Source organism: Pelobates fuscus, chromosome 4, assembly GCF_036172605.1.
Source record: "Pelobates fuscus isolate aPelFus1 chromosome 4, aPelFus1.pri, whole genome shotgun sequence".
NCBI lineage: Eukaryota > Metazoa > Chordata > Amphibia > Anura > Pelobatidae > Pelobates > Pelobates fuscus.
In genome coordinates this window covers 224333870-224405958 of record NC_086320.1, presented here as the reverse complement: position 1 = coordinate 224405958, position 72089 = coordinate 224333870, and the positions used below count along the sequence as shown (strand labels likewise).

At 40.4% G+C, this 72089-nt stretch overlaps 1 protein-coding gene across 3 annotated transcripts; it reads left to right on the top strand.

Moving 5' to 3' along the window:
- The first annotated feature begins 24245 nt into the window (after window positions 1-24245).
- On the top strand, window positions 24246-69061 carry MSANTD3 (Myb/SANT DNA binding domain containing 3). Of its 3 annotated transcripts, none has more exons than XM_063450594.1 (7): window positions 24246-24579; window positions 47586-48019; window positions 57787-57930; window positions 59973-60101; window positions 64661-64789; window positions 67154-67228; window positions 68129-69061. In XM_063450594.1, the coding sequence occupies exons 2-7, from the start codon at window positions 47605-47607 to the stop codon at window positions 68536-68538; spliced, it is 1302 nt and encodes a 433-aa protein (XP_063306664.1). In that variant the 5' UTR covers window positions 24246-24579; window positions 47586-47604; the 3' UTR covers window positions 68539-69061. The 3 variants fall into 3 exon arrangements, with proteins under 3 accessions (XP_063306664.1, XP_063306663.1, XP_063306665.1); XM_063450593.1 differs by having other exon boundaries at window positions 67154-67309; XM_063450595.1 differs by lacking the exon at window positions 67154-67228.
- Window positions 69062-72089: the final 3028 nt, after the last annotated feature.

Here is a 72089-nt window from a genome sequence, read left to right as displayed (position 1 = left end):
TCAAAACCTCAGAATCAGAGGCATCCCTGAGGAGGTAAAGCAGCAAGACTTGCATGAATACCTAATGGGGTACTTTAAGGCTCTAGCACCAGATTTACCAGCTGAAATTCTACTGCTGGATAGACACCACAGGGTGCAAAAGCCAGCGTTCTTACCACAAGACACCCCCAGGGATGTACTAACTCACCTACACTACTTCCATGCTAAGGAAGCACTACTCCAAGCAACAAGAACGGGCAGAGAACTACCACAAAAATACAAGAACATCAAAATGTTCACTGACCTCTCTGCAAAAAAGAAAGGAATTTAGGGAAACGACGGAAACCCTCCGCTACAACAATATACAGTACAGGTGGGGGTTCCCTATCCGCCTTCTAATTAGAAGAAATGGAATGGTGACCACAGTGAACACTCCGGAAGAGGGCCCCAAACTGCTACGCAGCTGGAACGTTCTGCCGAATCCGGAGAGGAAAGACGCGACTGCAGCACAAAGAATGCACCCCAGAATGGAAAAAGAACAAAAAATGAACTGACACAGAGACAGTTTTCCTTCTGCTGATGACGCCAGGGCAGAGCCTGAAGTCTGGCAGACAGTGAGGCGCAAGTATTCCCAGCACTACATGTCTAACTACGAACACCCAGGGCCACACACGACACACACACTCATGCACACACAGGAAAAGAGAAAAGAGAAAAAATAAGAAGCCAGGAAGGCTTGACGAGCACATGTACCACAAACACACCAAAACACAAAGCCCATATACACAGTAAAAGAAAGGAAAAAAAAAAAAGAAAAAAAAAGTAACATAAACCAGTAAACTACACGCCACAGCACTAGCCGGTAAACACACAGTGCAACCAACACACCACGTATGTGAATACCGATGGAAAGATTCGGGCACCTTAGGTGCAACCAACTACACCACACCTTAGAAGTCGACAAAGTAACCACGTTCACGTCTTGCACCACACCTTAGAAGTCAAAGTAACCACGCTCACGTCTATCACGATAGTGCAACACCCTTCAGTGGGAAATGTATACTGAAATGTTTGTTAATGTATACACTTATGTTTTATTCTATGTGAATGTTATGTATGATGTTTGTATAGCTAATTCCTTAGTCCTACCCCCTACCATCCTGAACCCGACCCCAAGCACTGCAGGGCCCCGCAGAGGGAACCACGGGGGCAACATATACAGGAACCCCTGGAAGGGCCGGTATGCCACCATGGAGACATATACACGGACAGAAAGAACCAATACCTGTAAGATACATTCTTTAAAATATGAAACTATATAGCCACAATGTTAAGGGGTTGAAACACCCCAGTAAAGAGATACTGTCTCACCAGAGACCTGCGCAAAACACGTCCGGACATAGTGTGCTTACAAGAAACGCACCTTAAGCAGGCGTCCAACCTAGCACAAGCACAGCACCCGGTACAATACCACAGCACTGCCACATCAAAAACTAAAGGGGTATCTATATTGATTAGCAAAGAGGTATCTTTTAAGCCCTTGTACGAGGACACAGATACACAGGGGAGGTTTATAATACTGGCATGTGAAATTAACAATTTAGAGTACACAATAGCGAATATTTACACACCAAATGCCAATCAGAGAAACTTCTTGCACAAAATCATAACGCACCTTGCGCAAGTCCAGAGGGGCATCACGATCATATGTGGGGACTTGAACCACATACTTGACCCCAAAAGAGACTCAACAGTAAGACCAAAAACACCCAGAAACACAACCCTCACACGAGAATGCAAGCCCCTGGTTCGCCTACTTAGCGAACATGATCTATATGACGCATGGAGGGTACTACACCCGGAAGAAAGGGACTATACATTTTACTCCCAGGTCCACAATACCTACTCCCGGATAGACGGGTTTTACATAAAGGGAACCAGTTAATAGCATGCTTGATAGGGAATATTACATGGTCTGACCACGCCCCAGTTACCCTCGAACTACTAGATGCATACGACTATAAACATAGGAGCCCGTGGAGAATGAATGAGACCCTCTTGCATGACTCCCAATTTTGTGAAAACCTCACCAACGACATGCACAGATACTTTACCACCAACCAAACGCCTGAAATAACCCCGGAGGCCCTATGGCAGGCACACAAACCGGTCATTAGGGGATCCCTCATAGGCAGAGCGAGCGCACTAAAACGAGAGTCCCAAACTAAAACGAAGCACTGGCTAAAATCATTGTATAATCTCAACAAACAAAACCAGCTGACCCCAACTCCTGAGCTGAAACGGCAAATTCAGGAGAAATTAGGGGAAATTAAAGAACACGACCTGGCAAAAACAGGGTATCACCTTAGAAAACTTAAGACAACACAATACGTACAGGGTAATAGGGCAAGCAGATTATTAGCGGGGATGTCTTTGCGGATTACTACTCATCTCTATACAATCTGGGGGAAAAGGCTGACACAAGCTAACCAACTAAGGACAGGATAGAGAAGTACCTAGCAGGGGTCTCTCTACCATCACTGACAGAGGAACAAATAGCTATGGTACAAGACAACATCACAGTAGCAGAAGTGCTTCAGGCCATATCCCACCTACCAAGCGGGAAAGCCCCAGGCCCAGATGGGTTCCCCAATGAGTACTACAAAAAATTCGCACATACCCTAGCCCCACACTTAGCAAACTTATTCAATGCACTCACTCGCAAAGCGGACGCACCGGCGGAGATGCTGGGTGCACACATAGTTACGCTGCCTAAACCAGGGAAACCACCCACATGTAGCCAAAACTTCAGACCAATTTCATTACTTAACACGGACATTAAACTCTATGAAAAAATACAAGTCAACAGAATAGCTAACATAATCCCGACATTAATCCATGATGATCAGGTGGGATTCACAAAAGGCAGACAGGGTTCAGACAACACCAGAAAGGTAATTGACCTGTTGTACAGCCTGATCGGAAACGGAGAGGGGGGGGGATACTTCTATCATTGGATGCAGAGAAGGCTTTTGAAAGGCTCAACTGGCCTTTCCTGCAGGCGGTGCTTGGTAAATATAAATTCCCCCCAACCTTTATAAATGCCGTAAGTGCACTTTACTCCCATCCCACAGCCAGAGTCCTGAACTCTGGGTTTGTATCCAAACAAATACACATCACCAATGGATCGCGACAGGGGTGCCCCCTATCACCGCTACTCTATATTCTAGCGCTGGAACCCCTGGCAGCAGTCATTAGAGCTGACACAGACATACAAGGAGTACACCTGGGGAACAACGAATACAAGCTTAACTTGTTCGCGGATGATATCCTAGTAACGCTAACACACTCCATAATCTCTCTACCAACACTGATGACAAGAATCCAAGAGTATGGGGCAGTATCATACTACAAGCTAAATGTCACGAAAACCCAGGCTCTTGGAATAAAACTAGGGGACAATCTCGCAAACAGACTGGAAAGGGCATTCCCCCTAGACTGGAGACACGACCACCTAACATTCTTGGGTATCAAAATAACCAAAAACCCGGCTCATCTGTTCCGACACAATTACACCCGAATGTTGAAAGAATTTTCAGACACCTTGCACGCATGGAGGAGTAGATACCTGTCATGGCTAGGTCGCATAGCGGCAGTCAAAATGACACTCACCCCTAAGATACAGTATCTTTTCCGGATGCTCCAAATACCAATACCAAAACAATTCCTAAAAAACATGGAACATACCATTAACTCATTCATATGGGAGGGGAAAAAGGCGAGAGTAGCAGCAGGGACGTTACATAGATCAGTTAACACTGGAGGATTAGGCCTACCTAACCTAACAGCATACCACTGGGCAGCATACCTACATAACATAGTACAAATCAACAGGCTCACCGACGCCCCACAGTGGGTGACGATTGAAGCCAGTAAAGCACCACACGGTGATCTCCGGTCACTCATGTGGAAACAGACGAAGAACAACCAGGAAATAGACGCTCTCCTACCTACTACCCAAACCCTACTGCGAATGTGGAACACAATGAAACCCGAATTAGTGACAAAACCGACATTACCCCTAGCCATGCCAATGAGCACCATTGGACTGGAGATCCCTACATTCCCTGGGAAATATGGGTAAAGGGCGGTATACACCATATGTACCAAGTGATAGACAGGGGTCGAATACTACCATTCCCCGACATCCAGGACAAGTACAACCTCCCCACCAAAGCAACATTTTCCTACCTCCAGCTCAAATCTTACGTATTATACATGCTAGGGAAACAAATGGATCTCACAGCAAAGACACACATGACAGAATTTGAAAAACAATGCACGGGAATAACACCACTCAAGAAAATAATGTCCTGGGGATACCAGAAATTAATAGCGCAGCAATCACATACACTGGGAGATGTAAAATTGTCATGGCAACGGGATATAGATAGAATAATATCAGACAGGGACTGGGAGAGAGCATACACAGCCCACAAGGATCTTACAGCATGTGCCACACATCTGGAATTACAACGCAAAATTCTGTACCGCTGGTATTTAGTACCAGACAAATTGCACAAAATATGGCCTACAACCAGCAATATATGCTGGAGGTGCGGGAGGGACGTGGGTACAATGATACACGTCTGGTGGACATGCACCATGCTCAGTCCATTTTGGGAAGCGGTAGCGAATATACTGCAGAAGATACTGCCAGCCCCAAGAATACATGAACCACAGATGTGTCTCTTGTTCATCTTGCCAGAAAGACTACCAAAGCAAGTCAAGATGATACTATACCACACATTAATATCAGCCAACCTAGTGATATCCAGACATTGGGAAAAAACAATTACCCCACCTATAGAGGATCTTGTTAAGCAGGTAGACCAAAATTGGGTATACAAAAAAATGGGCAACACACAATTTGGAACACTTGGTACAAGCTAGCGGAAAAATGATCCCATGCTAAGGTTCAAAAGATGCCTTTTGAAATACCCTGGGATGTGTTCTTTAAAAATGGTATGCCTTTATGGTGTAGTTGTAATATGTAGCCTGCTCAAGTGCTCCAAAGTGGGACACGGACGCATCAAAACCCTCCATGAAAATTCACACTTAAAAACGTAAACTTGTCACGTCTCTTTTACAGCACTGTAACTTAAAGGTACACTATAGTCACCTGAACAACTTTAGCTTAATGAAGCAGTTTTGGTGTATAGAACATGGCCCTGCAGCCTCACTGCTCAATCCTCTGCCATTTAAGAGTTAAATCCCTTTGTTTATGAACCCTAGTCACACCTCCCTGCATGTGACTTGCACAGCCTTCCATAAACACTTCCTGTAAAAAGAGCCCTATTTAGGCTTTCTTTATTGCAAGTTCTGTTTAATTAAGATTTTCTTATCCCCTGCTATGTTAATAGCTTGCTAGACCATGCAAGAGCCTCCTGTATGTGATTAAAGTTCAATTTAGAGATTGAGATACAATTATTTAAGGTAAATTACATCTGTTTGAAAGTGAAACCAGTTTTGTTTTCATGCAGGCTCTGTCAATCATAGCCAGGGGAGGTGTGGCTAGGGCTGCATAAACAGAAACAAAGTGATTTAACTCCTAAATGACAGTGAATTGAGCAGTGAAATTGCAAGGGAATGATCTATACACTAAATCTGCTTTATTTAGCTAAAGTAATTTAGTTGACTATAGTGTTCCTTTAAGGTGATATGCCACATCTGCTACTACTAACTTCTATGTAAGTTAATACATTTGCATTGTGTACTTGGTTGCTATTTTATTGGATTGCACTTTGCCTCTTCTCATTTGGAGAAATATAAACCTGGGACAGATCCACATCAATTATAATGGAGGATATTTTTTTTTTTTTTTTTTTTTAAGTTGTGAGTGGCCATTTGGCGTATTAAATAAATTGTTACTCTGCTGCACAGTTATGCAATTTCTTCCCCCTTTTTTTACATATTGATTTCTGAATATGGAACATTTTCCCACCACAAATATGCAACATTTCCCCCTGCCCCCACCCAAATATTATTTAAGACGCTCACATATGGCTTGACAAATTTGCTTGGAACCTAGGAGTTAAAGGAACACTATAGTCACCTAAATTACTTCAGCTAAATAAAGCAGTTTTAGTGTATAGATCATTCCCCTGCAATTTCACTGCTCATTCACTGTCATTTAGGAGTTAAATCACTTTGTTTCTGTTTATGCAGCCCTAGCCACACCTCCCTTGGCTATGATTGACAGAGTCTGCATGAAAAAAACAAACTGGTTTCACTTTCAAGCAGATGTAATTTACCTTAAATAATTGTATCTCAATCTTTAAATTGAACTTTAAAGGACCACTATAGTGCCAGGAAAACATACTCGTTTTCCTGGCACTATAATGCCCTGAGGGTGTCCCCACCCGCCGGGCTCTGGGAAGAGGAAAGGGGTTAAAACTTACCTTTCTCAAGCGCCAGGCGGGGAGCTCTTCTCCTCCGATCCTCCTCCTCTCCTCCCATTCGGCTGAATGCGCACGCGTGGCAAGAGCTGCGCGCGAATTCAGACGCTCTCATAGGAAAGCATTATCAATGCTTTCCTATGGACGCTTGCGTGCTCTCACTGTGATTTTCACAGTGAGAATCACGCAAGCGCCTCTAGCGGCTGTCAGTGAGACAGCCACTAGAGGCTTTGAGGGCTGGATTAACCCATTTATAAACATAGCATTCTCTGAAACTGCTATGTTCATAAAAAAAATGGGTTAACCCTAGCTGGACCTGGCACCCAGACCACTTCATTAAGCTGAAGTGGTCTGGGTGCCTAGAGTGGTCCTTTAATCACATACAAGAGGCTCTTGCAGGGTCTAGAAAGCTATTAACATAGCAGGGGATAAGGAAATATTAATAAACAGAACTTGCAATAAAGAAAGCCTAAATAGGGCTCTCTTTACAGGAGGTGTTTATGTAAGGCTGTGCAAGTCACATGCAGGGAGGTGTGACTAGGGTTCATAAACAAAGGGATTTAACTCCTATATGGCCGGTGATTGAGCAGTGAGGCTGCAGGGGCATGTTCTATACACCAAAACTGCTTCATTAAGCTAAAGTTGTTCAGGTGACTATAGTGTCCCTTTAACATTTATTAAAAAAAGTTAAAGGTTAGGAGCCAGGTATTTTTTTTGTTTTAACCCCTTAAGGACGGAGGACGGTTCAGGACCGTCATCGGCATTTTTCCATTGCCGACCGATGACGGTCCTGAACCGTCCTAACTTTAAGATGTACTTACCCGATCGCCGTCGTTCCCCCGGCGGCGCTCCCGTTGTGGGGAGACTGCCTGCAGCCCAGACAGTCTCCCCATGGCGGATTAGGACCCCTGGGGCCATGTGATCGCTCAACAGAAAAAAATTAAGTTAAAGTTAATAAAAAAAAATTATTATTATATATGTGTATATATGTGTATATATATATATATATATATATATATATATATATATATATATGATATATAGACATATTATACCTATATAATATATGTCTATATATCATATACATAATGTCATGCTAAGTGTATTTTTATATTAATATGTACATATATTAATATAAAAATACACTTATAATTAAATTACACGTATATATATATATATATATATATATATATAATAACTATATATTGTATATATATTATTATAAAATACAAATAATAAGTAATTTAAATTAAATTAAACATGTAAAAATAATAAAAATTACAAAAAATTATATATCTATACGAAATTTTATTCTAACTGTATTTTGATATTAATATATATATATATATATATTTATATCAAAATACACTTAGAATGAAATTGTATATATAAATAAATAAAAAGAATACGAACTATTCATATGTCCATATACAAAATATTATATAAATATACACGTAGACTTCAAATATATAAATATGCATATATATTTAAATTCTACGTGCGTATTTATGTAATATTTTTACATAATTAAGTTATTTTATTGATTGCAATTTAAGGGACCTGCCTGCCAACCCAGGCCGAAAGTCCAGAGAATTTAATTTGCTATCACTGTATTTTACCCTGTAACGTTCTACGACACCCTAAAACCTGTACATGGGGGGTACTGTTTTACTCGGGAGACTTCGCTGAACACAAATATTAGTGATTCAAAACAGTAAAACATATCACAGCGATGATATTGTCAGTGAAAGTGACTTTTTTTTGCATTTTTCACACACAAACAGCACTTTTACTGATGATATAATTGTTGTGATACATTTTCCAGTTTTGAAACACTAATATTTGTGTTCAGCAAAGTCTCCTGAGTATAACAGTACCCCCCACGTACAGGTTTTATAGCATTTTTGAAAGTTACAGGGTCAATTATATGGGTCAAATATTTTTACATTGAAAATGGCCAGGTTGGTTACGTTGTCTTTGAGAGCATATGGTAGCCCAGGAATGAGAATTACCCCCATGATAGCATACCATTTGCAAAAGAAGACAACTCAAGGTATTGCAAATGGGGTATGTCCAGTCTTTTTTAGTAACCACTTAGTCACAAACACTGGCCAAAATTAGCGTTCAATTTAGTTTTTTACTTTTTTCACACACAAACAAATATGAACGCTAACTTTGGCCAGTGTTTGCGACTAATTGGCTACTAAAAAAGTCTGGACATACCCCATATTGAATACCCTGGGTTGTCTACTTTAACCCCTTAAGGACCAAACTTCTGGAATAAAAGGGAATCATGACGCGTCAGACACGTCATGTGTCCTTAAGGGGTTAAAAAAAATATGTACATGTGGGGTGTTATTCAGCGATTTATGACAAATAATAGTGTTACAATGTCACTATTGATACATTTTAAAAATGTATGTTTTGAAACCGCAATATCCTACTTGTACTTATAGCCCTATAACATGCAAATAAATAGCAAAAAGCATGTAAACACTGGGTATTTTTAAATTCAGGACAAAATTTTGAATCTATTTAGCAGTTTTTTTCCATTCGCTTTTGTAGATGAGTAAAAGATTTTTCACATAAAAGTCAAAAAACATGTATTTTTTTAAAATTTGTAAACATATTTTTTCATTTTTTTTAAAATTAAATTACATGAGATTATATAAATAATGGTATGTAAAGAAAGCCCCTTTTGTCCTGAAAAAAAAAATATATAATTTGTATGGGAACAGTAAATGAGAGAGCGGAAAATTACAGCTAAACACAAACACCACAAAAGTGTAAAATGATGCCTGGTCGCAAATGTACAACATCGCAAAAACAGTCAGGTCCTTAAGGGGTTAAACTAAAAAACCATTATTTTCAACAATGCAATTCTTAACCCCTTAAGGACACAGCTTCAGAAGCTTGTCTTAAGCTTAATGACACAAGCAACTTTTGCATTTTCTTGCTGTTTGCGTTCAACTGCAATTTGCATCTCTCTCGTTTATTGCACCGACACATATTATAACTGTTTTTTTAAGGACAGAAAGGGCTTTAATTTGATGTAACATATATATAAATGCTTATTTACCATAAAAAAAAAATACAGAAAAATGCAAAAAAATTTTTTTTAAAAGTTTGTTTTTTTACAGTTTTTGCAATAATAATGTGTGCATAATTAGTGCAGGTTAAAGAAAGTAATTAAAAATAAATTCATTTAATTGTTCTGATTTACAGAATATATAATGTGTCTGAGATTTTAAGTTTTTTGGGGGCAGTTACAGGTCACAAAGCACAAGGAGTAAAATAAACTTTAAATGTGGAGCAATTTTAGAATTTGGTATGTTTGTCTTGTAAGCTTTATAGCCATAAAATAAAACAAAATTGCCACACAAAAGTATATATTTATATAAAGTAGACATCACAGGCTGTTTACCTAAGGTTGTTTTTACACTTTCTACGTAGTCATTTCACCGCCAACCTCTGCTAAATATTGGAGTAAAATTGTGTTTTTTTTTTGGTTTTTGGCACACAAACTTATAACAAAGAACTTCTCATGTGTATTTTGTAAAATTGGTGTGTGCTGTTCCAGTACAAAGTTTTATTTTGTGTTCAGCTACATCTGCGGAGTAAAATTACACCCCCTTTGTATGTCTTTGGCACTATTTTGTGAAGCTACAGTGCCACATAGGAGACCTGTCCTTTTCGGTATTCACAGTAGAATTTTGAGAGACGGATTTAATGAGCCTATGCTTCCATTTGGGGTATTATAACAGTTTGACTGTTCAAAAAAAAAAAAAACACAAAGGCCTATCATTTGTAAAAGTAGACACTCCAGGGTATCTCATATGGTGCCTTAACATGCCCCCATTTTTTCACCAATACATGCCAAAGTATGTGGTAAAAAAATATTTTGGGCATTTTTTACATACGGATTAATTTTTGCTGGGCATTTTGTATATTTCATATGTACCACTAAGTTCAACCCCCCCAAATTATGCTCAGCTAAGTCTTCTGAGTAAAATGACTCCCACATTGTATGTCTTTGGCAATATTTTGTTAAAGGAACACTATAGTCACCTAAATTACTTTAGCTAAATAAAGCAGTTTTAGTGTATAGATTATTCCCTTGCAATTTCACTGCTCAATTCCCTGTAATTTAGGAGTTAAATCACTTTGTTTCTGTTTATGCAGCCCTAGCCACACCTCCCCTGGCTATGATTGACAGAGCCTGCATGAAAAAAAAACTGGTTTCACTTTCAAACAGATGTGATTTACCTTAAATAATTGTATCTCAATCTCTAAATTGAACTTTAATCACATACAGGAGGCTCTTGCATGGTCTAGCAAGCTATTAACATAGCAGGGGATAATAAAATCTTAATTAAACAGAACTTGCAATAAAGAAAGCCTAAATAGGGCTCTCTTTACAGGAAGTGTTTATGGAAGGCTGTGCAAGTCACATGCCGGGAGGTGTGACTAGGGTTCATAAACAAATGGATTTAATTCCTAAATGGCAGAGGATTGAGCAGTGAGGCTGCAGGGGCATGTTCTATACACCAAAACTGCTTCATTAAGCTAAAGTTGTTCAGGTGACTATAGTGTACCTTTAAGTTACAGTGCTGTAAAAGAGACGTGACAAGTTTACGTTTTTAAGTGTGAATTTTCATGGAGGGTTTTGATGCGTCCGTGTTCCACTTTGGAGCACTTGAGCAGGCTACATATTACAACTACACCATAAAGGCATACCATTTCTTAAGAACACATCCCAGGGTATTTCAAAAGGCATATTTTGAACCTTAGCATGGGATCATTTTTTCCGCTAGCTTGTACCAAGTGTAGTGGTAATAAGCATTTTTTCTGCCTTTTTGACACACAAAGTGAGTTTGCACAGTATATTTTGCAAACCTTATGTGTGCTATTGTGATGTAATTCCAGTAAAATACAAGTTTAGCAGGCTAAGATTGCCACAAGGCATATGTATGTATATGTGTTTGTAGTATCAGTTGGTTAATTACACGTAGCTAAGATACTGTCATCACTGTACTGACCAGGTGCAGGAATGTAAGAACTGGAATTACGCGTCCCTCTCCTTTGTATCAGATGAGCCACGTGGTTAGACCGGATGGATGAGTTTAGACTCTATTCATTAAATAGGTTAAGGGTATGTGTGGGTGTAGTTAATTGTGGGAGGAGCTACAGTGCTATATAAGGAATGTACTCTATGTATTCAGTACTCAGACTTTGCTGTATTTTGGTGACGCTAGTCCCTCTGAGTCCCGATCGGTGATCCAATAAAGAATCTCTTCCTTCCTGAAGAAACCTGTGTCCATCTCTCTGTGCTTGGCTTCCGTCAGTTTCTCCGGTATCATTTGGTGCATTGGCCGGGAAGCTCATCGTTCAACGGTAGCTGAGAGGCAGAGGCGTGAGACGGTCTATCTTTGCCCACGTTCTCTACGGCTGCACCCCTGAACTTCTGCGTGGACCTCCCTTCGTCTCGGCGCCACTGGTCTGTTGTCCAGGAGATCATCGGCCTCTACGTGAGAAGTGCTGGGGTGTCCCCGTCGATGAGTGTGAACTCAGGTTCAGGAACGAGGAGGTAAGATAACTGCTGTTTTAGACGGCAGGACCCGCTAGGGGTATACCGATTGTGCGGTAGGCCCAAAGGGGTTTTTGAATCTGTATCTGCCCCCTCTGTCGGAGGGAAGGAGCGAAGGCGCACCGCTCGATCGAACGCTCTTTAGTCAGACCGTTTGATTTGGTTAGTCAGGCGGGGTCCAGGTGTAAGATAGCCCTAGCCGGACACCGGTGTCTTGTCTAGACTAGCGTTCTAGGGTGTATATTACGTTCGCTAGGTCGGAGGGACCGGGAGACTAAGCGGCGCCTGTGTAAATTCGGTTCGCTAGTTCTCATCCTATCTGGGCTAAGTGGGAAGGCGTGTAAATTTGGAACCCACTAGACTTTTGATAGTACGACTAAGAGGCGCCTGTGTAAATTCGGTTCTCTAGCTCGTTGTATAGTGCGACTAAGAGGCGTCTGTGTAAATTCGGTTCTCTAGCTCGCTATGTATATGTGGTGATTGGGCAGTGTGGCTAACCAAAACGGGTGTATATAGTTTTAGGTAGTCCATTCAAGGTACTGGCCAATAGTTTAGTTGGGAATTGTAAATGTGTTAACGATTGTTTTAGTAAAGTGTATATCTTGTTAGATAGCGCGAGCTCAGCCGTCTAGCGAGAGTGTTAATAGTGTGTTGCTGTATTATAGTGCACGGTACCATAACCCTGTATATTTACTGACATTATATAATAAGTACTAATCATTGTCGTCCATTGCATGTTTAACACCATAACCACTAATAATTGTATTGTGACCTTAACTTGTGCTTTGACCTATGCTAACCGTACTGTAACCGCTATTTGTAAAAGACGATGTTACTGGGGTGTGTTATAGACGGGTAATTCGTATATAGAGAATTATAGCGTGGGTGACTGTGTAGTTACGCCAAAGGGCATAATATTGATTATATAGTGACTGGTGTAGCAGCTGTGTGTGTACGGGAATTCCCTGAGTGTTTATTGTTATTGTGTACGTTTCACTTGGTAACCGTACCACGTGGTGCTGTTGCCAGAGGAAACGGGTGTGACTGTTGAATAGTACGCGTGTATAGTAATCGTTGTCGACGACGTTCCACTGTTAAATATGGGCGCGTCGCAGTCAACGATTCCGGATCCCTTAGGATGTATGGTTAAGAATTTTAAAAAGGGATTCAAAGTTTGTGATTTTGGGGTTAAGATGTCCCCTGTACGTTTGGTCACTTTGTGCACTAGGGAGTGGCCTACTTTGGTTGCGGCATGGCCGCCACGTGGCAGTTTGGATCCAACTCTGGTACAGCGCTTACACGTGGCTGTATCAGGTAGGCCTGAACTTTACGGCCAGTTTCCTTATATTGATTGTTGGAGACAGGCCGTAAATGACTCGCCAAAATGGCTCCGGGCATGCCACGAGGAACAGTGTCGCCTCATGGTAGCTAGGACTTGTTCGTCCACTAGGGCTGGTGTTAGGCCCATTTTGGACACGCCCCCTGAGTCCGAGATCCCTTTGCCGCCCCCTTACTTTCCGGTAAGAGGAAGTGACGCAAATACAGGAAGTCCTGTAACCCTTCCCTCATTACCCTCATCCACTTCCGCTTCCTCCTCCAGTACAGGATCCACCCCCCCTCGTACTAAATCTCCCCTTCCGGAACCAGAACCCACCCCCATTAGAAACGAATATCCTGATTTGGCGCCACTTCAGACTTCCGGTCAAGCTTCATCTAGCTCGGCCCGAAGTGTTCTATTCACTACCTTTTCCCAAAACCAACCTCCCACATCCCCATACCCTATATCTCCCCGACCGGAACCCATGACTGACGCTTCCCTACGTAGCCCCATCCAAACCCGACAGTTGACTGGTGCCCAACAATTAAAGCACTATCAGATGCCTCTTCGCTTAAATCCCGGGTCAGCTTATATCGATGCCGCAGGTCAAATGGCACACGCTGACCCTGTCTTCGTATATGTCCCTTTCACCACTACCGACCTTTTAAACTGGAAGACCCATAATTCCTCGTATACTGAGAAACCACAAGCCATGACTGATCTGTTCACCTCAATAGTACAGACACATAATCCGACATGGGCTGATTGCCAGCAGTTATTAATGACTTTATTTAACAATGAGGAAAGGACAAGAATAAATCAAGCAGCCATTAAAGCATTAGAGGATAGAGCCCGTGCTTTGAACCAAGCTAATCCAGCAGCATGGGCCGCAACACATTATCCCAACACTGATCCCGATTGGAACGTAAATGGTGCTGATATGGTTCAACTCAGAGCCTATAGAGACGCTATAATTGCTGGCATGAAAGCCGGAGGAAAGAAAGCCATTAACATGTCGAAGACAGTTGAGGTGATCCAGAAAAGCGATGAAGCGCCCAGTGTCTTTTATGACCGATTATTGGAGGCGTACCGCTTGTACACCCCCTTTAATCCGGAAGACGCAGACAATTCCCGAATGGTTAACTCCGCCTTTGTCAGCCAAGCTTACGGAGATATTAAGCGCAAGCTACAAAAGTTAGAAGGGTTTGCAGGTATGTCAATCTCCCAACTAATGGAGGTAGCTAATAAGGTCTATATGAATAGGGAAACAGAAAGCAAGAAAGAGGAGGAGCGCAAGATGCGTAAAAAGGCTGATATGCTAGCGGTAGCGATCGCAGGCGTAGATAAACGGGGCCCAGATAGAGGCAATAATAGATGGAGTAGGGAGCCTTTGAGTAGGGATCAGTGTGCGTATTGCAAGGAAGAAGGGCATTGGAGGAACGAATGTCCGCAAAGAGAGCAGTACGAGAGAGACCAACCCAGGGCAGGCTACGGAAACTTTAGAGGCAGAGCGAGAGGTAGAGGAGGTCCCGGAGGGAGTAATGGTTATAGAGGGAGTAATGGGAACAGAGGAAGTGTTAGGGAAGACAGGTATATTCCAGCAGCGCAAAGGTCTCGCGATAGAGAAGGTAGGGACTTTGTAGGATTGGCTGACACGGTCATGGAGGACTATTGATACCGACCGGGCTCCATCCCCCTTGGTCGAGCGGAGCCTATGGTCGATGTATCAATAGGGGGGAAAAGGAGTGCGTTCATGATCGACACTGGTGCTGAACATTCAGTGGTGACTAATCTAGTTGCTCCTCCATCTGGAAGGACTATTACTGTGATAGGAGCAACTGGAAGAAGTGCTGAAAGACCGGTTCTTAAAAGTCGACTCTGTACATTGGGAGGCCACGTAGTAAAACACCAATTCCTTTATATGCCTGAATGTCCAGTCCAATTGCTGGGACGTGATATGCTATCCAAATTACAAGCGCAGATTACGTTCCTACCAGATGGAACAACATCTTTAAAGTTTAATGGACCTTCAGGTATTATGACTTTATCCGTATCAAAGGAAGAAGAGTGGCGACTTTATACAGTGTTGACTAGCCAAAACCCTAGGAGTGATGAGACATTGTTTAACATACCAGGAGTTTGGGCAGAGAACAACCCACCAGGACTGGCCCGCAATATTCCACCAATAAAAATTGAACTGAAACATGGGGTTTATCCAGTGAGCCTAAGACAATATCACATTCCGCAGAAGGCTAAGAAGAACATCCAATCCTATCTGGATAAGTTCATACGGTATGGTATCCTAAAATTCTGTACTTCCCCCTGGAACACCCCATTGCTGCCTGTTCAAAAGCCCGGCACAGATGAGTATCGACCTGTGCAGGACTTAAGAGCAGTCAATGATGCGGTTGTTAGCATACATCCAGTTGTACCCAATCCATATAACCTGCTTGCTTTAATTCCGGGCGGGGCTACTTACTTCACAGTCTTAGATCTCAAAGATGCCTTCTTTTGCCTCCGAATTGCCGCAGAAAGTCAATGTATTTTCGCTTTCCAATGGGAGAACGCTGTAACGGGCTCAAAACGCCAAATGACTTGGACAAGACTGCCCCAAGGGTTTAAAAATTCACCTACCCTATTTGGTTCAGCCCTAAGTCAAGATCTATTGGATTTCGAGTCCATCCCAGGAGAGTGTGTATTGTTACAATATGTAGATGACTTGTTGATAGCAGCAGTTACAAAAGAAATCTGTCAGCAAGCAACGCACGATCTACTACACATTCTCTGGAAGGCAGGATACAAGGTGTCTAGAAAGAAGGCTCAGTTGTGTTTGCCAACTGTCAAGTATCTAGGATTCCATATCTCTGAAGGTCAAAGAATTATGGGGCCAGAGAGAAAAGAAGCTGTCTGCCAAATACCAATACCCAAGAATAGAAGACAAGTGCGAGAATTCTTGGGGGCAGCAGGCTTCTGTAGGATATGGATTCCCAGTTATGCGATACTAGCAAAACCTCTGTACGCAGCTATCAAAGGTACAGAGCACGACCCCTTCTTATGGACCCAAGAACAGCAAACGGCATTTGAAGATGTGAAGAAGGCTTTGATGAGTGCCCCAGCATTAGGTCTACCTGATCACACACGACCATTCTACTTATATGTACACGAGCAAAGAAGAATGGCTGTGGGAGTATTGACACAGTACTTGGGATCATGGCAAAGACCTGTTGCCTACATGTCTAAGCAACTGGATGCAGTGGCCAGCGGACTTCCACCTTGTCTAAGAGCCGTAGCTGCAGCCGCCCTGCTAGTAGCTGAAGCCGATAAACTCACTCTGGGTCAAGAACTTTATGTACGAGTCCCACATGCAGTACAGACGTTGTTGGATTACAAAGGAAATCATTGGTTTAGTAATAGCCGTATGACCAAGTATCAAGCAATGTTGTGTGAAAACCCAAGAGTGCATTTAGAGACTGTAAACACCTTAAATCCAGCTACCCTTTTGCCACAACCTACTGAAAGTCAACATGATTGTTTGGAAGTAATGGATGAAGTATTCTCAAGTAGACCAGATCTTCGTGATTTTCCCATCCAGAACCCCGATGTTCAATATTACACCGACGGCAGTAGTTATGTGAAAGAAGGGATCCGCTATGCAGGATATGCAGTGACAACAATAGACAAGGTGATAGAAGCTCGGCCACTGGCGAAAGGAACATCAGCACAAAAGGCAGAATTAATAGCACTAACACGAGCGTTACAATTGGCTGAAGGTTTAAGAGTAAATATCTATACGGACTCTAAGTATGCGTTTTTAACCACTCATGCCCACGGAGCTTTGTATAAAGAAAGAGGACTACTGAATTCAGAAGGCAAAGAAATCAAGTACGCAGCTGAAATCCTACAACTATTGGAAGCAGTGTGGGAGCCGAAAGAAGTCGGTATCATACATTGTCGAGCGCATCTGAGAGGAGATGGTGATGTAACCAAGGGAAATCGGATGGCAGATAGTGCAGCTAAGCGTGCTGCTGAATCAGGAAGACAGGAGTATGTAGGGCATATAGCTGCTCTTATACCAACTCCACTGTCCCAATGGACTCCAGTTTATACAGCTCAAGAAGAGGAGTGGTTAAAGACTGAACCGGGAAAGTATCTGGAGAACAAGTGCTATCAGCTAGAAGATGGAAGAATAGTTATACCAGCATCGCTAGCGGTAGAAATTGTCCAAAATTATCACAACGGGACACATTCTGGGAGAGACAGTACTGAAGAATCTCTTAGAAAACATTTCTACATACCAAGATTGTCCAACTTGACTCAGGCCATTGTACGCAGATGTGTAACGTGTGCTAAGAATAATGCAAGACAAGGACCAGTAAAGCCACCAGGAGTTCAGTTTATGGGGGGACTCCCCATGTCCGATCTACAAATAGACTTTACAGTGATGCCTAAATCGGGTGGACATCGTTACCTGCTGGTAATTGTGTGCACCTATTCAGGCTGGGTAGAAGCATGTCCTACTCGTACAGAGAAAGCAGGAGAAGTTGTGAGATTCCTGCTACGAGAAATAATACCCCGATATGGACTACCCTGTTCTATAGGATCGGACAATGGTCCAGCTTTTGTTCACCAGTGCCTACAACAACTGACTCATATGCTTGGTATAAAGTGGAGGCTTCATACTGCATATAGACCCCAGAGTTCTGGTAAGGTAGAGAGAATGAATAGAACTATAAAGAACCAGTTGGCTAAAATGTGTCAGGAAACCCAACTTAAGTGGAACGTTCTCTTACCCATAGCTTTATTGCGAATCCGCAGTACCCCTACCAGAAGGATGGGCCTCTCTCCTTTTGAAATCATGTATGGGCGACCACCTCCCGTACTTGGTAACTTAAGGGGGGACTTGAGTCAGTTGGGAGAAGGAATTACCCGGCAGCAGGTTGTAGAGTTGGGTAAGACTATGGAGGAGGTACAGAAATGGGTACAAGATAGATTACCTGTGAATATTTATCCCCCTGTTCATAGTTATCATCCAGGAGATCAAGTGTGGATTAAAGAGTGGAATAATGTACCGTTAGGGCCCAAGTGGAGAGGTCCTTATGTTGTTCTTTTGTCTACCCCTACAGCAATAAAAGTAGCAGAAGTGACTCCGTGGATACATCACTCCAGGGTTAAACCAGCAGCAGTCGATTCTTGGCAAGTTACAGCAGATCCAGAGAATCCCTGCAAGATCCGGTTAAAACGCACTACTCAGTCGGAGTAACGAGGAATTATTGTGGATTACAAATTTTATTGTTACAGGTGTGAGTGAGAAGGCCATAATAAAGCCTGTCCGCTTACCATCACATAGTGTATAAGCCAGGAAAGTCTCGAAGGGACACCTGTGAAGATGAGCAGAACTCCATTCCCTGCAGCCCCTCACATCCTGGAAGCTGAGGCGCCATCGCACGGACGAAGACTGAGGATGACGGCGAAAGATGTGCTTTTGATAGTGTTTATTTATATGTGTTTTTATATTCAGGAAGGTAGAGGTACCGACACTCCTAGCTGTGAGGTATGCATTAAGACTACGAGAACAGGTAACCATATTTCCCAAACCCTAATTTGGCATTCACAATACGAATGTAAAGGAGATGTATCGAGATGTAGATACTTAAATATAGATTATAGTGTGTGCCATTTAGGAGTAGGAGAACCTAAGTGCTTCAGTCCGGAGTATCAGCCTCGTACAATTTGGTTGACTCTCAGGAATGGAGATCCTCAGGGGACCCTAATTAATAAAACGGTGTTAGAATCCGTACATTCTTCGGGTGTTCTGCTATTTGATGCGTGTAAAGCGATATCGAGTGGTAGAAAGCCGTGGAATGTATGTGGGGATCTTAGATGGGAGAGGACGTATGGGTCTAACGATAAATATATTTGTCCCAGTAGCAAAAATAAATATGTAAGTCCTAGATGCCCAAATAGAGATTATAACTTTTGCCCATATTGGTATTGTGTGGGGTGGGCAACTTGGGGACAGACAGTAGACAAAGACATGATAGTGACTAAGTTGCCGACTAGCCCTTATTGTAAGTCTATGGAATGCAACCCAGTCCATATACTCATTAATAACCCCGACAAGTTCTTAGATAAGTATGGAAATTTATTTGGGTTTCAAATATACGGGACGGGTTTAGATCCTGGGACATTATTGTTTATAGGAATAGAGACTGATACGGTATCCTCCCAGACTCATCAAGTATACCATTCCTTTTACGAAGAGATGAGTATAGATAATAAGATCCCCCATAATGCTAAAAACCTGTTCATCGATTTAGCTGAAAGTATTGCCGGTAGTCTTAATGTTACCAACTGCTATGTGTGTGGAGGTACTAACATGGGAGACCAATGGCCTTGGGAAGCAAAGGAGGTAATGTCCGGTTCTGAGGCAGTTGACCAATTAATATCTACACAAGCCGATTATCATATGAGTGTTAGAGGTAAATCTGAGTGGAGATTAAAGACCTCCATCATAGGTTATGTTTGCATAGCAAGGAAAGGAATAATGTATAATACTTCTGTAGGAGAATTAACTTGTCTAGGGCAAAAAGCTTATGATGATGATACAAAGAATACAACTTGGTGGTCGGCTTCAAATGTCTCAGAACCATCTAACCCGTTTGCTAGATATGCCAATTTAAAGGATGTGTGGTTTGATCTATCCATCACATCTACTTGGAGAGCCCCAGCAAATTTGTACTGGATCTGTGGTAAGAAAGCCTATTCGGAGCTGCCACAGGACTGGGAAGGGGCATGTGTGTTGGGTATGCTCAAACCATCCTTCTTCTTGTTACCGATTGAAACAGGTGAGACTTTAGGTGTTAAAGTGTATGATGTGAATCATAGGAAGAAAAGGGGACCCATAGAGATAGGCGCCTGGGAAGATGATGAATGGCCTCCCCAGCGTATTATAGATTACTATGGGCCAGCCACGTGGGCTGAGGATGGTACCTTTGGTTATAGAACCCCTATTTATATGCTCAACCGTATTATAAGATTACAGGCGGTGGTTGAGATTATCACAAATGAGACATCACAAGCGCTCAATCTTCTAGCGAAGCATAACACCAGGATGAGGACAGCAGTCTACCAAAATAGATTAGCCTTGGATTACCTTTTGGCAGTAGAGGGAGGTGTATGTGGGAAGTTTAACCTAAGTAATTGCTGTCTTCAAATAGATGACGAAGGGCAAGCAATAGCTGAGCTTACTAGCCATATGGTTAAACTAGCGCATGTGCCTACTCAGGTATGGAAAGGGTACAATCCAAGTAGTTGGTTTGGTAGTTGGTATGAGTGGTTTGGAGGGCTTAAGGCAGTGGTAGGTGGAGTCCTACTGATTTTACTGTTGTGTCTACTCCTACCGTGTCTTATACCCTTAGTAGTTAGGTCTGTGCAAAGCCTGATAGGAAGTATAGCAGAGAGGAAGGCTGCTGCATAGATAATGGCGATATATAAGTATAAGGCTCTAGATCAGGGAGAACCAATGCAAGAAGATGAATGTTGAAGATTCACATCATAAGATAAGTCTGGTCTGGTTCATGGTAACCTGAGGTATATGCAAACCAAGGTTAAGTGATGCCTCAAGTAATTGTGAAATATCAGAGGCATCAAAGGGGGGAATGTGATGTAATTCCAGTAAAATACAAGTTTAGCAGGCTAAGATTGCCACAAGGCATATGTATGTATATGTGTTTGTAGTATCAGTTGGTTAATTACACGTAGCTAAGATACTGTCATCACTGTACTGACCAGGTGCAGGAATGTAAGAACTGGAATTACGCGTCCCTCTCCTTTGTATCAGATGAGCCACGTGGTTAGACCGGATGGATGAGTTTAGACTCTATTCATTAAATAGGTTAAGGGTATGTGTGGGTGTAGTTAATTGTGGGAGGAGCTACAGTGCTATATAAGGAATGTACTCTATGTATTCAGTACTCAGACTTTGCTGTATTTTGGTGACGCTAGTCCCTCTGAGTCCCGATCGGTGATCCAATAAAGAATCTCTTCCTTCCTGAAGAAACCTGTGTCCATCTCTCTGTGCTTGGCTTCCGTCAGTTTCTCCGGTATCACTATGACTGTATAATACTTCATATGTTGCTCAGCTATGTCGTCTGAGTACAGCAATACCCCTATATGTACCTTTGCCAGGTATTTGTGGATGTTGAAGGGGCACATTTGAGACGCAGCCATTCAGTTTTTTTCTCATTTTGAAGTTTTACGCTGTGTCCATGTTTCATTTTGGAGTAGTTTAGATGGTTGTATATTGAAACTTCCCCACAAACACATACTATTTATTAAAGAATACACCCTGGGGTAATTCAAAAGGCATATTTTGAACCTTAGCGTGGGATCATTTTTTCTTTAGTTTGTTCCAGGTGTAGTGGTAATGAGCATTTTTTAATGTATTTTTTAACTTTTTAAAAATATTTTTTAAACTTTTGTTTTGCTTATTATTATTTAACTTTCCTAAACTTTCTTAAAACTTTTTTTTACAGATTTAAAATTTTTCTAAGCTTTTTTTTTTTTTTACTGTTAACCCCTAACTAGCAGTAAGCAGCACTAACCGTAAATTCCCCATAACTCCCACCCACCCCAGCTAGCAAAATATAAAATTATAAAATATTTAAATTAATTAAATAAATTGAACCCCTGAGGGTTAAAACATAAATAAAAGTTAAACCTCAGGGGTTAAAAAAAAAAATTAGATCACAGTATGATACTGTGATCTGTATTTTGATCACTGTAGGCAGTGATCGACTGGCAGGGAAGGGGTTAATTTTTATTTGGACTGGGTAAAGTGTTTTTTTGTTTACTTAAACGTTATTAAAACTTTTTTTAGCTTAATTTGTAACTTTTTAAAGTTTATTTTAAAACTTTTTCCCCTAAACATTAACCCCTAGTTAGCCTAACACCAAATCCCCCAATTCCCCATTTATTTCCACCGTCCCCAGTTAGCTAAATATATATTTTTAAAAGGGTTAAAAAAAAAATTTAAAAAAATTAACCCTCAGGGGTTAAAACAAAAATCAGATGACAGTAGAATGTAATCCCTGCCAATTGATCACTGTAGTCTGTGATCAATTGGAAGACAAGGGGTTACTTTTTAATTAAAATAAGTAAAGGGGGGTGGGATTTTAAATAAACTTTATTTCTTTTTTTTTAACAGGGGGCAGGATCAGCACTGTTCCAGCTCCCTGCACTTCACACAGAACCAGGAAGTGCAGGGAGGCAGAAGGTAAGTATACTAAGCACATGTGCTCACTCTGACATGCTGTCAGAGCGAGCGCATGTGTTGGGCAGAACTATTGGGTGCTCCCGGTCTGCCTCTAATACAGTGGCAGCTCGGAGCACCATTAACCTGGCGATCCGGGGTTAATTTTAACATCACTCATCGTTAAGGGGTTAAACAAGCTTAAAAGAAGCTCAATAATCACCAAAACAACTTTAGCTTAGTGAAGACTTCAGGAGCATGATCTATACACCAAAACTGCTTCATTAAACCAACTTTGTTTTAGAGACTATAATGTCCCTTTATGTACAAATTTCTGAGCATAATTGGAAGCACAGGCACAACTGCTGTGACAGTCATATATTAGAATTGTTATGGAAGGCTTTGGTGACTTGGTAGTTGGGAATGTAGGTCACAATATCTGTAATGCTAACGTTTACCTTTAATCGCTGTGACACAGCAGCTGTACCCATATGGCTTTCAATCTGACTGCCACAATAATAGAATGCCAATACATTCTAATAGAGCGTATCAGTCAGCCGTCCCAGCATTCTCATCGTGCTCTCTTGTTTACCTGTCTTACGTACTCCTCTTATTGCCGGCCGGTCCGTCAGTTCCGGGTCTTGTGGGAAGTGACGTAACTACAAAACCCTGGGCGCAGGCGCAGTATAATGAGTAGAAGGAGGAGGGGGGGTCTCAGTTTTGCCCAAAGTCTGTCCTGGATTCTGTACTTATCTCAGTGGGAACGGGCTCACTGCTGAACACACTGCTGTACTACAGTTTATGACAATATTAACAGGATTTAAACTGGATTGCCCTCTCTCAGTTAAATCACCCCATAATATTACACATGTTCCACCCCAGCTGTTGGAAAACAACTCCATACATCCTTGTATGTGTCTTATGTGTACAGACTCCTGATGGGAGTTGTAGTTCTAGCAAAGCTGAGTGTATCCATTACACTGAAGCCATCCTGCATGTTATGATGGTATCACTGCATACTAGTTGGTTCTCTGCAGCCCCAGTGCCTTTGGAGTAATAGCTGTAAGGTGAGTTGTCAGGTCCACCATGTTTTCCTGGACACAGACCACTTTTTCATGGGCAGAACATGAAAAGTGCTGCCCTGCCGCGTAAATCATGTATGTGCTGCAGGATTAGACAATGATTCGTGACTTATTTTTTATAAGTCTGTGTGCTTTTCATGTTTGCCCATATGAGTGTGTGTATGAGTGTTATTTGTCCAACAAATCTCTGTGGCTCCTGCCACTCCAGTTTGGACATGTTATATTGACCAATGGGCATGCCCACATGCTTCTATATAGGTCTATGACTCCCCGGGGCTACTCTGTAATGTGATTAGGCAGCCAGGAACAGGCAGTACCTGGCTTCCAGTTCAGAAGGCATTCCAACTATGAGAACCACAGTCCTCAGCAACTGGACAGTCAGAGCAAACTGGTTATAAAGTCATCAGCTGGCTGCATGCCCATAGCCGGATAATAATGCACTGTAGTGGACCTCACATGATGCTCTGTTTGGCATCCCTAGGTGTTACCATGCCTGCTCCCACAGAGGGAGTCTGCTGACAGACCGCTCCAGTGCGGGTTTTACAGGCAGTGCTCTGGCAGCCCTGGGAGGAAGGCCTTTTGCATGCACTCAGGTTGAAGAGCCTCAAATGGCAGGAAAATTATCTGGCTCTGGAGGGAGGACTGAGAGTGTCCTTTGTTCTTTCAAGGTGCAGGAATGAAAATCTTTAAAATCAAGAGGAAGGGGAGATCGGAATAAACCCCCAAGAAAAGGGAATAAAGGCAATCTGTGTGTGATTCTGTGCTCCCACAACATCCAGGGGCTGGGGTCTGCAGGGTGCAGCTCTTTGTCCAGGTTGGCTTCATTGCCCACACAGACCAGGAGCAAGCAGAACATCACGAGTTGGAGAACACCCCACAGCCTGGCCCTGATGCCCTGGAGCTTGGTAGGAAAAGATGTGTGGATATAATTTCTGTAGTTATTTATTGATTTGTTTATACCCCTCTCTCACACACCCCCTTTGTGGGGCATTGCTCTCACCCATCCCCCAACCAGTTTTTTTTTTTTTTTTTTTACACGATCACCTCTGTACCCACCCCTGGCTTGCCATCACCGCTTCCCTTCCCCGAGCACCTGATAATTAGTTATCACTGCCTCACAAGTCTGAAAAATGCAACTGGTGTTTGTTTTTAATAGGAACTTTCTACATTTGAAAACTAAAATGTGTAAAAAAAAAAAAAAAAAAAAAAAAATTAGGTAGGCGTGTAGAGTTTTGTTTTTGTTTATGTTCGTGTGTTTACGGCAAATTGTGTTATTACAGCGATTTAAATTAGCCCTATACTCTACATGGCTTGTATTTTAAATATTTTTTTATAACTGAAGCTTCTTCCCATCCTATTCACACACCGCATATATCTTGATATTAACCATCATTATTATTGTGTGTGTGTATGTATGTATATGTGTGATATATAATCTATCTATAATTACCATGGCAACCTCAGATTGTGCAAGCTCTTAGAAGAACAGTTGTCAGTGTGTTCCGACAGGTCTGGCCTTTTCATGTGTGCTTTGTCAAGCGCTGTTCTGCATAAATTGTTGGTACTATTAAAATAGGCAAAATAAGTAGACAGATATGCTGTTAGTGTTTACAGTATATCAGTATAGTTCTTATATACGAAGTTCTAACATTATTATTAGCAGCAGCAAATATGTAGATTATGGCTTTGGAGATGAAATCTTTACCTAAAATATCTGGTAGTCTGTAACCTCAAAAACAGAACAAGGTTGTGTAAAAAAAAAAAATAATAATAATAATAAAAAATAAAGAGCAAAACAAATTTACATTTTGCACTGAAGCCAGGAATAGTGTCTGCAAAATAATTTAAACCAAAATTGATTTGACTATTCCATGATACATTTTTGTTTTTAATGGTTGTTGAACACCTGTTCTAGTTTTGTTATATATAATATTATTAATGTTGACTGTGGAAGTATACAGTGTCAATGCTGGCAATATTTGGAGAGGTTGATCATGTTCAGTTTCTGCAATATTGGGGGAAAAAATACTGCACCAGCTGTTTACATGATTACATATATTAGATGAGACTGAAAAGGACTAGACTGTAAGTGGTTTACAATATTCAGTTGTTGTTTTTTATTTTATTTTTGCAAATCCACTGCTATACTGTAAATCCATGAGTATAGGCAGTTTTTTAATATTAGAAGAAGCAAGCACAGATGAAAGGTAGGCCAAGTGATGTCAGTATGGAACCATTGGCAAACTGTTGGCTCCTTATGAGCTAAACAACCTACCATCCATACCAGATGGATACCAAATACGCTTAATAAATGCATTAATAAACTCTCAACAGAGCACCTAATAGAAAATATATGCCTTATTTACAGATACCACGTTCTACAGGAAAGTTATTTTTAATATACATATTCTGTCTCATGCTAAACAGCATAATCTCGAACATATTGTTAACTGTGGAATTACCCATTTATATAAACTTGTGTGGTCTCCCAACCACTTCACATGGGACATGATGTAGAAGCTCTCTCCATCCAATTTAAAAATATCACCTGACTATGAATTTTGTAAATGTCTTTTCAAAGAACACACTCACCTAAAACAAATATGTATGTTTTATTGCTAGTGTCCCTTGGTACTTGTACTGTCTCCCTCTCAGTTGTAAAACAACACAAAAAGTTATTAACCCTTGAAGGACAGAGGCAATGTTCTAACTTCTGAACCAAACAAAAGCTAGAATGTGATTGTTTTGCTGTAATTAAGGATGTTTCTTTTGTTTAGCCCACATATATTGTATATTGTTTTTTGTTAATTGCAAACATTTGACAATTTTTTTTCCTCCATACTTAACATTGTTTAAAAAACAAAACAAAAAAAAAAAACAATATATAATCTCTAGGAGGGCACTTGAATAAAAATCCTTTAATTCTAGGTTTTATTTTGGTATAGAAGCTAGAAAATTGCTTCTTTCCTTAATAGGTTAAAGTAACACTACCACCCCATAGCATCTTGATATGTGCAGTAAATTTGCAATTCTAAATCATGCCAGAGTGGCATATAAAGGGCCAGGTTCTAGGCAATTTAATCATTTTCATTATGAAGAAGTGGTTTGGGATCTTAGAAATTCACTTTAAGGACACTGTTATATAGTTCGGTTTTATGTTTCTGAACCATATCAAGTACAGAGATTGGTTTAAATATTTTGTGATCTAATTTTTCCTGGGATTTAAAGTGGTCCTGGTGCTTGAAGTCTGTGCATTGAAACGCTGCATATTTTGAGTTTAACTCCTTTGCTGCTAGAGGTGTCAGAGATGTCCAGTAGCGTCATTGGGGCATCAGTTCTGGGCTGGCTAATGTAAATTCAATGCACAGAGTTGCATTCAGTGCCTGAGAGCCGTCAGCTGAAACCCTCAGCTAGTGAATGGCCAGCGGGATCTGTATCCAGATTCTTCAGCTCCGCATAAGCCGATGCATATCACCGGCCATAGAGGACACCCTGTGCCCGGCGGAAACCCAAGTAAGATGGCAGACCATTGCAAAACAGTTTAAGCTATTACCAGTAAATGGGACCGAGCTACTTATGTTATCATGACCATGTCCTCCTTCTCCAAACTCTTCAATCCCTCGGTCTCTGTGAGTCCCACAAGTATCTGTTCTTGGTCACCTTCTGTTCTCTGTTTATGCTGCCTCTCTTGGCAAACTCATTAACTCCTTTTGGATTCCGTTATCATCTGAATCCCGATGACACCCATATATATCTCTCCCCCGCGGTCCTGCAACATGTCACTGCTTGCCTTTCTTCAATCTCAGATTGGATGTCCTCCCACTTTCTGCAACTCAGTCTCTCAAAAACTGAGCTTCTTATTTTTCCCCCTCATAATGCTGATCCTCCTCCTTTGCTTTCCTTGCAAGTTGATGGTACTTGCATCAGTCCATCCTTGCAAGCTCATTGTCTTGGTGTTATCTTTGATCCTGGCCTCACCTTTGCGCCACATATCCAATATGTTGCTAAAACCTGTCTCTTCCACCTTAAAAACATCGCCTGCATCCGCCCCTTTCTCAGACAAGTTGCTGCCAAGGAACTTGTTCATGCTCTGGTGATCTCTTGCATGGATTACTGTAATTCTCTCCTTGTTGGCCTCCCCAAAAGCCGAACTGCCCCGCTACAATTGGTAATGAATGCTGCCGCGAGGCTGATCTTTCTCACCCATTGCTCCTCCCATACCTCGCCCCTCTGTTGATCTTTACACTGGCTTCCTGTATCCTATAGATGTAAATTCAAAATGCTAACCCACTCTAGCCCCTGTTACATTTCTCCCCTTCTGGGTCTCTCTGCTCTGCCGGTGACCTTCTCCTGTCCGCTGCTCGCACCCTTACTGCTAACTCGCGCTTGCAGGACTTCTCGTGGGAGTCTCCCTTCATTTGTAACAGCCTGCCTAACCCCATCAGACCCTCCTCTAGTCTTCAATTGTTTTAGACGTCCCACAAAACACATCTGTTCAGAAATGCTTATGGACTCCCAGAGTAACTGGTCTATACTTATTCAAATTTGTCTCTCGCTCTCCTTAAAGAGCCATACTCCACTCTCACCTCCAGCTCTGCTACTCTTCCACCTTGTTTGGTGGCTGTCAACCTTGCTTCCCTGTTGTGTTTTTGTACCCAACCTCCTCTAGACTGTAAGCTCGTTTGAGCAGTGTCATCATCTACCTATTGTTCCCTTGTCACTGTGTAATTATCTAATTTATTGTAAATCTCCCCCCCCCCCTTAATAATATTGTAAAGCGATGCGGAATTAGTTGGAGCTATAAAAATACCAATAATAATAATCATAACCAATACAGCTGGCTCGAATAGCTAATTTAAAGGAGCACTATAGGGTCAGAAACATAAACTTATATTTCTGACCCTATAGTGTTAAAACCACAATCTAGCCAACCTGTCCACATCTTGCCTCCCTAAATATAGTAAAATCTTACTTGTATTAAAGCTGCTACCATTGGGGTTAGTGACAGAGCTTCTTTAAAAGGTACCTACAACTTATAACAAATGCTCCTTTTTTAAAGAGCATAAAATATAATGTATACATTGTACTAATAGATTTGCTAGTACATTTATAGATTGGGAAATCCTGTTCAAAAATAGAACTGTGAGTCAGTTCTGCTACTCTTGGAGAGAGTAGAAGAAGCCTCCTATAGGCGGTGCTTCTGCTCTCAAAGCATAACAACCAAAGCGCATGTGCTGTGTTTGCTATGTTAACTCTGGAACAGAGTGACTGATGTTACCCCATTCAGACATCAGCATGCTGGTAATGAAGACCATGGGCGAAGCACAGGTGACCGGATATGGTTGTTACAGAACAGTAACACCCACAAACCTGAGGACATTGCAGCACTGGGCCAGAGATGAGGAAGCTTGTCTCTAAACTTTGCATTGAATATATCACGTATCTCTGTGATATATGATGCATTTGTGGCGTTTGTGTTAAATGACAGGTTTACTTTAAATATGTATAATTGCATTCATATAAGATCATCCCCAAACAGTCCAGCTGACAGCCAGGATGGCTTCCTGATCTAATCCTCTTGAACGATTTGTTCGCGTGGAAATTAGAGCATCCATCGAGGAAGCGTTCCTATGGGTGATAACTCCATTGGGTGGTTGTTTTTGTGTTTTCTGTTTATCTGTGGGCATGCCACATGGCTGTTATAGGGAGGACACGTACAAGCATAATGTCTGTACCTCTAGTAATAGCTTTCTCATGGTCCGGTGTGCTCTAGTGAGTTAGTGCAGCTGCGGGGATAAATGGCCTACACCAGGGGTAGGCAACCTTTTAGCAGCACTGTGCCGAAATGTGATTGTGATGTCCTGTAGCGTGTCGGTCCTATTTCTTTAAATTGAGGTGTGTATGTTGCCATATTCTGCTTGTGTTATTTATACTGCATTTGCTTTGTATCATTGTATTTGTGCGTCTATGAGCTATTATATTGTATATGTGCATTAGTAGTTTATGGTATCGTGTATGATACCTATGAATTTGGGCTGTGTATGGGGGCTGCTTGTGGAATTGTGTGTGGATGGATATGTCACATTGTGTATTTCGTAGTGTGTGTATGTGTGGGGCTGTTTGGGGTATTGCATGTGAGAGGCTGCATGTGGGGTTGTGTGCATGTATGTGGATTGTTGGTGGTGTTGTGTTTGTGCAGACTGTGTGTTAGTTAGTGTATTATTTGTATGAGGGGAGGGTTATTCTGTAGCTCTAAAGCTTCCCTGGGTTTTAGTGGGGACCAGGCTGGCCAGGTACATCTCAAGGACAGAAGCTGCAACAGGAGGCTGCGGGCTGCTCTACTTCATTGTGGATTCCAATTCACAAGTGCTGGGAGGAAGTGATATGAGATAGTTATCTGACATCACTTCCTCTACGTGCTGCAATGCATAAATGGAGGATTGTCCTTCACCACTTTTTCGTATTAGCAGATATCTGAACTTTCACTGGGACTCCTGACAGGCCAGAGCCTGTTTGGCTCTTGTAGCCTTGAGTGCCGTGCAAAGGCACCTCGAGTGCCGTGCATGGCACTAGTGCCGTAGGTTGCCTACCCCTGGCCTACACCAATCTTCAGCACTCCAGATCTTTTGGACTACACCTCCCATTATGCTTTATTATTATTATTATTATTTATTATTCGCAACTGCTGGTTCTGCTAAGTAGATTTCACTTAGTCATGCTGATATATTAGGTTAGGGATACCCAAATGATCGATCCCTAGATGTTTTAGGACTGCAGCTTCTATTATGCTTTGTCATTCTAAAGGCATGCAAAGCATCATGAGAGTTCTGAAAACATCTGAAGATCTTCCTTTTGGGCACCTCTGCTAAATCAACATTTTAAATTTGTATTGATTGCAAATGATCTTGTTGTTTTAAAGTTTTTTTTTTTTGTTTTTTTTTTTTCTTGTTTATGTGATGTGCTTCGATAAAACATGTATGCATAAGAGTTTATTTTATTTTTATTTTCTTGGGGGGCTAAATATTGGGTAAACCGGACATCAGAATATTATCAAAGAATCTATTGCTCGTTTAAATCTGAATTCTTAACATAAAAGGATTATTAGCTAAACTTGGAATTGATAATGCCATTCCAGATTGTTGCGCATATGTGAAAATCAACATACATCCTGAGCAAGACAAAACAATACTCTTTAGTTTACAGCTTTTGACCCCAACTTGCATGATTTCCAGGGAGTAGATACTTTTTAAATCCTCCAATTATAAAATATATAAAAAATAAATAAATACTAATATACTTTAACATTGCCTGTTATTGAATATGCAGCTAAGCTGGGAAATTCTAAGGTATATTCACGAAGCTTGAACTTATGAGAAAATTCCAAGTGAATTTCACATTTTAGGCCAAACTGCCAAAATTCTCCTAGTTGGCTATGCTTTCATTTCTGTTTCGGCCTAAAATTTGAAATGACCTTTGCCGTCCTGACGAATCACACTTAATTGAACAACCCGGTTTCAGTCAGCAATGTTAATTGACCCGACATTAGAAATAGAAACCTTTTTTAGTGTTTTTTATTTTATTTATTTTTTGTTATATAGTCCTACTATAGTTTAGTATATGTTACTAGTAAGCAACAACATTCTGTTGCATTTTTCTCTTGAGATGCTGACCTGTTTTTTTTGACTGTTGCCCTGATCATATGAAAATATAAAATGTCTTGCTGTTGTAATCAACACATTCTCTGCAAATTTGTACGAACGACGCAAATTTGTATGTACAACAAAATCTTTCAATAAAAACAAGATTGTCAAAAAATAAAGATTATAATCCAATTTTACATGTGACTAAAGGTATCCAAAGATTTCAAAGGGAACACTTACTTTCTAGAATTTGTAATATTATGTTTACTTATAAATTGCAAAACAGCAAGCTTACCATATATGTGCAGAATAACCGTGAACAATGGTCGTACAACATAGCATAACATATGTGGAGGTGGTTACAGGTAGCAGGGATACCAAATACGCTTAATAAATGCATTAATAAACTCTCAACAGAGCACCTAATAGAATATATATGCCTTATTTACAGATACAGGGTAAGATAAACTACTTCACCATCACACTCTTCCAGATCTTATATCCTGCATAACCTTTGCATGGTTAAAATAATAGAACAATACAATAATAATGTAAAACATATTTATGAATACCGAACAGCACAGGAGGAAGGAGAAGAAGATAGTGTGCAGAAGAGGTGGGGGAGGGAATGGGGGAGAGGAGGGAAAGAAAAAGAGAAAATACCTGAAGATGGCGCAGAAGACCAGGACTGCCCAAGATCCTGGAGGGGCCCCTCACCCACATAACTGACTGCACATCCTGCAATTTAGTTTAGCAGTGTCGAAAAGCAGAGCTCCACTGTCCAAGGACCCAACGCCTTGCGCTAGAAGGGCTTGTGCCTCAGGGATGAAAGGTAATTTAGCCAGTAGAACAACCGCAGATTGTACCGTTGTATTTTGGCCTGTATTACCGGTGACATGCTTTCAAATTGTCTAATCTCTTCCACTCTGGCGGCTCAACGGTGGCTCTAATACGCCAAATTAATGGTATTGTTCCTTAAGCAGCGCATAATAAGTGTGTGACTATGGAATTCTTATACACCTTAATCGACCAGGTTGTGTGATGCAGTAATAACCGTGCAAGCAAAAAGAGAAGGGGGGCAGCTTATCAGAAAGCTCCCCAATTATGCTATGGACCTCTTTCAACAAACTCTGGACCCCTGGGCATTCCCAACACATGTGTAACATAATGCTATTGTGTTGGGAACACCTTTAACATTGGTCTTATATATGTGGCATCCTAGCATGTATTGACAGGGGTATCTCATAACAACACATTAACAACTTATAGGAAAACTCGGCAGTTGATGCAATGGGTTTATCTATCTGTTGCTTTGTTTTATCCCACTCTGTCTCTGTAAGAGTGATTCCCAGCTCCTCCTCCCACTTGCGGACACCTGGATACCAGGGAATGCCTATTTTCTGCCAGCATTTAATAAATGAGAGCAATATATTTCATTGGTGAGGCTTTGGTCTTTAACAGCACCTCAAAAGGGGTAAGCAAGCGAACCAAGCAGTGCTGAGTGGGACACTGGCCAAGAAATGTTAAAGCTACTTGTTGATGAGCGTGTGTAAAAAGGTCGCTGGTCTATGGCAACAGCTAAAACATGCCTGGCCCTATGGTGGGATTTAGCTGGAAGAAAGCATGTAATGAGACCCTTGGCTCCAACATGGGAATCTGAATTTCCCCACAAAAGAAACGGTGCATGAGTATAGGCAGTTTTTCTAATATTAGAAGAAGCAAGCACAGATGAAAGGTTGAAGGCCAAGTGATGTCCTTATGGAACCATTGGCAAACTGTTGGCTCCTTATGAGCTAAACAACCTACCATCCATACCAGATGGATACCAAATACGCTTAATAAATGCATTAATAAACTCTCAACAGAGCACCTAATAGAAAATATATGCCTTATTTACAGATACCTCTTTCTACAGGAAAGTTATTTTTAACCCCTTAAGGACACATGACGTGTGTGACATGTCATGATTCCCTTTTATTCCAGAAGTTTGGTCCTTAAGGGGTTAATATACGTATTCTGTCTCATGCTAAACAGCATAAACATTTTGTTAGAGAAAATGCCAAATCGTAGCAATGTCTACAGTGTAGCCAGGACAAAGGGATTAAACCCGAGTTACCCTCACACCCTGCACCATATAAGCCAAGTACGAGGGATGAATTGTGCCCAGAGACACCCACAGCTTGGAGGTTCACTTCACACTCCTGGCCACAACATTAGAGAAGTGCAAAGTCATGTAGTTCTTCTCCAAATATGGTACAGCCACCTCTCCTTATGCTTTTGCAGGGTTAATTGAGTGTATGGGATTCTTGGGGACGTATACACCCAAATAAATTGTTGATTCAACAGCCGAGTCTCTTTGAAAAAAGGTGGGGAAATTGAAATAGGGACTGTTTAAAAGAAATAGAGAAGACGAGGGAATATCCTCATCTATTTGAAATTGGAGTGACCCATGCAAGATAGTGGTTTCAAGTACCTGTTGCAATTTATCCAAACTGGGGAAAAATTCAGCTAAGAAGTTGTGATAAATAAGAAGTGAGCCATATGCCCAATTATTTAATTTTTAAAGTGGCACCAGGGAATTTTGACTGTGATATTGAGAAGTTCTGCTTTTATAAAATTGATCTTCAGGTTGATAGAGTGCCAAATTCCTGTAACTCCTTCATCAGAGTGGACAAGGAGAGGGCGGGGAGAGGCTAATGTAAAGAGGAGGTAATCTGCGTAGACTATAACTTTATAACAGCCCACCTGAACACTGCGCATCGAGTCACTCAAGTGAATCCTACATAGAAAAGGTTTCAAGGTAAGAGCAGACTAAAATGGTGGCAATAATGGACAACCATGTCTGGTTTCATTCTTAATGTTGAATGGGTCCATGAGAGCCCCATTGATCCAGACGTGTGCTGAGGGGAGGAGTACAATGCCACAATCCACGACCGGAAGTAGGGACTAAAGCCATACGACTGCAATGGGGTATGCGTGAAGTCCCAGTCTTCCCTGGCAAATACCCCCTCGGCATCTGTAGACAGGAGCAGAATTGAGAAGTCTGAAGTCTTGGCTATATGGATGAGGTTAAGGGCCATAAACATATTAATCTTTGTTAATGTGAGGTGCAATGAGGAAGCGTGGCCCTACCGAAATGCATTAAATGTGTTTAGATAATGTAGCCCCTGGGAGAAATGTTTTGAAATATTGTAAGGGGAATACATTGAAACCCAGGGCTTGCAATGTCTTAGAAGTCTTCAGGGCCAGACACAATTCCTCCATTGTGAGGAGGCCCTCCAGCAGTTAAGAGTGCAATGCCTGCCGACCAAAGATGATGTCAAGTGGGGAAACTTATGCAAAGATCATAAAAGCTTTGATATGAGTTCCAGATAGCACCCACAATCTCCCGAACAGATGAAACATTCAACCTCTTCTATACATAGCTTTCGGTTTGTACAAACCGGAACGCCGATGTTGAAGTAGATGAGCAAGCTGTCTTGCGTATTTGTTTCCTTGGTCATAAAGATTGTGATAGAAGTGTTTATATGTTACATTCAACACCATGGCAATTTGTCCTCTTAAGATCCATCAATGCTCCTTTGCCTATATGGTTCTGGCCACAGCTAGAAAATCAATTTTGTGTAAGTGGATTGAAATTGTGGTTCCAACTCTGCCTCTTGAAAATCAAATGTTCCAACACTTTTTCCTATAGATTTGATAGTCAGTATCATGCAAAGATGAAAAAACTGAAAGAAATGTTCCAAATTTGGCAAACCTGTATTAGTTAATAGGATGAGGGCCTGCATAGAACCTTGAAGGGATACTGTAGTCACCAGAACAACTAGAGCTTATTATATTTGTTTTTAGTGGGTAGAATCATTCCCTTCAGGCTTTTTGCAGTGTGTTTACATTACAGCCTAAGGAAACATCTACTGGCCACTCCTCAGATGGCTGCTAGAGGTGCTTCCTGGGGCATGGAGACTCTGAACTTTTCTCATAGTGATGCATTGATTCAATGCATTTCTGTGAAGAGATCCTGATTGGCTGGGGCTGTGTTTGGCTTGTGCCGGCTCTGCCCTCTGCCCCTGATCTGCCTCCAAAGCAGTTTCAGCCAATCCAATGCTTTTTTTTATTTGAACAAATTGTGATTAACTCAGAATACCACTTCAGGGTATGTCAGCCAAGTTGGCAGATCAGAGTGGAAAGCCAACAGCAGCAGACTGGAATAAAGGTATTTTGTCATATTAAGAGGGGCAAGTGGTGAGCCAGGGGAGCTAGATGGTCGTTTTAACCATATAGGGTCAGTAATACATGTTTGTATGTTCAAACATAAAAGGAACACAAATTGGTATCTACATTGTTTTGAAGGGACGGCCTAACACCTAAATACACAACCTGTATTTTCCCCCCCATAAGAGCCAATTTGGGGAGGAGAGGTGGGATGATGGTCTTTTTTGGTTTGGGGTTTTATTTTGTTATAACTGAGGTTACATTTATCTGTTCAGATTTCCAAAAACATGCCAACATCTTGTGTGTACTTCCTGTCTTAAAAAAAAATGGTTTGAAATTAAATTTGAATTTCGCTTTGAATATGCCAAAATTCTCACTTTGATAAATATACTTGTATGAACTTTCAAAGCACCATGATCACTACAGTGTGCTGTAGTGGTTAACAAGCCAGGAGTTCCCTGGCACTCTTCAAGGGTAAATTGTTTACAAACTGGGTGCCAGTCACCTCTTCCCAGTAGAGTCAGAATGTTGTGCATTGGTTAGAGACTACACAAGGGAAAAAAACTTGAATTCTAAAATGACAGTCATCTGTCTAATGTATTTATTTTTAGACAAAATTGTTCTAAAACAGATTAAATATTTTATTATACTGATAGGTCATCTGGATCACAGAACTCTTTTTGTATAGATCTCTCGTTGATTCTTCACATGCCAGAGTAATCTGAAACTCGTATGCTGGTTGTATTCTTAGAAATGGCTTTTTCTGTCGACGCTTAGTTCACACTGAATATTGAACCACATAATAAATAATTTATTTACAAGCACTTGGGCAGACATAATAATTGGCATCCATTCAGTTTTGCATCTTTAATCTCAATGTGATGCACAGCCTAAGTGTATTTTACAGTGTTTAACCCCTTAAGGACCAAACTTCTGGAATAAAAGGGAATCATGACATGTCACACATGTCATGTGTCCTTAAGGGGTTAAGGTAAATTACATCTGTTTGAAAGTGAAGCCAGTTTTTTTTTTTTTTCATGCAGACTCTGTCAATCATAGCCAGGGGAGGTGTGGCTAGGGCTGCATTAACAAAAACAAAGTGATTTAACTCCTAAATGACAGTGAATTGAGCAGTGAAATTGCAGGGGAATGATCTATACACTAAAACTACTTTATTTAGCTAAAGTAATTTAGGTGACTAAAGTGTTCCTTTAAAGACCACTCCAGACCTCTAAAGCAATTTTTACTTAAGGGGTTAAATAATTGTATCTCAATCTCTAAATTGAACTTTAATCACATACAGGAGACTCTTGCAGGGTATAGCAAGCTATTAACATAGCAGGGGATAAGAAAATCTTAATTAAACAGAACTTGCAATAAAGAAAGCCTAAATAGGGCTCTCTTTACAGGAAGTGTTTATGGAAGGATGTGCAAGTCACATTCAGGGAGGTGTGACTACGGTTCATAAACAAAGGGATTTAACTCCTAAATGGCAGAGGGTTGAGCAGCGAGGCTGCAGGGCCATGTTCTATACACCAAAACTGCTTCATTAAGCTAAAGTTGTTCAGGTGACTATAGTGACCTAGTTATGTTTAGGATGTCCTGCTTTATGTCTAGTTCATGATGTGGCACTTTAATAGAATAGGTTGACAGCCAGGAGGGCTTCCTCTCTAAGTATGAGAGAACTATAGTTCAGGGTTAGGGATTGTTAGGTTTATAAATAGCATCAAATGTGGTGACACTGATCAGTACGGTAAGATGGATAGTGTCACTTTTCCAAATCCTATTTCTGTGAAGCAGATAAGAGTATGTGCCTAATATGATCCAATAAGTTCTTAAAATAATTGGAAAAGATGTATATATGTGGGCTATTGCTGTACTTGGGAGAAGAATACTATGCTAAGGTATTTGCAGTTGTAAGACATATATACTGTTAAAGTTTGCTATGTTTGTGAAAATAATAAAATTGCCTAATTTTGCCAAGTGGAAAGACTACCCATACTCCATATTAAATCCATCCTAACGTTATCATGTGCTACAAAAGAATATTTTTTTATGACATTAAGGTGGCATAGGACCCCTGAAGCAGGCCCTCCCTTTGACCCACATTCCTACCTTAAAGGACCACTCCACACTTGAAATAAAAAAGGGGAAAAACTCCACAGTTTAGTAGATATACCCTCAATAAATGCATGCATATTTTTATGTATGTAGTCACTGGGGGTATAGTCTAAAACAGCTTGCAAAAGCTGCAGTTCTTATGACTGCAGCCTTTGTAAGCCCTCCCCTTTTTCACAGGAAGTGACTTTCAGTCACTTCACAGAGAATTGTCTAATCAGATGCTTCTCATATAGAAACCTCTGTTTCTATTCTATTTCTTCTCACCCCAGTCCACAATGTGTCTCATCCCTCCTCTCCATGCATGTCTTCTCCCCTCCTTGTGTCAAAGTCCCCCTTCTTTTCCATGTGTCAATGTATATATTAACAATAAAATACAAAATTAAATTATATATATATATATATATATATATACACATATATATATTCTGTGTGTATTTTGATGTTGATATTAAAAATATATATATATTTCAGAACAGCCCAGCTGAAATACCAGAGATTTAAATTTGCAAGCCCAATATTTGACCCTGTAACGGATCACCTTCCGTTGATGGATGCTTCCTAGCTTGCGCCGAGGACCACAAGCACCGCACTGGACACCACAACCACCGCAGACTCCACAACCGCCGTAGCTTAACTAGAGCCGTGCCGTCTTCCGTCCACCCTGGAATCAGCTTCCGTCCTCCAGGACCGTGTGGGGAAGACCTCTCCTCCAGGAGAGCGTATCAGGAACAAGAACTAAGTGATTAAAGCTCAAGAGAGTATGCAGAGCATAGCAATCCCCAGTGTGATATAGCAGCTCCCTCCAATAACGAGACAAGGCTACGTATTGAGGGTGAAGAAGAACTCTGATGTTTAATGGCAGGTACTCTGCTTTTATGCAGTGCTCCCCTGCAAGGGAGATGCCCACAGGCAATTAGGCATTAACCAATCACATATCGATTACATCCCACATATTCCCTCCCCTCTGCTTGGGAGATAATTGAGTTTCTTACTTTATCTACTCAATTATCTCCAAGCTAAAACTTATACATTTTTATAACTCCAAAACTATACATTCAATCTTCATTAAAAACCACATATTAATAATCAGCATACTTTACTTACAAATATATCCAAAATTCAGCTAATTCCATCCAGGGGTTAAAGAATTAGCTGGAAGTTCTTTATGACCGATCGCAAGCACATTTTCATGCCCAAAACAGTTCCACAGATTCAGGCTGTGCGGTCGGTCTATTTCTGCCCTGAAAAGTAACAAAGTCCCATCCGAAGGCGGCGTTCGAAACGTTGAACTCACTTCGACTTTTGTCAAAGTGTCGAAGTGGAACCGGGGTTGCGTTCCAGCAGTGTTAACTAGTATAATGGAGGTCAATTTTACACCAAAATGACAGAGTCCCGTTCGAACGGGTGTTCGAATCTTCGAACGGGACTTAGCCTCTAGCCGCAGTGTCGAAGGGTAGGGGAAGGTACAGGTCACCGCGTTCGACTGGATTAAAATGGCCGCCGCCACGTGTTTGACTGTCTAATGCCGGCCACTTCGACGGCTTCGGCACTTCGACTGCATTCGAAGTGCCAGTTTAAAAGTACAAACCCTTTCTTTGTACAACACAGTTAAAGGGCCAGAAACAGTATACCAAGATCCATTAGGCCCAAATGCAAGTCTCAAAGGGCAATACCTTCCAGGGACATAGTCGCAGGGCAGGAGGCTAGCAATAAGTCCTCTCCAATGCCCAGTGGCAAATGTCAGTTTGTCACAGACCCTATAACTTTCCAAACCCCCATAAAATTGTACATGTACTGTTGTATTTATGAGACATTTTTAAATACAAATATGAGCGTTTTAGAGCAGTGAAATGTGTGGTGATGATTTCATCAGTAATAATCAGTTTTTGTGTGAAAAAATGCAAAAAATAAAAACAAATATAAACATATGTCTACTTTTGCAAATGGTATAGCATGATGGGCATAATGGGAGCGATTTTCATTCCTAGGCTGCATTACGATCTCAAAGGAATCATAGGCCCAGCAAATCAATCTGGCAGATTTTAATGTATAAAAATTGAAATGGACAATCCCAATATTGACAGTGTAACTTTCCAAACATGGAGTTCATCGTTGTACTCGTGGGACATCACAAATGTGTGTATTTTATTGCAATAAAAGCAGTATTGTGAAATTCACAGTTAGAACTTGGAAAATAACACAACTTCTTAATTTTATTTTTATTTTTTTTTTAATTTTTTTTATTGAGTTTTATAACAAGATAAATATACAATACACAACCGAGAAAGGTACTACAAAACATCCTTTCCCGGGTAAAACACACACAGGTATGGCAAATTACATCATATATATGTAAAAGATAAACCTTCCAATGCGTAAAAATTTAATATACAATATCGAAGTATAGGAGAATCACACTCCAACAGAAACCAATACCCACAAAAATAGGACATACAATACGAACAAAACTGGTCCAAGATAATATAGAAATATGGCAGGTCAAGTATCCCATAACAATTACAACTAGTGTCAAATATATGGTCAAAGAGCCCATGGAGTAATATCCTATAGTGGCTTTCATCTGAATCTAGACAAGTCATAATAGGTTCTTCCATTAAACTCACCTCATTAAAACCCTCTGATCTTGTCAATAAAGTTGGAAAATAGCATCAGAATATTAACTTTAAAATAATAATTCATTAGGATCAACCCTTTTTCCATCTCAAATTGGTATAGTAATTGAGCTTTAATTTGATCTCTAGTAGGAATCTCAGTACTTTTCCAAAATCTAGCAATTAATATTTTAGTTGCCATTAGACAATGTATAACCACAATATCAAGATTACCATTTATTTCTAAACCCATTAGATGAAGTAGGGCAGTTTCCGCTTTATGCTCCAGGCATATACCTCCAATCCTATAGATAAGATTAAATTAAATATTCCAAAGAGCCTTAATTCTGGGACAAGCCCACCAAATATGGAGCATAGAACCGTCTGGATGAAAACACCGCCAGCAATTTGACGCGTTTGTATTGGATATTTTTGCAAGTCTAGTCGGTACCATATACCATTTATACAGGATTTTGGTAACGGTCTCTAGAATGTTCAAACAGTGAATTACTTTTTTAGTCATCATAAAGGCCAATTGTTATAGATAGATATTGCTAAATCCTCTTCCCCTTTAGTTAAAGCTTTGGGTATATCTGGGGTCCCCTTAAAGGACCACTCTAGGCACCCAGACCACTTCAGCTTAATGAAGTGGTCTGGGTGCCAGGTCCCTCTAGGATTAACCCTTTTTTAAATAAACATAGCAGTTTCAGAGAAACTGCTATGTTTATAATAGGGTTAATCCAGCCTCCAAATCCTCTAGTGGCTGTCTCACTGACAGCCGCTAGAGGCGCTTGCGTGATTCTCACTGTGAAAATCACAGTGAGAGCACGCACGCGTCCATAGGAAAGCATTGCAAATGCTTTCCTATGAGACCGGCTGAATGCGCGCGCAGCTCTTGACGTGCATGCGCATTCAGCCGAAAGGGAGGATCGGAGAGGAGGAGGAGAGCTCCCCGCCCGGCGCTGGAATAAAAGGTACGTTTTTTAACCCTTAACTCTCCCCAGAGCCCGGCGGGAGGGGATCCCTTAGGGTTGGGGCACCCTCAGGGCACTATAGTGCAAGGAAAACGAGTATGTTTTCCTGGCACTATAGTGGTCCTTTAAGTTTTATCACTTCTATCGCAAGAGAGAACACCTTTTTTTTTTTACCATAAAACCAGAGAAGATTTTCCTAAATAGTTTACCGAAGCGACCATCTAACGTTCGTATTAAGAGCTATCTTAAAGATAATATACTAAGGTAGTTAAATATTTCTCTAGAAGGTAAAAGCAAACATTTTTTTTCGTGTCGGAATTTCATTCACGGTATTAGGGAGCTATCTACGAAAAGGCTGAAAGACCTAAATTGGTCTTTCAGCCACATTTACTAATACTAAGTAAAGATTACTTAGTATTGGTAAATGCTGCCCCTACTCGCTATACCGCGAGTAGGGGCATGTCTATCAAACAGTGAGCAGCCTGTGGCAGCTCACTGTAAAAAAATAAATAAAAACCTTTTGGCCCCCACCCCTAAACGACGGGTGGGGGCCCTAAAGTAAAATAAGGTGGGAGACCTATTGTTCCCCGGCCCCCACCCCTGAGCGGTGGGTGGGGGCCATAAAGATAATGGGGGGGCGGGGGGACCGACTGTCCTCCCCTGGGCGGCGGGTGGGGGCCATAATGATAATGGGGGGGGGGAACCTACTGTCCGGTCCCCACCCCTGGGCGGCGGGTGGGGGCCATAATGATAATGAGGGGGAGAGCCTACTGTCCTCCCCCTCTCCGGCCCCCACCCCTGGGTGGCGGGTGGGGGCCATTATGATGAGGGGGGGAGACCTACTGTTCCCTCCACCCCCCACCCGGCCTCCACCCCTGGACGGCGGGTGGGGGCCATAATGATAATGAGGGGGGGGGACCTACTGTCCTCCCACCACCCGGCCCCCACCCCTGGATGGCGGGTGGGGGCCTTAATAATAATAATGAGGGGGGAGACCTACTGTCCTCCCCCTCTCCGGCCCCCACCCCTGGGCGGCGGGTGGGGGCCATAATGATAATGAGGGGGGGGACCGGCACCTACTGTCCTCCCCCTCTCCGGCCCCCACCCGTGGGTGGGGGCACTAAGTCAAATACCCCCCATCAAAGGTGACTAGGGGTCCCCAAGCCCCTAGTCACCCACCCCCACCCAAATAAAAAATAGTGAGTGGGGAATAAAATAACTAACCTGTATAGTAAAATTAAACTTACCATTTGACATCTTCTTTTTTCCAAAAAAGGGCAAATAAAAAAAAAACCAACATACCCGTCGAAAAAAAAGAAGAAACCAGAGCGCAAAAAAAAAAAAATCCATCTTCACCCATGAAATTTATCCAATCACAGTGCTCTGTGTCATTTTACACAGCGTGGGAAAGTTCTTTGGAATTTTCCCATGCGGTGTAAAATGACAAAAGGCACTCTGATTGGCTTAAACCCACCAATCAGAGTGTTCTTAGCCTAATTGCAGGGTGGGGCAAGGCTTTATAAGCCTTCCCCCGCCCTGCGTAGCTTAGTCTGCGCGGAGCCCTCCATGGGTGAAGATGGATTATTTTTTTTTTGCGCTCTGGTTTTTTCTTTTTTGTCGGGTTCCAAAGAACTTTCCCACGCTGTTTAAAATGACAAAAGGCACTCTGATTGGCTTAAACCCACCAATCAGAGTGTTCTTAGCCTAATTGCAGGGCGGGGCAAGGCTTTATAAGCCTTACCCCGCCCTGCAGAGCTCAGTCTGCGCGGAACCCTCCATGGGTGAAGAAGGATTATTTTTTTGGCGCTCTGGTTTTTTCTTTTTCGTTGGGTTTTTATTTTTTGCGCTCGGGTTTTTTATTTTATTTTAAGTTTAACGGTTATGGTGTTTTTTTTATTTGGCCTTTTTTGGGGCTGACATATGAAGATTTTAGAAAAAATAAGACTTTACAGGTTAGTTATTTTATTCACACCTCACTATTTTTTAGGGTGAGGGGGGTAGGTAGGGGCCTTTTTATTTGGGTGGGGGGTGGGTGACTACAGGCTTGGGGACCCCTAGTCACCTTTGATGGGGGTGGGGAATTTGACTTTGACACAGGGGTGGGGGCGGGGGGGGGAGGGACAGTAGGTCCCCCCCCCCCATTATCATTATAGCCCCCACCCGCCACACAGGGGTGGGGGCGGACAGTAGGTAGGCTACTCACGGTTTAGTAGACTGTTACGGTTGCCTCCAGGCTGGCTGGAAGTTGGACCGTAGAAAAGGATGCTCCTAGCGCTCACCCAAGGACCATCAGCACCGCAGCCACCATAAGCACTGCAGACTCCACAAACCACCGCTGCTGGGCTGGTATCTCGCCGTCTGCTCTGCGCCCTGGACCTACGACCAGGCTCCAGGTTCCAATAGGCGAACCTCTTCCTTCTGTCGAGCGAAGCAGGATCAGGAACCAGAGCTCTTACAAGAGCTCAGTAGCTAAGGGAGTATGAAGAGCATAGCAATCACTGTAGTGATTATAGCTGTCCCCTACAAACATGAGTCAAGGCTGCAAGTTAGAGGGTCAGAAGAGGTCTGAGATCTGGAACACCCAGCCTGGCTTTTATTGAGGTTACATGCAAATAGGACACTCCCAGGGGGAGGCATAAAATCACCAATCACACATCTGGTGCAACCCACACATTCCCTCCCCTCAGATAAACAGTTAAACCAATTATTACATACAATAAAAATACAGTTTTTACACACACACTGTAACTTTAAAACCATACATCCAATTTCAATAAAAGTTGCATATTCAGACTCAGCATACATCAAACATAAACACTTCCAAAAATCAGCCAAATCCCTCCAGTGGATCAAAAGTTAGCTGGAAGTCCTTTATGACCGACCGCAAGCACAATTTCCTGCCCAAAACAGTTCCATAGATTTGGGCTGTGCGGTCGGTCAATTTCATGCGAAAAAACGACTAAGTCCCATTTCGAACGGGACTTAGTCTCTGGAGCTGCAAGTTCCGTATGGGAGAAGGTAAGGGTCAGCGGTGTTCGGCAGAATGTGTAGCCGATTTTAGTTCCACAGAATCTTTAGCATACACCGCTGACCGCATTCGAGTAAACCAAGATGGCCGCCGCCACGTGCAATTAACCGGCAGTAACCTCACAGCCTGGGAGGTAAATTGCCTGCACACTTTAGCTTCTGGGTGGTCCGCCTGTGTGGTACTTGGTTCAGTAAGCCCTATTTACTGAACCAAGTGGGGGAAAGCCAGGAACAAGTTATTTTACCGGTCTGGGGACATAGTCTTAAAGGGGCATTGTTCAGCAAAGTCACAATATGTCCCCAGACGGTTCTTAAAGGGCCATACACACCAATAAAAGTTAATACATTTTCAGGGGCACAATCTTCCAGGGGCCATAGTCATGAGGCAGGAGGCTGGCAAATAGGCTTCTCCACAATCCAGGGAAGCAGGGCAATTTTTCATTTAAAGGGCCAGTTACAAATAGCCATTTGTAACATAGACATTCCCCTACTCGCGGTATAGCGAGTAGGGGCATTGGGGAGATTTTAATCTCCCTTATGCTAATATGGGGGTCATATTGACCCCCGTAGAGTGAGGGAGGACATGGGGGGCCTATAAAGTGGTGGGGAGCACTGCTCCCTGCCGCTTCTATCTTTATATTTTACAAGGAGGGAGCTGCGCGCCGGTAGCTCCCTCCTTGTAATAAACTGAATGAACACTGATACTCAGTGTTAGTTTGTTCGTCTGATTTTTCTATTTATTCATTCGTCTGTCTGAATGAATAGATGAAATTCCCGTTCGCATGTCCAAGTGTTTCACTGGGCATGTGCGGGAATCTCAGTGCTATCTAGTGTGGGCAGATGACGTGTCCCACAGGGACTTTATCTATCCACACAAAAATGGCGGCGCCCTGAATAAAGATCGGGGCAGAAAATAAAGATTAAAAAAGAGGTAATTTTGGGGTGGCTTTGGGGCATTTGGGGGTGACTAAGGGGTCAATTGGATGTAGTGGAGGCGTGAGGGGGGTTAAAAAAAAACAAAACGGGATTCGGCATGAAAGTGCCGCTTTAAGTGCAGCAGATGGCTACTATTTTGTTCTAAAAGTGACATGAACACAGTAAATGAATCTGAGTAAACTTGAAATTTGAAAACTGAAATTAGTATGTGTGTAATTTAACTCTGTAACGTATCAAAAATCTTGCAATTTTGGGGTAGTAGCAGAATACTAATCAGGAATCTTTCCAGTAGTTGGTCAAATCTATTCAATTATATTTGAACAAATGCTTGGCAGAAGTTACAAAAAGGCCACAGCCACCAAACTTCAAAAAAAAAAATTCAGTCCAGAAGGTGTTAGCACCATAACAACTACAGCGCTCTGTAGTGGTTATGGTACCAGAAGTGCACAGGCATTCCTCCAATGTAAGTAGTCAAACTGTTGCTAATGTCTGCAACTGTCTACAAGGCTCCTTTCTCCTACCAGTACTCCTCACTTACCGACCAGGTTCCGTTCTTACGACCTGGTTGTAAAACGACTTGGTCGGTAAGTGAGGTCTATGTTCAGGGAAATTTACCCAAACATAGATTAGAGGGATTCCCTGCTGTGGTGCATATGACTACGTTCAGGTAAATTTCCCCTAACATAGACAAGATCATAGATCGATCAGGGAATCCCTCTAATCTGTGTTCGGGGAAAATTCCCCAAACATAGACCTACTCTCTAACGTGGGGAATCCCTTGAATCCCCACGCTAGAGAGCTGGTCGTAAGTGAGAGCCGCCGTAAAACCTGTAGGTCGGAAAGTGAGGACCACCTGTATTGAAAGTCGGGGACTCCAAAGTCCGCCAGCTGATTGCTTTTAGCCAGTGAGCTAGACCCTGCACCGCCAGGATTAGCTCAGTGAAGAAAGCGTATGCCTCCAGGGAGGTGAGGAGCAGCACAAAACAGACCACAAGTAAGAAGTCGATCCATTTTAGACTTATTACCTACTCTGGGCACTTGTGAGACTATAGCCATTACAATGCACTGTAATAGTTGTAGTGCTTTGAGAGTTCCTATGAGCTTATTGAGGTGCTTGAACTTTCTTCCTGTGTTACACTGCACTAAATTGGGCATTTAGGATTATGATCCAGACTTGGTTTCATGAAATAAACTCACATGCCACCATAAACAGTTTTATGACACTTTACAGGTAAAATTTTTTATAATTTGAAGAAATAAAAATACTGTTTTAACTAGGTCCAGGAATAAGGCTTTACAGAAGGAATACTTGTTTCTTAACCCTTGAAGGATTCCATTCACAAGCTGCTCACCCGACAATCGGTATATGAGAGCTTGGTTAAGGTTCTGTCTTTTCATAAAACTGACATGCATTGATCTAAGAAGCTTGAAGCATGGTGTAGTCATTATAATGGCAAATATTGCTACAAGTACATGCAACTTTATCCTCCGTCTACTTCTGCTAGTTTAACAAAGAATTTAAAAAAAGTTTTAATGTTTTTCTAGTTTTTCTGCTATGATGTTCACCATATCTTTAATATCGTGTTTCTGAAATACTTTTTTTTTTTTAAATTTTCCTTTATCACTTACTGTTAAAGGGACACTATAGTCGCTAGAACAACTACAGCTTCTTGTATTTGTTCTGGTGAGTAGAATAATTCCATTCAGGCCTCTTGCAGTAAATATTGTCTTTTCAGAGATTCAGATTTTACATTACAGCCTAGTCATAACTCCACTGACCACTCCTTAGATTGCTGCTAAAGCTGCTTCCTTGGGCAGTGCTGCAGAGTAAGCAGCACTGTCATTTAGTGTCTCATCCCTCTGCATGCAGACACTAAACTTTCTTCACATCTCTATGAGGAGATGCTGATTGGCCAGGGCTGTGTTTGGCTTGTGCTGTGTCTGCCGCTGATCTGCCTCATTGACCGTCGAATCCTATGGCATTGTGAAAGCATTGTGATTGGCATTTGATCAACACTTTTGATGATGTCAGCCAAGCTGGCAGATCAGAGGCAGCAGCAGAAGACTTGAGTAAAGGTAAGATTTTTCTATATTTAGGGGGCCATGGAGGCTAGCATGCGGTTTTTATTCTATAGGGCCAGGTGTGTGTGCGTCTGTGAGAGAGAGAATGTGTTTTTCTGACCCTATAGTGTTCTATTAAGTCATTGGTATTGTATTTGTTTTGTTAGTACAGTAGTTGTGTCCATGGCATATGTGAGAAATATTGCATAGAGGCGAATAGAACTGTTTCATTTCATTCAGGACTGTTTTAAATAATTTTTTTTTAAATCAATAAATGGTTTTGTCTTAAGCATTCTATTTATTTATTTTTGTGTTCTTTTTTTTGTAGATTCCCCATACTGTGAAAAATGCAAAACAACGAAGTGCTAAAACCTGCCAAGTACTTCTCTGAGTTGGAGAAGAACGTCTTGCTGGCTTTGGTGGAGAAATACAAGTATGTTTTGGAGTGCAAGAAGAGTGATGCCCGGACTATAGCTCTAAAACAGCGCACGTGGCAAGCACTGGCCCATGAGTACAACTCCCAGCCCAGCGTGTCGTTGCGGGATTTCAAACAACTTAAGAAGTGCTGGGAGAATATTAAAGCCAGGACCAAAAAGATCATGGCCCATGAGAGGAGAGAAAAGGTGAAACGCTGTGGACCAGCATCTGATAGCCACCAGGCCTTGAAAGACAAGGTGGCAAGCATGATTCCAGAGCAACTCTATTTTGTACCGAATCCACAGGATGATGAATCTGGATACAACCATGACACTTCCAACCATGGTAATGAAATCTCCAAAGAAATCGTATGTCTGAACACATAGTGTAAGGAAAAGCTTCAGCATAGGGTTAATGTCTATGGATAATGGAGTTAGAGGTAAAATAAGTTATGTCTTATCACAGTGTAGTTATTTGGTGTGAAAACAAGTCAAGCTCAAAATACAGTATTTGTTGGAAATATCTAGGATAATTCACTGAACACCATTAAAATCCATAAAAAAATGGTCATATTCCAAGTGGAATGGCAATTCTCAAATTTACTAAAGCTAATTATGGTTAGAATTCAGCCAACTCTACCAAATTAAAATCTGTGCTGCACAGTGAGCAGCACTGCCATTCAGTGTCTTCACCCTCTGCATGCAGATACTGAACTTTCCTCATAGAGATGCATTGATTCAATTAATCTCTATGAGGAGATGCTGATTGGCCAGGGCTGTGTTTGAATCATTCTGGCTCTGCCCCTGATCTGCCTCTTTGTCAGTCTCAGCCAATCCTATGGGGAAGCATTGTGATTGGATCAGGCTACCACTTCTGATGATGTCAGCAGACTGCTTTTTTTTTTTTTTTTTTTTTTTTTTTTTTAGGCAAACAGCATGCAGATCTACAGCTTCTGGCTTGAATGCAGTAAGATTTTGCTATATTTATGGAGGCACGAGGGGCCCAGGGGGGCTAGAGGGTGGTTTTAACACTATAGGGTCAGGACTACATGTTTGTGTTCCTGGCCCTATAGTGATCCTTTAAACAATTTCCACGAACAAGTTGTTTCCCTGTTTTGGTTTCTCTTAAAAGTCAGATAGCATGTTTCTTATTTGTTTCTCTTTGGTATCCAGACCCTGGATATTTTATCAACCTCCTGTACCTCTGTAACCTTGATTTTGGCTCCGCTATTGACCTGTGTACTTCTGTTCTCCTTGACCTAGCCTAGTTGTTAATAGTTATAACAATAATATTACTGATTTATCTCATCTTATTCCTGGCTTCTCGCCTATCTCTATTGCATTAAGCCTGACCAACTGTATGGACTGGTAATACTCTGTCCTCTCTCCACTTTACTACTTCTGACCTAAGCTATGCGTGCAAGGGCATACACCTATCCTGACAGAGGTAAGTAGTCCAATAATAACCAAGAAAACATACACAAGTATTACATTTTGTAATCCTTGTGTGTATATATACTTACACACTTATAACAGTGATGTGTCTGCCATTGTACACCCAACAATGTGATACTATTCCTTCTAAACGATCAGATTCATATAAAGATAGCTTAAAGTTTTAACATGGGTTTGATACTGCAGAGATTTTCAATTGGGTATGGAAATATTTGGACACTGATGCCAGTTTTGTTATTTCAGCTGTTTACCAAAACAAGTTCAAGTTATATTTAACCCCTTAACACCGCAGCCAAATGTACAAGTTGTGAACGAAACAAAATGTAAACAAAACCTGGCATTTGCGCTATATGTCTGTCCAACCGTAATTCACCTCTTTCATATTAAATGCACCCCCCCTTATTATATATCATTTTATTCAGGGGAAACAGGGCTTTCATTTAATATCAAATATTTAGCTATGAAACATAATTTAATATGAAAAATATGGGAGAAAATAAGATTGTTTTTTGATTTTTTTTAGTTCTACATGACATTTTAACTGTCAATGTCATAATACTGTTTGCTTTTACCGCAATAAAATACACGTATTTGTATTCAGCAAAGTCTCACGTGTATAATAGTACCCCCTATGTACAGGTTTTATGGTGTTTTGGGAAGTTACAGGGTCAAATATAGCGTGTTACATTTGAAATTGAAATTCGCCAGATTGGTTACGTTGCCTTTGAGACTATAGTAGCCCAGGAAATAAATTTACACCCATAATGGCATACCATTTGCAATAGTAGACGACCCAAGGTATTGCAAATGGGGTATGTCCAGTCTTTTTTAGTAGCCATTTGGTCACAAACACTGGCCAAAGTTAGCGTTAGTATTTGTTTGTGTGTGAAAAATGCAAAAAACGCCAATTTTGGCCAGTGTTTGTGACTAAGTGGCTACTAAAAAAGACTGGACATACCCCATTTGCAATACCTTGGGTTGTCTACTATTGCAAATAGTATGTCATCATAGGGGTAATCTTCATTATTGGGCTACCATAGGGTCATAAAGGCAACGTAAGCAATCTGGCGAATTTTAATGTGAAAAAAATGAAACACAAGCCTTATATTTGACGCTGTAATTTTTGAAAACACCATAAAACCTGTACATGAGGGGTACTGTTGTACTCGGGAGACTTCGCTGAACACAAATATTTGTGCTTCAAAACAGTAAAAAGTATTGCAGCAGTAATATCGTCCGTGTAAGTGCTGTTTGTGCGTGAAAAATGCAAAAAACTTCACTTTTACTGGCGATATCATCGTTGTAATACATTTTACTGTTTTGAAACACTAATATTTGTGTTCAGCGAAGTCTCCCGAGTAAAACAGTACCCCCCATGTACAGGTTTTATGGTGTCTTGGAAAGTTATAGGGTTAAATATAGTGCTAGCAAATTAAATTCCTTATACTTTCGGCATGGGTTGTCAGGCAGGTCCCGCTAATTGTAATTAATTAGGATACCTAATTATGTAAAATTATTACATAAATATATGTGTAGAATTAATATATGTGTATATATATACATATGTGTATATATTTTTTTTTAAAAAATATTTTTATTTATATATAGGTATATATATAGTGATATATACGTATATATTTATGTATATAGATATATATATTATTTCGTTCTACGTGTTTTTTGATATAAATATATATATATTAATATCACAATACAGTTAGAACGAAATAAAACACATCTATATATTTTTTAATATTTTATTTTTAATTATTTTTTTTACGTATTTACATATTTATTTTATATTATTTATAAATATATATATAACAATAATTATATATATATATATTTAATCAGTATCAGTCTACGTGTAATTTGATATTAATATATATATATATATATATATATATATAATTATATATATATATATATTAATATTAAACTACACCTAGACGGTGTATGTGTATGTGTATATATATACTTAGATCATATATATATAATATATATATATATGATCTAAGTATATATATATATTTATTTTTTTTACACTTTTAACTTAATTTTATTTTATTTTCAGCCAGCAGGGGGACCAACTGTCATTACAGTTGGTCCCCCTGCTGGCAATGCCTGAGCCAGCTATACCGGCCATGTGATTGTGAGGTCCTCGCAAGGACCTCACTCTCACATGACCGGGAGGGACCGGAGGAGGCAGATCTGCCTCGGGGGGGGCTCCCTGGGAGTCCCCCCAACCGCGATCGCCGGCGTGGGACCACCGGCGACCGGGTAAGTTTAAAAAAAAAAACGGCGGGCGTATATTTACGTCCTGCGGCGTTTAGAGCCGCTTTTAAAAGGACGTAAATATACGTCCGCCGGACTTAAGGGGTTAAATAATGAATATGAGTGTGTGTGTGTATATATAGTGTAGTCTCTCAGCTTTAATTTGAGGCTTTTCACATCCAAATTGGCGGAAGCGTTGAGGAATTGCAGCTCTTTAACATGCAGATCCCTCTTTTTCATGGGACCAAATGTTATTGGACAGTTGACTGAAAAGCTGTTTCATGGACAGGTATTGGCTATTCCTTTTGTTATTTTGTCACCAATAAATTAGGTAAAAGATCTGGAGTTGATTCCAGTTGTAGCATTAGCATTTGGAAGCTATTGCTGTGAACCCTCAACATGCGGTCAAAGGAGCTTAATGCAAGTGCAACAAACCATCCTTAGGCTGCAAAATAACATAAAAAATCCATCAAAGAGATAGCAGGAACATTAGTAGTGGCCAAATCAACAGTTTAGTGCATTCTGAGAAAAAATGAACGCACTAGTGAGCTCTTCAACACAAAAAGGCCTGGATGTCCACGGAACAAACAGTGGTGGGTGATCAAAGGATCCTTTCCAGGCTAAAGAAAAAACCCTTTACAACATATAACAAAGTGAAAAACACTTTCCAGGAGGTACTCTACCATAAAAAGAAGACTTCACAAGAGAAAATACACTAAGTGCAAATCATTCATAAGCCTCATGAGTAGAAATAACAGCTTAGACTTTGCCATCTAAAAACAAAAGCCAGCCCAGTTCAATTATTTGGACAGATGAAACCAAGATCAACCTGGATTAGAATGATGGGAAGAAAAAAGTATGGAGAAGGTCTGGAATGGCTCATAATCTGAAGCATATCACATCATCTGTAAAACAATGTGGAGGCAGTGTGATGGCATGGGCATGCATGGCTTCCAATGGTACTGGGTCACTAGTGTTTATTAATGATGTGACCGAATACAGAAGCAGCCGGGTTAATTCTGAAGTGTATAGAGATATATATTGTCTGCTCAGATTCAGACAAATTCAGCACATTTGTTTGGATGGCGCTTTACTTTACAGATGGATAATGAATCAAAACATAATGTGAAAGCAACCCAGGAGTTCTTTAAGGCAAAAAAGTGGAATATTCTGCAATGGCTGAGTCAATCACCTGATTTAAACCTGATCGAGCATGCATTTTACTTTCTGAAGACAAAACCTAAGGAAGAAAGGCTCATGAACAAATAACTGAAGACCGCTGCAGCAAAGGTCTGGCACTGCCACTGAGACACAGCCTGGTGGAAATTGACATTTCCATTAATTTTTTTCTGACTTCTTAGACCTGTGCTAATATGGCATTGGCTTGTTTTAAAAAAACATGAATTCAATGTATCCTGGAGCTCTCAGCGTGCACTCTACATGCTAAAAATTGTTAGATGTTGTTTAAATCAATTGGGAACAGGGCAACTCCGAGTGCTGCTGTCCTGTCCATTCCCAGAGGTCATATTGCAGGAGGAGGCATGCAATCTGCAATTACAGTCTATATTGTAAATGTAAAATCATCTAATTAAAAAGAGAATCTATGTATTTATTTGTTTTAATTTTAAAACTTGCTTTTGGTTGTATTATTTCAACAACAACAAAAAAAATATGTTCAGAAGAGACAACCTGGCAATGTTCTCTAGCTCTTGGTCTAAAATTGTATTTCCCTTGTCCATTTGAGACAATTCAGTGTTTAGTGAATGACTGTTTTTCAGTCATTAGTGCTTTTTTTGTTTGTTTAAATATTTTTAAAATAGTCTTCTAGGTTTGTGGTTGTGACTAGCTAACCAGAAAAATTACCAATTTGACAGAGTGAGGTAAAAACAACTGTACATAGCTATCAAAGGTATTACTCATAATGGGAAGCCAGCAGTAGTCTAAGAACATCAGCAAATATAGTTAGCTTATCAGTTGGAAAATTTTAAGGTACAGCTTACACTTTAGCTGTAACTGGTCAAAAACTGCTGCTAACCAGATTTGAGTTGGTAACAGAGCTAGAAGGAAGGAAAAAAGCCTCATACGTGGCTGAGATGAAGATTTTGTTGTATTTTCTTACAACTCTATTTTGGCCTGAATTCTATAGATAAATCCCTTTGTACCTCTAACTGAAGAATACTTTGTGTCACATTTTGTGGGTTTTTTTCATTGTTTTGATAAGATCCCTTCCAAGGTGACCTGTCCAGTTGCGTCGTATAGACCAGGAAGGACCAATAAGAGAACAAACATATACATGTTATATGCAGTGCCATCTATTGGTTGAAGACTACTTTGCACCTGTAATATTTGCATTTCATGATCGTTTGTGACAGAACGCTTTAGGTTTTTATTGTTTGTGTTTTCTTATATCCTTTTAATGGCAGTACCCGCAAAAGAAGTATACCTGGAAGTTGTACGCTCTCTGTGCCAGGCTTCTGCTCACCTCCTTATTATATATTCATTGTACAGTGCATTATAATTCTTTTATCTGTAGTAACCCTCCCTATATATTTCTCCCCCCCCCCCCCCTCTACCCTTGCTACATCCAAATTAAATGCAGTTAGTTACCTGTTGCTCTGCAATACCACATATGAAGCCTCAATCTTCCTACTGAATGCTATGACTGATGTAACCTCGTGTATTGCCTGTTATCATAGCCGGATTAGCCATGAGGCGACCAGGGCAGTGGCCTGGAGCTCTGGCTCTGGGTGGGCCATGCTCGAACCAGCATGGAGATCAAAGGATCTCCCTACACTGCCCTGCCCTTCCACATTCATGTGAACAAGTTCCACAGTGACCTCAAAGTCTGAAGTAGAATGATTTCCAGAATTAAGCTACCTCTGGCTGCCTTGGTCCAACTGCGGCTCTTTTGAATGAAGGAATACATGGGCAACCTTAAGAACATCTTCCTCAAGTCTCCATGGCTTGTCTAAAGCTTTGGCATCAAGAAACATAGTTGCATAAGAGATGTCATAGCGGTGTTACTTGGTGAGAAATTGCAGCATGAAGAACCTGTGTAATTGCAGGGTTATTCAAGTGTGAATTGTTTGGAATTCAAAGTGATTTTAAATTTGAAAGGGTTACTCCAAGCTCCATGACCACTTCAGTGATTTTAAGTGGTCATGGTATGTGAAATCTGTATGTGCAGTGTTTTGCTGGGAAATGCTGCTCATACACGTTTAACCCCTTGACGGCCAGAGCTGTAACTCCACCGTTTGGTGGCATCATTGGTTGTTATCAACTAGCCCAGAACTATATTTCCAGGCTGACTACTGTCAACGCTGTACAATTTGTTTTTGCAGCAGCTTTAAGATTGTCACCACAGTAGTAGGGAGCCTCAGGTTTGACCCATTACTGGGTAACTGGGCCAGGGTATTCCTGGCAGCAGCATAACAACTACAGCAGGCTGAGGTTGTTATGCTGCTTGGAGTAACCCTTTAAAGCCAAAATAGCTGAATCCTATCTGCTGACAAGAAAGCCCTTATTGTGAGGATTGTTACATATCCACTATCTACAATTTTTTTTTAGCGCTGAATTAAACAAAAATGTTCCATGTTTTATTTGTACACCTAAACTATAACACAGCCCATTAAATTACGCATAATTTCCTGTAGAGTAGGGGTTTACAACATTTTTGGAGAAGGGCCTAGATGACTTACAAAAACTCTGTGGCAGCTATCATATGATGTGGTATGGTTATGCTTAATTCTAAAAAAGTGATCATCTTTCATCTCCTTGAATCCTCCTAATTTTTTCCCACATGTCGTTCCCCAACCTCTTCACAATTGCTCTCTTCCCTTGTGCTTCCACTTACCACTCCCTGCCTTGTGTCTCTCCCCATCACTTTGTGTTTCTTGTGCCCTGTTCACACTCCCCCATCCATGTGTCTCTCCATGACCCCCCCATTTTACATTGACTGTCCTTCCTGCAGCATACTAGGAAGTTGTCTACTTTCAGTGCCAAGCTGCTGCTCACTTCCCCACCATACAGAAATGTGGCTCTGCGTGTGATTTTCATATCCAGTCCCCACCTCTTATTCTTCACACACACTGCTGAGCCGTAAGGTTGAGGAAGAGATGAATAGGATCTAGCACCCCTAATGAGTGGTTTTGGTGCATTGACCTTTTCTCTAAACATTGCCTTTTCTGAGAAACCACATTGTTTACTTTTATCTGAGAATATTCCTCTGTGTCTAATGGCCACTAGAGGCACTTGCTGCTTAAGAGGTCTTCACATTCGGCATTATCACACACTATAATGTTGGTGCTCTCACCTTGAGTTGAAGGAACACTATAGGGTCAGGAGCACAAACCTGTATTCTAGACCCTATAGTGTAAAATAAACTGTATTTAGCCCCCATTGTCTCCTTTTAAATATAGTTAAAACCTTATTTCCAGTGCTGCACTGTGCTCTCTTCCTCCTCCCCCCTTCCCCCCCCCAAAATCTGACCCACCTCCTTGGCTGACATCATCAGAATTGATGATCTTAGCCAATTACAATGCTTTCCCATAGGATCATCAGTTCTAAAGACCTCCGAATCTGTGCATCTCAGTGGAGAAGTTCAGTGTCGCTGAACATACTGTGCAGCGCTGACTCTAGTGGACTTCTCATGAGTGGCCTCTGGGGTGTTCCTAAGCAGCAGTGTTTACTGCAAAAAGCCTGCAGGGACAGGATGTAGACACCAGAACAACTACTATAAGCTGTAGTTTAACCTTTAACAAAATATGTGAGTGTTGGGTTAGGTAGTAGCTGGCTTTGGGCAATTTTTTGCAGAGTCTTAAATACTGGGAGTCATTCAGCCCATGTGCACTCACAAGCGGGTATCCACTTGCAAGGACTTAATTTCCCCATTCCAGATAGCAAGAAGAAAAACTGAGCTTTGTTATATATTGTTGTTGTTGTTGTTATTTAGTTGGTCAGTCGTGTCCGACTCCACTCCATATGGACCATAGCACGCCAGGTACATCTGTCAGTCACTGAGCCTCTGAGCTCCAACAACTTCATGTTCGTGGCTTCCGTGACCTCATCTATCCATCTCTGTCTCTGTTGTCCCCTTCTTCGTGTGACTGCAATCTTTCCCAGAATCAGTCTTCTCTAGAGAATCCCGCCTTCTCATTATATGGCCAAAATATTTGAGCTTCAGCCTCATGATTATAGCTTCCAGTGAACAGTTTATCTTGATTTCCTGTAGTACGGATTTATTGGATCTTCTTGCAATCCAAGGGATTCTAAGCAGTTTTCGTCAAGACCACAGTTCAAAGGCATCAATTCTACAAAGCTCAGCCTTCTTTATAGTCCAGCTCTCACATCCATATGTTACTACTGGAAATACCATAGTTCTGACTATGCGGACCTTTGTTGATAGTGTAATATCTTTTTTAGTTTTTACCAGGTATCATTCCATAGCTTTCCTCCCCAGAAGCAAACGTCTTTTAATTTCATGACTAAAGTCACCATCTGAAGAGAGCTTGGATCTCAGGAAAATAAAATCTGTCACTGCCTCCACCTCTTCCCCATCTATTTGCCAGGAACTAAGACTGTTTGCCATGATCTTAGTCTTTTTAACGTTAAGCAGCAAGCCAGCTTTTGCACTCTCTTCTTTTACCCTCATCAACCGGTCATTTAGTTCTTCCTCACTTTCAGCCATCAGAGTAGTATCATCCACGTATCTGAGGTTGTTGATATATGCATTGTCACAAAGTGCATAATGTTTGAACCTGGTAAGTTTGTTAAGGGACAATAGGTTGTTGAAGGTCTGCCTTTGAAAAGCCAATTATGAGGTCCCAATTGGAAATAAGAATTAGTAGGTAAGAGTGGAACCTAAGACTACAGTTCCTTTTGAATAACTGTGTGCCACCTAAAAACATGGTGTCTGGGATCCAATCTGATTTGACACATGAAACCATCTGTTAATTTGGGAAAACTTTGCAGAGCTTTTATATATATATATAAATATATATATATATATATATATATATATATATATATATATATATATATATATATATATATATATATATATATATATATATATATATATATGGAGGAAATTCAACTTTTAGTAAATAGGAGTACTTTACATTTGCTGTACAGTTTTCTGAAGTACAAAATTAAAGCGTTTAAGCAATATTGACAAGGAATTAAATCTTAGTAATTTTTTTTTAACAGTTTGATTGTTGTGTGACCTATGAATTGTGTGCTAAATGTATTTTTATTTTCTTATACTGGGAGTCAGTATATTATTTTATTCAGATATCATTATAAAATAAGATTACTGACTTGTATTGAATTGTGATAAAGTACCTGTTGATATGTCAATAATACTGCCCTCTGTTTGCCTACTAGATATTGACTGCAAGAGAGTTAATCTTTTGGATCTGGAACTACTTATTGATGAGCAAGGCAAGATCCAGACAAAACCATTTAGAAAAGTGTCCGAAACAAATTCATTGTGTGGTGAGGGCTCACCTCCTAGATCATTAGAGAAAGGTAAGTTACAGTATGTCATCTAGAGTTGTCACCAGCAATAGCTTAATTTCAGCAAAAACGATAAATTCTGTGATAGTCTTAGGGGTCAGTCTATAAGGCTAAATTAAACAGGTTCTCCCCTGTTAGTTTGAGAGCTTTCCATTCCATTCCATTCCAAATAACCTCTGTTTTTACAGGTTACCATGTATGTGTCAAGGGAAACGTTCTATTTAGAGCAATAGGGGGAGGGATTGCTGCCAATGGTGTATTTCTCTTATTCATAGTAAACAGAGAAGGAATTCTTTCCTTTTTACTGTTTCTTTTTTTATTTTATTTTTATTCAATAACCTGGAAATCATGTGTTTTGATATTATGATTATAGATCATTTACTTATATGGCTTAAAGGACCACTCCACATCCATAAAGCACTTGCTGAAATGCTTTATGAATGAAGAATATCCTATTTTTGCTATTTTGCCCCGAGATTATGAAATTGCAGTTTTTCAATGAGAAATTTCCACTTTTAGAAATAAACTATGAAGGTTTTCGGACTACTACTTGAGCGCGTCTGCCTCCTCCCACACAGATTTCAGACTATCATCTTCGGATCGTCAGATCTCAGATTAGCTTCTTTACAGACCTCATATCAGACGCACGCGTGCACAAGCTGATGTTCACGCATCCGTGCCCACCAATTCAGAGGCTTCTCAATGAAAAGACTCAGATTGTCTTTTTCCTCAAGAAGAGACTGTTAGTCTTTTCCAGGGAAAAGAGGGAAGGCTTGCAAAGGCTGCAGTTCATAAGAACTGCAGATTTTGCAAGCTCTTTTAAAGGGACATTATAGGCACCAAGACCACTTCAGCTTATTGAAGTGGTCTGGGAACAGTTTCCCTATTGCACTTAGTGCTGCAGTGTTAAACATTGCAGTTCCAGAGAAACTGCAATGTTTACATTGCAGCACTAAGTCTGCCTCCAGTGGCTGTCTGTGAGGCGCTTCCTGGATCCTAATGGATATTTGGTCCGGTAACTGATGGATGTCTTCGCTCTCTGTATGAGGACATCCAGCTTCAAATTTTCCCCTATAAAAAAAGCATTGATTTAATGCTTTCCTATGGGGAAGTCTAATGTGCACACGGTATTTGTTCATTCTGGGATGTCAGAGGAGGCAGAGCCGCGACCCAGCGCCCAGGATCATCGGCACTGGGGTAAGGTAAGTAAATAAAGGGTTTGTATTTCTTGCCCTTATAGTATCCTTTTAAGATCTACCCCCAATGAAGAATGCATGCATGTGTTAAAGATTTACTAATTAATGAATTCTATTTTTTTTTTTTTTTTAAATAAAATCAGTTTGGTGTCCTTTAAAGTAGGACTTCCACTTTAAATGCAATCTGTCGTGACTTAACTCACACATCCCTCCCAAGCACTGTCCTTACAGAGGTGGGTGTTATATTTCTGTAACACCACCTTCAGGCTGCCCTCCCTCCTCCCAGTTTTGCAGTAATTTTCCCTGCTTGTGAACACTTTGCAAAGTAGGGCAGACCACCTCCATGACACTGACACTGGCTTCATTGCCAGTGGCCCAGTTTCTGAACAAAGTGACGTCAGTTACTCTGTTTCTATACTCCCTAACTACAGCACTAGCAATGTCGGCTTGGTAGTTTCCATAGCAACCATAGTACATGTGCTGTGGTTGCTATGCTTGGTGAGCAGAAGTACTGCTTGTGGGAAGTCTCTTCTACTCTTTATTAATAATCCATTCTCAAGCAAGGAGTATACGTCAGGAAAACTGACAGCTGGGAGAGAGACCTATTTTTTTTTTAATATATTTCTCCCAATCTAAATATTTGCTACCAAAACTGCTAGCACAATGTATAAATGCAATTTGATGCTTTTTAAAAAGAGCAAATGTGGTTTTGGCCATGACTGTTATTCTGTAAGACACCCCCTCCCTCTTCTTTTTTCATAATGACATGCACTGGCTGTGTTTGCTTATTTATTTGGCTGTGTTGGTTATGGGGGGTTTATGGCACGTTTTGTTATTTATTGTAATCTTTCTCAACAGCTTTCCATAAAGGAGATCTGGAACTTCTTATCGATGAAGAGGGAAAGATCCAGACTGAACCAGTAAGGAAAGTTCCTCTCTCAGATTCCATGTGTGCTGAGGGCTCTTCTCCAAACAGTTTAAAAAAAGGTAATTTCAAAAACCCTTGCAAAACTATGAGGTGCAGTCTGTAAATACTTTTAGTCTGTGGTTTTCAAAAGTTTTATGCCACATGTCTTAAGGCAACATTTGTTCATGAATTGTTGCGCAGTCATGGCTGTTTAAAGGGACACTATAGGCACCCAGACCACTTCAGCTTTTTGTCCCTATTGCACTTAGTGCTGCAATGTTAAGCATTGCAGTTCCAGAGAAACTGCAATGTTTACATTGAGCACTAAGTCTACATGAGCATTCGCTCCCGCTCGTCAAGGGACGTCAATGGAGGCGGAGCCACGACCCAGGGCCAAGGGATAGGTAAGTAAATACCGTATTTTTCGCTCCATAAGACGCACTTTTTTCCCCTCAAAAGTGAGGGGAAATGTCTGTGCGTCTTATGGAGCGAATATGAAGCTTTACTTACCTGTCTTGCAGCGTTGGCCGGCAGCACAGGGCGCACCGCGGTAGTGGAACTTGAATTTCATGTTACGGTTTCCGGCGGGACTGAAAGGAAGTGTGCACAAGCTGAGTGCGCACTTCCTTTCAGTCCCGCCGGAAACCGGAACATGAAATTCAAGTTCCACTACCGCGGTGCGCCCTGTGCTGCCGGCCAACGCTGCAAGACAGGTAAGTAATTATGGGACAAGGGGAGGGGGACAGTATGGGAGAGAAGAATATGGGGAGGGGGATGAAGTCTATGGGGAGGGGGATGAAGTCTATGGGGAGGGGGATGAAGTCTATGGGGAGGGGGATGAAGTCTATGGGGAGGGGGATGAAGTCTATGGGGAGGGGGATGAAGTCTATGGGGAGGGGGGGGAGATGAAGTCTATGGGGAGGGGGGGAGATGAAGTCTATGGGGAGGGGGGGAGATGAAGTCTATGGGGAGGGGGGGGAGATGAAGTCTATGGGGAGGGGGGGGAGATGAAGTCTATGGGGAGGGGGGGGAGATGAAGTCTATGGGGAGGGGGGGAGATGAAGTCTATGGGGAGGGGGGGGAGATGAAGTCTATGGGGAGGGGGGGGAGATGAAGTCTATGGGGAGGGGGGGAGATGAAGTCTATGGGGAGGGGGGGGAGATGAAGTCTATGGGGAGGGGGGGGAGATGAAGTCTATGGGGAGGGGGGGGAGATGAAGTCTATGGGGAGGGGGGGGAGATGAAGTCTATGGGGAGGGGGGGGAGATGAAGTCTATGGGGAGGGGGGGAGATGAAGTCTATGGGGAGGGGGGGAGATGAAGTCTATGGGGAGGGGGGGAGATGAAGTCTATGGGGAGGGGGGGAGATGAAGTCTATGGGGAGGGGGGGAGATGAAGTCTATGGGGAGGGGGGGAGATGAAGTCTATGGGGAGGGGGTGGATGAAGACTATGGGGAGGGGGGGAGATGAAGTCTATGGGGAGGGGGTGGGTGAAGACTATGGGGAGGGGGTGGGTGAAGACTATGGGAGAGAGGAGAAGACTATGGGAGGGGGGGACACTATGGGACAGGGGAGAAAAAAAATATTCTGTACAAACTGTCCCATAGTAAGAAACACTATGGGACAGTTTGTTCAGAATATTTTTTTTCTGGGTTTCTTCCTCTAAAAACTAGGTGCGTCTTATGGAGCGAAAAATACGGTAAATGGTTTTTAACCCTTTTATGCACCCGGGGCAGGTGCGTAGGGGAGGCAGAGGGAGCTGTAGTGACAGGAATACAGCTTTGAATTCCTGGCACTATAGTATCCCTTTAAATATTGCCTGTTTTCAAATAACTGTAACAAGAGTGATTATCAGTGAACTTGACACCGTTGTGAAATGCTAGTCAACAGTGCTCTGTAGTCCTGTAGAAGGTTTTTGACACAGTTTATAGTCAATACACTAAATAATTGGGTCTCTTCTGAGAGCAAAGATGAGGTTGTTCTTAAAGTGGCACTGTTGTTGTTTTTTTTTTTTTTTGTTTCCTTTCCTCTTGCTCTCTATATCTTAATAATTTTGCTCCCAACATTGCCACTTGTCTTTATTTATATGTATCTTCTCTTTCTATAGCTGGTTCTCCATACTTTGGTGCCTTTATTTTGTACTCCTCTGTTCATAATGTCTACAGTTTGTCCTTCTGTGGGATTCTTTTGACTGATTGATTGTCGAAAAATAGGCTTATAAGGACACTCCAGATCCCTAATGCACTTTAGCTTGCTAAAAAGCTTTATGTGTGAAGGGTGTGCCCTCCTTTTTTTTTCTTTTGCAAATAGTGCAGATTTCAATAGAAATTTACACTTTTATAAATTAACCTGGTTACACACCCTTAGCTTCCAGACAGACAACAGCTCCTGTCACTTCCTAGTTCGGTTAGCTTAGTTGCACTGGACTCAAGACGCAGCAGTTGCCCAGAGCACCTGTCTTTTTGAAAGACTTCTCATTGAGCTGCATTGGGAAGTCTGTGATTGGACTGCCACAGAAAGGCTGGACTGGGTTAGAGTGGGAGAGCTTGCAAAGGCAACACACAAGAGAACTTCAGGTTTTGCAAGCTGTTTTTATATATACCACAACTGCAATAATGCATAATTAAATGCATGCGAGTTTTAATTTCTGGTATATCTACTAAACAGTGGTTTTTATTTATTTTGTATTTGGGCCAGTCCTTTTAACAACTGAAATGGAACCTTGCTTCAGCTGCCAATAGCCAGATTATGCTTCCCCTAAGAAACAGTAGCCACTACGTATTCTTATGTATAACTAAAATAAAGTGAATTACAAGAAATAAAAACATAGAGGAGCAGAAAATGATTTAAGAACTAAAGCTACAAAATTACAGAGCTACTTTAAGGTATGTAGTATGTGTCTGAAACTGACAAATCCCTCCATCTACCTATATCAGACAATCAACATCAGTGGATACAATCCCTTTGCTTGTTTCATACCACTTCATATGAAAAATGTGTTATATATGGCTAGATTGTAACAATGTTAGGCCGCCCATGCAGACCTATGAATATTAAATGGTCACTTAAGCTACCAGAACCACTATAGCTTAAAGTAGTTATTCTGGTGTATATAGTATGTCCCTGCGGGCTTTGTAATGTAAACACTGCCTTTTAGTTTAGACCGCCTCTAGATGTGCTTCCAGGGTGGAGCTGCTCAAACAGACGTTCAGTGTTTCTACGCTCTGCATTGAGATGCTGAACGTTCATAATAGAGATGCATTGATTCAATGCATCTCTATGGGGAGATGCCAATTGTCTCAGTGCAGCGTTGGCTGAGATCGTCAATTTTGATAATTTGAGCCAAGGAGGTGGCGGAGGGCAAGCCGCGACCGGATCTGCACAACACAGGAATAAAGGTGAGTTTTACACCTTTTCATTTCCTGGCAGTGGGCAGGTGTCCTAAATAGTGATATTAGAACTATAGTGTCAGGAATGCATGTTTGTATTCTTGATACTATAGTTTTCCTTTAAAGAGCTCACTATTAAAAATGTGTTTAACTATTTAGTAGATATACTCACAAAGAAATATGGAAAAACGGTTTGCAAGCCCTACCATTGGCACCAATCAGAAGCTTCTCATTCTTAACTCATTTGGGCTCTCAGCTTTCATATGCTTCTCAATGAGCTGTAGTAAAGTGAACCTGCTGCTTCTGATAGCTCTGTGGCACTAACAGCAGCGGAAAAACATCTCCCTGGCTCACACTCTGATGTCACTTGTTTGCTTCTGCCCCCAATTTAAAAGTACCGATTTCTATTCTGAACTGTGGGGGAAAAAAAAACTGACACACTCCATACACATAAAGCACTTCAACAAGCTTTATGTGTTTAAAATGTACGTTTAATACCACATATACAAAACAGAAAAACATGCTTATTTATTGCCCTATAGAGGTTTTGTGTATATGGAATATTATTTAACATGCACCATTTTTATTTATTTTTCCTATTCTGTCCTTATGCTTTATCTATGTATCTCTTTTTACAGTTTATATTTTTGTGGTCACAATTTAGTTTTTTCCTGCAATGTTAATGTTGCGTATTTGGATGCAAAAATGTATTTGTGTAATATATATTTTTGTCATGCATGCAAGAAGCGGGGAAATTGAGTAAACACCCTTTTACCAATACATTTTGCAGGGTAGTGGGTGAAAGTAAATAAAGTATTAGAATAGAAGATGTTACCAAGGATATTCTCACATTCATTAGTTATCGGTTTCCCAGATAGCTAGGAATTCCAAGCTCCAGGTCAGATTGTCTTTGCTGTTACTACAAGGGAAAACCAGATGTGTCTTCCCCCCTTCTTCCAGGCCTACTGTACCTGTTTTCTCACTTTCACATTTGAAAATGGCTACAATAAGTTTTCTTTTGGATCCACAGCATTAAAGAATGGATTTCAAGGTTGAACTAGATAGACTTTTTTCACCTTATATTACTATCTATCTATGAACATACTATAAACAGTATCTGCTTAGACAAAATGATCTGCCGTTCCTGAGATGGGCCTCTTGAGGCAGGTTTCTACAGCCATAATTATATGTATGTGATGGATATTACCCTAATTCTGTCTAATTTACTGTGTATCCCTATATTTATGTGCAGCTTTCCATAAAGGAGACCTGGAGCTTCTTATTGATGAGCAGGGGAAGATCCAGACTGAACAAATAAGAAAAGGTCCTCTCTCAGATTCCATGTGTGTTGATGGCTCATCTCCAAGTGGTTTAAAAAAAGGTACATTTCAGACACACTTGCAAGAAAATGGTATACAGACATTAGTTCATTATTTCACTAAACTTACATGTATCCTTTTTTATTTTATACATTAGGGAGACATAATACACAACCTAACCACTGCAGTTCGCTATAGTACTTAGACTGTGTAGAGTCCCTTGGCACTGTCCCTTGCTTTAATATTGAACAGTTTAAGAACTGTTTTATATAAACCAGGATTTTCCTGTTGCCAAGCATTGTCAATGTCAATGTCATCCAACCTGGATGGCATATCGGCTGACTGTTTCCTACCATAAGATGCAATAAGGATTCTATCCTATTGTGCTTCCGTAACAGAACACAAATATTGGATGTTTACAACAGTGGGACACACATGCTTTGTGGATTAACCTAAAATAAAACACGTGTGAAAAACAAAAATTAAAAATGTTAAAATGCTCTTGATTAAATGGCCTGGGGGATGTACTTTCTACAAAGATATATTTTATGTAGCGGGATTGCCAAATATTGCAAAGATTTGCCTTTAAAACTATAATTCACCCCTTGCAATGTTTATTTTATTAGACACATTGGGCATTTTAATAATCAAGACTAATTAGTTAATCTATTTTGAGTTATATTTTTTATTTGCGATTGTGTAGAAATTATTAACTGTAAAACTGAGAAAAATTTAGGTTTTTTTTTGTATTTTAATTTAAAAATATATTTATTCATAATTTGCATTACGTTATGTCAACATATAGGGTTTTGAAAGAAAGCCCTATTTCTCCTTTGAAAATGATTTCTAATTGTATGGGTCACATACATACAAGGGTTACATGTCAAGAGCCTTGGTCATTAAGGTGTTAAAAGGACTAGCACTATTGCACTTTCCAAAAGGAATACATTTTATTATGCCAAAACTTGCAGTTAACTTTTATCTAAAACAAAAATAATAAACTAAAAAAAGTTGACTTCAATTTTTGACAGAATAGCAGGTGTTTATTTTTCAAAGTCCAAGAATGCTGGTACTTGGAGACCTGGCATGAGCACTAGGCAATATTACTTGCAAGCTGTGAGTGCTCCGTTTGTACTGGAATATGTCCCAAGACATACTTCTCTGGAGATATATTTGTTTCTTCATGTGAAAGTATGATTCCTTCCTATTGTATTTTTTATTTTTTGTTTAACCAAATCTCAAATAGAATGTGGATTTGCATTAGCAGACAATTAACAGAGCAGGACTTATAAAGTAAATACTGTTTGCTTGCTGACACTCAAAATTCGATCAGGTTCCAAGCTGAAGACTTCCTTTCAGGAAGTGTGTAGGGAGGTTGAAGAGTCATGATCCATACACCAAAACTACTTCATAAAAGGAACACCATAGCATTAAGAATACAGGCATGTAAATTTAATGCTATAGTGCTGGACTACCTATTTAAGTATTCAATGGCTTCATCTCAATTGCTTAGATGATCGATCTCAGCCTATCCAATATTTTTCCATAGGAAAGCATTGGGAGGCTACCGTGCCTGTGCAGCAAAACGCTGCACTGCGCCAATAAGCATCTCCTCATGGAGATGCTTTGACTCAATCCATCTCTATGGGGAGAATGTATCATCTGCATGCATGCAAAGATTGCAGGACCTAACTCAGGAAGTCCCTCTAGTGGCTGTCCAAATGACTACCACTAGAGGTGTGACTAGGTAGCAATGTAAGCACTGCATTTTCTATGAAAAGGTAAAATTTATATTGCTGAGTCTGCAGAGACCTATAGCATGGGTGCCCAAAAGGTAGATCCCCAGATGTTGTAGAAGCTGTAGTTTTAAAACATCTGGAGATCTACCTTTTGGGCACCCCTGGTCTATAACCACCAGAACATCTACAGTAAGCTGTAGTGAATCTGTTGACCAAAACCACTTTAGCCTAAAGGGACACTATAAAGCATTGACCGGTCCTTTAAATCCTACATTGTTTGACTGCGGTGGGTACAGTGGGATCCAGTGGGGATGCTAATTTATCATTTCTATGTACTGCCTTTATGCAATGTCTTTACCTGACCTTTGTGGTAGCAGTGTTATGTACAAGCCATTTTTTTTTTCTGGGAGCAATATCAATGGAAACAAATGGAAAGTTACTGATTACGCCACATTTGGATTTGTTGGTTTATTTTTATTTATTTTTTTTACATATATTCAGCATGTTTGTGAAGACAACTCCTTTTTTTTTTTTTTTTTTTAAATCCCTATAAAATAATGATTTTAGTTTTTTCCGTTTGTCGTTTTGTTGAAAAGATATACATGAGCATGTAAATCTTTTGTATGTTTAAAAGAACAAAGAAAAGAAAAAAAAAAAACATTTGAAATTGCATGTTGTGTTTTTCAGCGGGCCGAGGGAAGAAAATTTCCCTTTTCACTTCCTACTGTGTCTTACAGCAGCCTCCTCAGGATGGTTTCGAGAGTGAGTGCCAAAACAAAATGCTTCCTCCCCATCTGCTGACAGACAGTGCATGCAATTTCAAATATCTTAAGTTCTATCCAGGTATATACGCATTTACATATATGTTGCTGAATTGTTTTAGATCTGATTTTAAAATTCAAAATGAAGGTTCTCCTATGAGATACACAACCTTATCTCTAAAGCATAAAATTGAAACTAGAATATCTGTAAATCAAATGCCTTGAGATGCTAGAGCATAATTCTAGTGTGAAAAATGTTAAAATATCTATACTGTGAACAGATCTGGCTGTCATTTACAGTATTTTATGTAAGCAAAGTCATGTTCAGGATATTTTATACAGCAAACACTCTGTTTTCATATTGGAGCTTTAATTTTTGTTTTCCCTATTGTTCCGGATCGAGATTTCAGTAATGCTCATCCAGTCTAGAAACTGGCTGAGCATCTTGGGAGGCACAATCCACAGCTGCTGGAGTGGTAAAGGTGGATATAAACAGCATCTGGTTTTAATGCACCTGAAATGGAAAAAATGCTATTGGTGCACTTTGAAGAACAAACAATATCATCTTTTTAAATGTCTGTGAAATAGGTGAAGATAGTAGAACTGTCTACTTAATCATATGTAGGATGTTTACATATAGATACAAGTACCTTAGATGGTTATTGTGCACCCATAATCCATTGTTGGATATGGGATATTAACCATTTTTATCCCATTTAGTGGAAAGGGAACTGAGGCAAAATAAAATTATTTATACATTTAATAGCAATGTATCAAGCACATCATGAGCCAAATCTTATCGTTCATTGATCAGTATGACTGGTTCACTATATTAATATTTGAATCATTTCTCAACGGTATGTCCCCTTTTCCTTATATAATATTTATGCTTCTGTCCTAGATTCCTTTGTTGTTCCAGACCGAGACCTGTATGTGGAAGAAAAGGCTTTAGTCAACATGCATGATTGTGAAATAACACCTCATCCAGCGCCTTCCTGTTCATCTACTAGGATAACTGGTAACAGGACCTACAGGAGCAAAAATACTCATGATAACATGATCAGAAAAATGCACGAGGAAGAGCACCACCAGCAGATGTCCATCCTCCAGCTCCAATTAATACAAATGAATGAGGTCCACGTGGCCAAGGTGCAGCAGATAGAAAGAGAGTGTGAGATGGCAGAGGAGGAGCACCGAATAAAGATGGAAATCCTGAATAAAAAGAAAATGTATTGGGAAAGGAAACTGCAAACAATCACCAAGGAGTGGCCAGTAGCTTCGTTCAACAGGCCCTTTCCTAATTCACCTTGAAGTTTAATTTGATGGTGGTGAGAAAGAAAAGGATGTTTAGGACAAGTTGGCAAAGCACTCTCAATGTAGATAAGCCAAGGAAGGAGTTGAACAATCAGTAGGCCCAGACACTGGCGACGATTTCTGTGTAGGAAAAAATAGTTACAAACAAGAATAAAATACAAAAAAAGAAAAAAACAAAATGTTAGGACATTACAAGAGCTGGTATTGGTTGTAAAGTCTTTTGGTTTTAGTAGTAGTTTAAAAACAAAAAAAAAAAAAAAAATACAACCAGCCTACTTTATACTACAATGACAGTGCTGCTTATGTCAACATAAGCTTTACACTATCGTGTTTCTACCCATGGACTGTAACCTTTTTGGAGTTGTTTTCGTAACACTTATTTTACTGACATCAAATCCACTTTTTATTATAATTATTATTATTATTTTTATGTATATCAGTCCCATGTCGGTTTTATGCATTTGTTTGGTACATCAGTTGGGTATAATGTGGATAAACACTATCCATTTATTAATCCAAATGGGAATTGTGTGATGATTTTTAAACCAGCCACCTGTTTAGAAAGCCAAGGATCACCATGCTCAGAATGGCGTGGAGTGGTTCCAGCAAATGTTAGGTGTTTTTTTTTTTTTAATATTACCCAGTTTATGGTACAAGTGTAGTGTAAGCTAACTTTTATTTCACTCATATGAAATAATGTTTACATAGACCTCCAATGTAAGTGATATATGGCTTGAAGTTGGTTGTGTTATTGATTCCAGAACAGTATTCATTATAGTATGAGGCCAAAGGTACAAACTAGTCTTACTAGTATTACATTATCAAATTCTTCAATAAGACCGACTTCTTACTTTACAAGCACTAAAAATTATTTGCTGTTGATTGAGATATATATATATATAATCAGTGTGTGTGTAAAACACAAACTTTGGCTGCACTCATGGTGTTGGATAGAAAAAATTCCTTTATTCAAAAGTTGTGATCTATAGATCGATGTTTCAGTCCTCTCTGGGACTTTCCTCAGGATACTCTGAGAATCGTGATCCTGAGGAATGTCCCAGAGAGGACTGAAACGTCGATCTATGGATCACAACTTTTGAATAAAGGAATTTCTTCTAATTCAGTGAGTGCAGCCAAAGTTTGTGTTTTACTTGGATAAAAGCCCTAAGGTTTGGCAATATATATATATTGCCAAACCTTAGGGCTTTTATTTATATATATATATATATATATATATATATATATATATATATATATATATATATATATATATATATATATATATATATATATATATATATATTCCAAATAGGGATAGGCTAGGACTTTGGAAGTTAAAAGTTCCTTACTTTATTGGTAAATTAAAACATGTAGATCGATGTTTCAGTCCCCGTCCGGGACTTTCCTCAGGATCATGAGTGAGTGCTAGCCTATCCCTATATGCACTATTTGGATATTGAGCCCTGGGCTTTCAGCACCTGGAAAAAATAATTGGAGCCTGGAGTGCAAGGAATTTCTAAGTCTTTGTATGTATATGTGTGTGTGTAAATATAATATTGGGTTGTGTAGTCTTTTTTTTTTTTTTTTGGTTTTGTTTTTTCCCATTACTGTTCTAGGCCAATTCGCTTAATTAAAGGAACACTATAGTGACAGGAACACAAACCTGTATTCCTGAACACTATAGTGGTAAAATAAATATTTAGGTCCCTAGCCTCCTCTCTTTACTATAAAAAGATGACTTTACTCACCTTGTGTTCCAGCGCCACACCACTCTCGCTGCAGCTTGCCCTACCTTGCTCCACCTCCATGGCTGAGAAAATATTTGATTAGGAGGCTATTGTGCAGGTACAGCACCTGTAGGAGTTAGCTGAGTGATTTGTTACTAGAGGTGTAACTAAGTAGTAATGTAAACCCTGCCTTTTGTCTAAAAAGGCAGGTTTTACATTAAAAAGCCTGCAGGGACAGGCACCATTTATATTGCTGAATCTGCAGAGACAGTCTATAGTCTCCAGACCCACTACATTAAACTGTAGTTGCTCTGGGGACTATAGTGTCCATTTAATATCGCTATGTCCTGCAGTGGTTTTGGCTACCAACATGTAGGGGAAGGGGGTTGCAAGAGCATTTCTGGCATTAATACCACTACAGCTCGCTGGAAGTAATATATTTAGCATGTGTAAGAAGTGGACGTTATTAGGATGGTTTTGGTAACACTAATTTATTTCTTGTTAATATTTCACTTGCATATATCAAGTCTTTTTATTTCTTTTTCACTTTGGGCAGAACACTTGAATAACATGAGGAAGTCAGTGAAAATCTGGATAATATTGAAATACCTATTCCCATTATATAACTTTATATCTGCAGTTGAGCTGGTGAATATTCAATCCATTCTGATAGACTGATTATTATTATTACATGTACTGCTGTAATTGACTTCACTATAAAATCCAGATTTAAACCAAAAGAGACAGGCTTGAGATATTCTTTTTTTACAGTTTAGTATTTTTGACTTACAATTTACATAGTCATACAGTTACGCAGTAATATAGGCAGAAAATTACTTCAGTTCAGTTTTTCACATATCCAGATTTTTGCTGTTAATCCAAAAGAAGGTGAAAAACCACCCTGACACTTTTTTTTCTAGTAATGTGCCAAATTGAGGTAAAGGATCTTCTGGACTTCAAAATGACAGTCAGATGTTTCATTGGTATGTTACTACTCATTAGCTAAGCTAACCTTAAATATTCTGGTCCCACTCAAAAAAAAAACAAAAAAACAAAACCCATTGCCAGATATTCTTAATTTTCTGTTCAATCAATGTCCCAATGTATGGTTGAAGATCATTGGGTGAGGAAAGTGTTCTAAATTAGGCACTCCACTTTAAATGAGACTATGCACTTTTGCATATATTTCAAATATTAAGGACGACTTTAATCACATTTTTACTACTCATGTTTCATTTAAACATTTATGAATCTTTATTTTTATTTTTTAATATATTTAAATTATGTATATGTAGCTTTTTTTTTTTTTTTAAATAGGTTAAAAAAAAAAATAATCTACAAACTTTCTCTGGCAGTGCAGCCATGTTGGAACATATTATTGTCTGTTGTTAGACCAACTGCCGCTCTTCTGAACTTGCCAGCAGTAGTTGGTCAGATAAACAGTGGAATCTGAACATACACAATTAAGCCCTGCACTCAAACTCCTACTACTCCTGGGCAGCAGCAATGACTATAGTACACATTTAAATAACTGGAGGCGTTTAGTATAACTCCTTAAATAGTAATTGGAGTGATACTAAAAAAAAAAAACTTCCTGTTATTTAAATGTGCATGGGGATTTTGAATAGAGCGCAAGTACCTTTTTTTTCTTCATTTTTTTTTTTTTTCTTCTTCTGGTTAAAAAGTCAAATCTTTCCAAGATGGTTGCTCAGCCATATAACCAAAACTACATTCTTTTAAAAAAATCAATACACCTAAATTAAATATAAAAATAAGTTTCATTAAATGTTTTTTTTTTTTTTTTTTAAATGAACTAATGAA

Coding starts and splice junctions, on each gene's coding strand:
- MSANTD3 (XM_063450593.1), top strand. CDS start 47,605: ATGCAAAACAACGAAGTGCTAAAACCTGCCAAGTACTTCTCTGAGTTG. Junction 48,020..57,786: donor CCATGACACTTCCAACCATG/GTAATGAAATCT, acceptor TTTGCCTACTAG/ATATTGACTGCAAGAGAGTT. Junction 60,102..64,660: donor TCCAAACAGTTTAAAAAAAG/GTAATTTCAAAA, acceptor ATTTATGTGCAG/CTTTCCATAAAGGAGACCTG.